We start from the raw sequence: 71,595 nt of genomic DNA, 5'->3' as shown, positions 1-71,595 counted from the left end.
CTGGAAGGAGCTATTAGGTCAAGACCCTCAGATACTGGAACGAAGGCTTCTGCCTGGGGTGGAAAGTTCTGTAAGCCCATGATTCATGATGCTAACAATTTCCGCTGATTCCTCTAAGTTTAAATCAATCTGACAACGTACATTCTCTGTTTCATGTGCTCCTTAGATCCAGTGTCTTCACAGGACCATGCTTCATGATGTAAGTTACAGACAACGCAAGGGTGTAGAGTATGATTAATGTGCCATGTGTCGGTGGAAGGATCAAAGGTGGTGTGTGTGCGTGTTCTAATATGGTAGGATGTCCTTTCAAGAGTTCAGGGCTCTGGGACTCCCTTCCCTACAGAGAAGAGGAGGAGAGAGACAACCCTACTGAAGGAAAGGAGGAACATTGACATGGCATGAAACATTTTCACAATCCAAAAAGATAAAGAATGTTGGAATGAAGAGAAGAAAAGAGCCAAGGACAAGTGTGAGCTGCCATGTGACTAGCACTGGCTACTCCCCTCTTTATCTGGAGAGAAGTAGAGATTTATGATGGCTCCCAGGTCTGTGCAGAACCCAACTCAGAGGTACCCTTCAGCATCCACGTACTTGGTATTACCCACGTGCAGACTCCAGGATAAGTCCATAAATGCGGGGGCCAGCTGTCCCACTCAATGCCAACTCCAATTGTGAGAGTTCTGCCGCTCTGGGCTCTGGATTCATTATGGCCGTGCTGAGCCAGCCCATGACTCAAGCCAGGAGAGTCCTGGCCACACAAACCAGCTGGAGAGTGGAGAACTGGAGAGTGGAGGGCAGGGGACCAAGTAGGATACTTCCCCAGGTTGCTTCCAAGAGCAGAATTATAGCCAGGGAGAGTATGGTCCAGTGCTCAAGGACCTGCACAGTCATTGTTCAGGGTGAGGGTGGGACCAAGCAAGAGGCTGGGCACCAGGAGAACACGGGAGAGGTCAGGGACAAGATCATGGTGCACCAAGAAACTTTGAGCATGCTGGGGAAACCCGATCCCTTAGGAGTAGGGTACCTATTTATTACCCAAAAATGATCCTTTTGAGTGTGAAGGGGAGTGCTGTGATATACACACTAGGATGTGATTCACACTACTTGTGAGGTACCAGCCCTGTGCTAGCACCGGGAGTGGAAGGGAGAAACAAGGACTGCACCGAGCCTCTTTGTAGGGACGTCCCTGTCTCCCCACCGCACTGACAGAGAGACATGGCTCTGTCCATGCGGGTTCTGAATAGCTTGAATGGCCTATGATACTAGGTTTTACCTGGGAAAGAATTTACACTTAGAAAATCCCAGGAATCCCACCTCTAAGAACTTACAAATTAGCTCCCCTAAGGCTAGCGACATTATTCCAACAAAGAGACGTACCAAATGCAAGCTGAGAATGATGATCTGGTGATGAGTGATGATGTGGTGATGGTGATGAGTGAATGAAAAGAGGACCCAGACACTTCTGCTGGCCACAGACGGCCACGGCCTGGTGAGGCAGCCATGCCATGTATCTCCACATGCCTGGAACAGTGGCCAGCTAGGGGACAGCAGTGGTGAGCCACCAGAAGGAAAGGCCTCCAGGATTCAGTGGGGCGGTGGGGAGCTCTGTTTCAGCAGGGGTTGAAGAAAGTTAAGAGAACATGGCCTCCGCTCTAGCCACAAGAAGAAGCCAGATGGTCTAGGAGATCATAATTAGTCTTCAGTTCCTGGAGAGCTGAGGTCACAAGGCCACAGGGAAACCTAAATTCCAATGTGCGACAGGTGGCTTCATGTTGGCTAGAGCATTGAAGGACATAGTTACCACATAGGCAGGCTGAAGGAAAGCACTGAAATCCCAGGATTTCTTAAATGACAAGTAAGGGTGTACTGGGTTGAAGGGTGGCTTCCCGAATCCTACATCCATGTCCTGATCCCTGGAATCTGCTACCCTACTTGGAAAAGGCGACTTTGCAGATGTAATAGCTTAAGCTCTTGAGATGGAGATTGTCCTGGATTGCTCAAGCGAGTCCTGAACCCAGTGACAAGTTTCCTTATGAGGCATACAGAGTGGAAAGACACCAAAGAACAGGGGACTCGGGGCTAGGGGCAGAGACTGGAGCTGAGCTGGGCACAAACCAGGGAGGCCAGCAACTGCTAGAAGCTGGAAGAGGAGCCGCATTGAAATCTTCCCTGGGGCAACTATAGGGAGTTCAGCCCTGACACCTCTCCATCTCTGACTTCTGTCCTCTAGGACTTTGAGAGAATAAATTTCTGGTGTTTCAAACGATGAAGTATGTGGTAATTTGTTAGGGGGGAATTGTTAACTAGTACAACGGGCTTAGAATCCCTGGTACATCAAGGCACCAGGGAAGTCTGCGCTCACCCATCAGCTTTTTTCTATGGTTTTTAGCATGAATTTTCAAGAAAGATCAGGCGAAGGAAGGAGACCTGACAGTGTTCTCAGTGATGCACAGGTACAGATCTTCTGCCTGCCTCAAGGACCCTTCTCTGCCGTGGGAAAAAAGCCAAGCCAAGGCAGGGTCAGCCCCCAGCACCCAGGAAAAGATGCCCTGCTTCAGGGGAGAGGAAGAAGCAAAGCGATCTTCCTCATGGAAGCAAAGTGGACACTTCTTTTTTTTTTAATTTTTAAATTTTTTTTATTAACATATAATGTATTATTAGCCCCAGGGGTACAGGTCTGTGAATCGCCAGGTTTATACTTCATAGCACTCACCATAGCACATACCCTCCCCAATGTCCATAACCCCACCACTCTCTCCCTACCCCCCTCCCCCCGGCAACTCTCTGTTTGTTTTGTGAGATTAAGAGTCTCTTATGGTTTGTCTCCCTCCCAATCCCATCTTGTTTCATTTATTCTTTTCCTACCCCCCAAACCCCCCTCATTGCCTCTCAACTTCCTCATATCAGGGAGATCATATGATAATTGTCTTTCTCTGATTGACTTATTTCACTAAGCATAATACCCTCTAGTTCCATCCACATTGTTGTAAATGGCAAGATTTCATTTCTTTTGATGGCTGCATAGTATTCAAAATGGACACTTCTTAAGACCAATAAAAGCTGAGTTACTTAATTCCCTGTCTACTTGTGCTCCAAAAAATTATTAAAGGATGTTCTCCAGGCAGAAGAAGTGTGAGATCAATGGTCCCAGGCATATAGTTGGATCCACACAAATGGATGAGGGATCTCAGAATTGGCCAAAATGAGTGACCATAACATTCTGTTTTAATCTTTTTCAAAGATAATCCACCGTCTGAAACAAAACAAGGAATGATATATGGTAGAATTTGTAACACATGTAGAACCAAAATGCAGGACAACAAAAGTACCAACAGTAAGGGGGCAAAATGGAGGAATGCTATTGTTGATGGTAGGCAAGAGAGACTGCGGCAAAGTAAAGAAGTGTATTGTAAACCCGAGGACGCATGTGCAAGGGGGAGGGAGGGGCAGGAATAAGCTGACCGTAAGGTAAAGCTGAATACACAAAAACATTTCATCACTCCCAAAGCAGGCAAGAATATAGGAACAAAGGACCAAAGCACAGATGGAACAGATAGAAAATAAACAAGATCTAGATTTAAATTCAACCATATAAGTGATTACATGGAATGTAAACTCTCCATCTAAACATCAGAGACTAATCTTGGAAAGAAAGCAAGATCCACCTACATTAAAAAAAAAGTGATATATATGTATATATACACACACACACACACACACACACGTGTGTGTGTGTGTATACATATATGTGTGTGTGTGTGCATGTGTGTGTATATTCTACAAGGAAAGGGATAGAAAAAGATACAGCATGGAAACACTAACCAGAAACACTAACCAGAAGAAAGACCAAACAACAGAACAAGATCCATCACAAGGAGAAAGTAGAGTGAGTTCCCTTCCAAACTGGTCCATCAGTAAGTTCATCAAAAAGACATGGCAAATCTAAGGGCCCCCCCTGACCGAGCTTCAAAATGCATACAACAAAAAGCCAAGAGACCTAAAATGAGAAAAGGACAAATCCACAATGATGGTTGGGGATCTCAACTCCTCTCTCAGTAACTGATTGAAAAAAATACACCAAAATTCAGTAAGGCTGTAGAAGATTTGAAAATCACTATCAACCAACGAGACCTAATTGGGCCTTTTTTAGAACGCTTCAGCCAACATTATTTTGACGTGCACACGGGACATTTGCTGAGATAGAACCTATTCTGAACCGTGAAACAAAGCACAAGATTAAAAGCATTTGAATAGTACAAAGTACATTTTCTAACCACAATGTAGTTAACCCCGAAATCAACAGCAGAGCAATACTTGAAAAGTCCCCAATATGTGGCTATTAAGCAGCACGCGATCCTTAAGTCAAAGAAGAAACACGAGATAAATAAGAAAAATAATTTGAATTAAAAAATGAAAATACAGCACATCGAAATTTGTGGGATGCAAGTAAAGAAAGGCTCAGTCAGCAATTTATATCATTAACTGTGTATATTGGTAAAGAGGAAAGAAATCCACTGCCTACCTTTCCATCTTCCTGAACTGTGAGAAGGAGAAGGAGCCGATTACATCCCGAGCAGGCAGAAGGAAGAAAATAAAGATGACACCAGCGGTACACAAGATAGAAACAGAAAAACAATAGTGAAAATCAATAAAAGCAATAAACTGATAACCATTTATCCAAACCAAATAGGAAAAAAGAAAGAAAGCAAAGTATGAATTTAAGAAATAAAGTAGATTAGATGTGAATGACAGGGATGATAAAAGAAGGTTATTAACAACTGCGCAACCATAAAGTGTGTAACTCAGACGAAAGGGAAAAATTCCTTTAAAGACACAAGTTGCCAAAGTTCTCCCAAGAAGAACTAGGCAACCTAAATAAGTCTACATTGATTACAGAAATTGAACTTATCGTCAGTTGAATTCTTTGGATTCTACAAAGAAAAGCACAGGCCCAGGTGACTTCATGGACACATATTACAAACATTTAAGGAAGGAGACACCAATTTACACAATCTCTTCCAGAAGACACTCCCCAACCCTTCCGATGTGGCCAGTGTTGCTAAGCACCCAAACCACAGAAAGGTATTAATGAAGGAAAAAATGAACAGACCAATAAAGCATATTAGTTACAAAAATTCTTAACAAAATACTAGCAACTTACATCCAGGTATATACAGAAAGGACAATACATCATATGTAAGGACAGTTTACCCCAGGGATGCCGGCGGGTCCAGCATTTAAAGATCAATTAACAGAAAATAGATAAGTAATAATAGAAATCAGTTAATGTAATTTGCCGTACCAGAAGAGTAAAGAGAGAAAACAGGACCATCAACTCAAACAGGGAAAGAACATCTGGCAAAATTCAATACTTATGCCTCGTAGACACTCTTAGAAAGCTAAAAACAGAAGAGAGCTTCCTCAACCCTGTAAGGATCTTCTATGAAACACCTCCACCTAACGTCATACTCCACGGCAAAAAGCTGAATGCTTTCCCCCTGCAGTTGGTGAAAAGGGAAGTTTTCCACCCACTGTTTTTTCAGCATTGTGCTGAAGGTCCTACTAGGGCAATAAGCATGGAAAAGTGACAAAAGGCACATAGATAAGAAAGAGTGAGAACTGTATTTACAGACAACATGGCTGTCCAGGTAGGAAATCCCAAAGAATTTACACATGAAAGCTCTGAGAACAATCACTGAGTTTAACATGGCCATAAGATGGAATGGCAGTGTACCAAAATTAATTCCACATCTATATACTATCAATGAACAATGGAGAAATAAGAAAACTTAAAAGTTCTAAATAGTATGGTACGATAGTACCGAATCAAAACACAGAACAAAAATAAGTGCATGGGTATAAATCTACCAACACATGGGTGGGATCCATATGGTGAAAAGTACAAAACACTGATGAAAAAAATAAAATAAGACTTAAATAATGGCAGATACACCAAGTTCAGGTATTCAAAGATTACATATTGTTAATATCTCCCTAAACTGAGCTGTAGATTCAACGTAATCCCACTCAAAATAGCGGTGGGCATTTTGGAGGGTAGGAATTCAGATTCTACAGTTTATGTGTAAATGCAAAGGACCTGAAATAACCAGGACAATTCTGAAATTGAGAACAGCGTTGGAGGACTCCCACTGTCTTACCCCAAGGCTTACTGTAAAATGACAGAAACCAAAACAGTGTGTTATTAATGTAAAGAAAGACATATATATTCATGGAACAGAATAGAGAGTCTAGAAATAGTCTCACACATATACACTCAATTGATTTTTGACAACTTCGCAAAGAAACCTCAACAGGGAAAGAATAGTTTTTTTAGTAGTTGGTGCTAGAACAACTAGACATCAATATGCAATAGAAATAAATAAATTTACCTCATGATGTGCATAAAAAGTAACTAGACATGAATCACAGCCCAGAATACCAGAATAATGCTAATAATAATAATTCTAGGAGAATATACAGAAGACCTTTTTGACACTGTGTCAGGCAAAGATTTCTCAGCTGTGATACAAAAAGTACAAACCATAAAAAGGGTAATAAATTTGACTTTATCAAAATTGAAAGCTTCGGTTCTTTGAAAGACTGCTACAAAAATGAAATGGCTGTCTGAAAGTTGGGAGATAAAATATTTGCAAAATAAAATTAAATAAAGGACAAATATCCAGAATTGGTGGCAAAAAAATCCTTATGATTTAATAATGAGACAAATGACCCCATGGAAAATGAGCAAAATATTGGAAAGGATGTGATCCAAGGAGACATACAGATGGCAAACAAGTACGTTAGAAGACATTCCTCAAGTCTGGGAATGCTTAAAATGCTGAAGGCTAGGGAGGAGCTCAGAGAACTATGGAGATTTAAAGCCAAGGGACAAGGAGCCAGTGTGAGGGCACCCCAGTGACCAGGGAGGGAACAATGGAAGAAATCCCAGAAGCAACGGTAGTATTAGATTATAACCCACGGTGTCAAATAAATATCCTTGAGTCAGTACGAATATATACAAACAGTTGAATACATAAATGGGGGAGAAGGAGCTGCTCTTCCTCACAGTGGAATTCTAATTAATAAACGTACAGGACATAAAGGAAAGAGAACATCACTATTCCGCAAACCATATGCTAATAATTGTTGCAGGCAAGAATCATGAAAGGATGCTCGTTACTGAATGAAAACATGGATGAGAAATGGGATTGTGCCTTGTCTCCAAGCATCTCCCCACAAGACAGTTACCCATTTGCAAGGAGTAGATTCCTTACAGAGGAAAAGTGACTCGACCGTGTAGAGATGGGGTGGGTGCCACTGGACCGAGGAATCACAGATCAGTGCCATCCATCACTTCTGCGGTATTCTGGCCCCAAATGCACAAACTCAGTCTATTTCTAAAGAAACATCAGAAGGACTCAAATTGAGGGCCGTTCTTTAAAATAACTGACCAGAACTTGTCAAAAGTCTTGAAGTCAGGAAAGAGGAACTGTCACAGATTGGAGAAAATCAAGACAATTTGATAGCCAAATGCCATGTGGTAGATAGCAGGACAAGATCCTGAACGGGAAGAAGAAAATTAGCGGGGAAACTTGATTGGTCTCTAGATTGGTGAGGTCCTAGTTTGTATTAAGGCTCATTTCCTGCTCCCCACAATCACACTATGGTTCTGTAAGGTTAGAGGAAACTTGGATGGAAGGCGTAGGGGACTCTGAACTATTGCAGTTTTACATGAATCCACAATTACTTCAAATTTGGTATGGAAAATGACAGCTGGTAAGAAAAAAAAATGCCAATTTCACCAGTCATCATGGAAAGGTAAATTAAATCTACAGTGAGATAGTATGAGAATGTCTCACATTAATGAGACTGACCACAGCCAGCCCTGGCTGGTGAAGCTGCGGTGGAGGGATGGGCTTTGTTTTTCACGTTCTTATTGCAGTGAAACATGAGCAGGTAATTAATATCTGCATCTGAGCAAGTGTTTCCAGAGGGGATTAGCATGTAAATTGGTGGAGTCAGACATAAGATGGCATTTCCCCCTGTGGGTGGGCCTCCTCTGCTCTGCTGAGCACCTGAACAGAACAGAAAGGTGGAGGAAGGAGGAGTTCACACCTGGTTGCCTCCTGTCTTCACACTCAGACTGAAACCACACCACCAGCTTTCCTGGGGGCCCCACGTGCAGAGGGCAGCCTTCTTCGCCGCCTTAGCCAACGTCTCCTAATAAAGACCTTCATTGTGGGTCAGTGTTCTGTCGCTCTGGAGATCCCTGACTGATGCTTACATGCAACATACACTGTGCCCTTACAGGATTCCTGCATTCCCCGTGTTGCAAGCCATTTCTGCCACCCAGTCCCAGAATATTTTTATCACCCCAGTGGAAACCCTATGCCCATGAAACAGTCATTTCCTCTTCCTCCCTGTTCTAAAGTTTCCTGGGATTCCTTTAATCGGTAGGACACACAGACAGAAATGACTGTCATGAAGGAAGAAGTTTTCACATTCACAAGCGCTAGAAACAGGAGGCAGGGCATTTCCACTGCAGGGTGGGGGGAGCCCCAGGCTCAGCTAGGAGGGGAATCTGTGGGCAAGAGACTTTATAGTGGTTTTTGCAGGAAAGGCAAGGCAAGGCAAGGCAGGGTCAGCCTGTGGAGCGGGTTTCACCCTTCAGCACACTCTGGTTTATCGAGGTGGTTCCCTGCTGATCAGCGGCAGAGAGCAGGGGAGTCTGATAAGAGGAGTTGGGTCGGGGAGAGCACTCAGGGTGTTTGGTTTGCTACAAAGGTGTACGCTCAGGTATGGTGTTTGCTATCTTTAGGAATTAGCTCACTCTGGGAGGGGCAATCCTCTGTTTCTCCAAGGTCCCAAGATGTCAAAGCATCATAAAGTTCAGAAAATAAAAAACATCATTAATATACCCACTCCTCCCAACCCTGAACAACCACTAATCTTCTTTCTGTCTCTATGGATTTGCCTCTTCTGGGCATTTCATATAAATGGAACCATGCAGTATGTAACCTTTTAGCATGATGTTTTCAAGGCCCATCCTTGTTGTAGTGTGGGTCACAGTTCCCTCTTTTCTATGAATGAATAATATCTCTTGCATGGTTATCCCACACTTCATTTGTCCCACTGTCCACCCATGGACATTCTTCCATATTTGGGCAATTGTGAACAATGCCACCATGAACATTTGTGTACAAGTTCTTGTCTGAACACCTGTTTTTGGTTCTTCTGGGGATAGGTTCAAAGGTAGAATTGCTGGGTCTTACAGTCATTCTACGTTTAACCTCTTGAGGAGCCACCAAACTGTCCTTCAGGGTACCTGTGTCGTCCTACATCCCCACCAGCAAAGCATGAGCGTTCCAGTGTCTCCACATCTTTGTCAACACTTATTATGTTCCATTTTCTGACTGTGGCCACTCACAGCTGAACTCCTATACATCGCTGGTGGGACCCGACAAACGATCCAGTCATTTTGGGTCATTTGGATCATTTGGCCATTTCTCCCAAAGTTAAGCATACATGTACACGGGACCCTGCAGTCTTGCTCCTAGACATTTACCCGAGATAGAAGAAAAGTGTCTCAACAGCAATCAGAAAGAGGCTTTGTTCAAAATTGCCAAAACCCGGGAATAGCCCGAATGTCCTTCAGCCGGTGGCTGGATAAAGAAATTGTGGGGTTCTCATGCAATGGGGGTACTCAGCGATAAAAAGGAACAAGTGTAGATACATGGAACAGTGTGGATGAATCCTAAGACCATTAGTCTAAGTGTAAAAAGCCAGATGCCAAAGGCTATGATATGTCCTGTATAATTTTGTTTTTATGACTTTCTGCAAAAAGCAACACAGAAACGTAAATTAGATCAGTGGTTGTTAGCGGGTGGGTAGGGGGATGCAAATGACTGCAAAGGAACTTTGCAGGAACTTTCTAGAGTGAGAGAAATGTTCTTGATTGCGAAGGTAGTTCCACATTTGCCCAAAGGTATCCAATTTTAGACTTTATTAAAATGGGTACATTTTATTGTAGGTATGTTATGCCTTGAAGAAAAAACACGGTTGATTCAGTGAGACCCAATTCTCTATCCCATCCTTGAAACAGATCCACTTTCCTGCTTCAGTTTATGGAATATCCTGGCTGGCCGAGGGTCTCTCTGTCTCAGGACATTCAGTAAGGGAGTTAGAGGAAGTCCTGATCATATGGGAAGGCGGGTGTGGGTTTTTGTTTGTGTTTTACTACAGGTTCCCACCTCCTCACGTTCTCTGGCTCCTTCCCCTCCTCCCCCTTCCTCCTCCTTGAGCTGACCATTTTCCTGAAATTAAAACAAATCTAGTTCTTTGAAGACCCCCCACTTCTTCTTGCATTGTTACTGATGAAATACAGAATATTACTTGTGGGGTTTTCCTTGAAGAAAATACAGTCGTCCAGATTCCTTATCCAAATAATTATAAACATGGAAAATCCGTGCAATCATTTTACTTCTCTTTAAATGGCAATTAAATGGCAATCCTCCACACACCCCAAGTATGAGTGATTATGGCATAAATTGCTCAGTCATGAGCTATCAGGGCAAGGTAGAGGACCAACAGCGGTCATAGCTGGAAAGACAGAACACATTTTACATATGAAATAGTCCTGCCTGGCTCAGGCACATCAAAGAGACACTTTCATCCTTTAATACTGGTGTTCATTAATTCTCCCTCAAGGGGAAAAAAAAGAATCGGTCAAACAAATAAAATAAAGCTAGCAAGTTTCACTTTATTTTCAGACTTTGGACAATATCTTCAAGGAGGTTAGGCCCGAGAGCGTTTTTGAAGAGGTCAGAGGAAAAGTCATCAGGGCCGGAGAGGAAAGACAGGAGTATAGGGAGAGGCCGAGAGTAGGCACGCCTCACGCCCCTGACGTGCTTCTAGTGCCTTCCATGTTTCTCCATGAGGAAGAAACTGTGCTCTTCCTGGCTTGTTATTTGCCTTTGTTGGTAGAAGATAAAGAAATAAAGGAGGAAAATAGAGTCAAGCGAAATAAATAAAAGCCTTTTAAAAAATGTGTAGCCTAAGAGAAATTATGTCTCACTTCAAATCCCCATGTAAACACACACACACACACACGGGCACCTGGGTGGCTCAGTTGTTAAGCATCTGCCTTAGGCTCAGGTCATGATCCTGGTGTCCTGGGATTGTCCTGGGATCAAGCCTCGCTTCAGGCTCTCTGCTCGGCGGGGAGCCTGCTTCCTCCTCTCTCTGCCTGCCTCTCTGCCTACTTGTCTGTCAAATAAATAAATAAAATCTTTAAACACACACACACAAAATCATTTTCTTCTTTAAACAAGGACAAAGTTGCTCTCTCCCCTGATCACTTGGGAGAGCTCTGCACCCCGGCTCCCCACTGCTCTGGTGACCGCCACAAAAGAGAAACTCGCCACACACCCAGAGGTGGTTCCCCCATAGGACTGCTTCGATGTGTTTTGATATTTAAGATATCATCTGAGCTTTAACGCAAAAATTTGATTCCAGGTTTATTCCATCAAATATTGAAGGTCAAACCTATGTGTTTATTTAGGTAAGCGTTCAGGAACCTAAGTCAAAATTTCAGCTAAGGGGTTGAAAGTCTTCTGAAGAACATTTTAAAACATTTATATAGTCTTAATTTAAGATCTGCTAGAGCTCAAAAGTGTCATGTGGCAGACAGACCATAATTTCTAATTATAAAGTATTGGGAACGATAAATTCACATGACCTTTGCAAGAAAGTTTATGACCAGGTCACAATGGGGCAGGGATTTTATGAGAGGTTGGGGCCTGTGTGGTCACCAAAGGCTCCCCTGCACATTACTTAGACAGATTAAAGAGAATCGCACTCCCCATGCCTTGGCAGCATCCCCCACCCTTTCTAAAACGCCACTGAATGTCAAAGTGTGACATGAAGCTTAAGTTCCCAGACAGGGATTTTAGTTGCAGAAAAGAGAAGCTAGACATTGTTACATTAAGGAAACCTTAGGGGTCATTCATCCAACACATTTTTTTCACAAGAGGGGAAAGTGAGTCCCACGGAGGGAAAGGGGTGTCATCCCCTAATCATTGACAGAACACAGAATCCTAACTCATCACCATCCTTCCCTGTTTCTGTCCTTCTGCACAGCCTGGTTGGGGTTGGCTTATAACTTTTTTTCCTTACATGATAAAGCAGTATTTAAATGGCATGAGTTCCCATTCTCAGCTCATCTATCTCAAAATGGAAACATAATTATATACGGCAAGAGGAGAAATGGGTGTATGTAACCTCCCTCGTTAATTCCAAGCCTAACTTTGGGAGATTCACTGTCACACTGAGAAAAATAAAATCCCGCACTTTTCCCTCTTAAATCCCCCCGTCCTGTCTCCACCTCATCTCAGTACTGACGTTCCTTGGTTCCCTGGTTCCCTAATTCCATAGTTCTCTAGTTCTGTGACTCCCTGGTTCTGTGGTTCTTTCATTCTCCCTAGTTCCCCAATTCCCTAGTTCTGTGATTTCCTAGTTCCATGGTTCCCTGGTTCTGTGGTTCCTTAGTACCCTGGTCTCACATTTCTGTGGCTCCTTGGTTCTATGTTTCCATGATTCTTTAGTTCCCCAATTCCTTGGTTCCTTAGTTCCCTGGTTCCCTAGTTCTGTGGTTCCTTGTTTCCCTAGTTCCCTACTTCTCTGGTTTCTTGGTTCTGTTGTTCCTTTGTTCCTTGATTCCCTGGTTCTGTGGCTGCTTAGTTATGTGGTTCCCTGGTTCTGTGGTTCCTTGTTTCCCTAGTTCCCTAGTTCTCTGATTTCTTGGTTCTGTGGTTCCTTTGTTCTTTGGTTCCCTGGTTCTGTGGTTGCTTAGTTCTGTGTTTCCCTGGTTCTGTGGTTCCTTGGTTCTCCCTAGTTCCCTAGTTCTCTGATTTCCTAGTTCCATGGTTCCCTGGTTCTAAGGCTCCTTGGTTCCAAGGCTCTGTGGCTCCTTGGTTCACTAGTTCCCTAGTTCTGTGGTTCCCTAGTTCCATGCTTCTGTGGTTCTATGTTTCCTTGGTTCCTCAGTTCCTTGGTAGGTTTTTGCAACAGGCTCCTAGTTGGCTGTCCTTTTCAAACTGCTCTCAAAGTCAAAGTCAGTCATCACCTCTTTCCTTAGAACTCTCCTTTGGTTCCCATTGCCTCCTTGAGGACTTCTGAACTCAGTAACTTGTCCTTTAAGACCCTTAAGAGTCTGGCCTCAACCTTCCTCTGTGGTACCTCCACACACCACAGTGGACACTCCTTGTTCGTCTGGCATATCTTCCAGTGGGAACTCCCCCACCTCCAGGGCCCCAGCTTGCCCTTCCGGTCCCACCCATCGTGAGAGCAACCATATAGCCCAGCTGGTTGAATAGGGCTCTCGGGCCCCAGGACACATAGGAAAGTCTAGCCAGTCAGGGTCCTATGCCTGATGTCTCTGCTGGAGCTGGAGGAGAGGACTCCATTTAATCAGCATTGCTGTCCCTGGTGGATACCACCCTGCAGTGCCTGTCACCTTCAGGCACAAAGGGCATCCTTGTACGGAGACAGTAAGCTTCACACATAGAGGGAAGCAGAGCTGAAGGATGGAGAAGGAGAAAAGAGACACAGCAACATTGAAACTCTTGGATCCAACTAAGCCTGAAGCCAGCCCAAGCCTGAGCTTCCTAAATAGTGAACAAACATATTCCCTTTTTTTTTTTTTTTGTCAAGCAGGTTTGGGTGTATTTTTGTCACCTGCAGCTCAGAGAGCGCTGGCCACTGAGCCCCGGAGCTCCCAGCCACAGGGATGTCCCCGCTGCAGGGACACCATTGCATGTCACCCTTGTGGATCTTGACACATTTTCCTCTCTTTGCCTGAATGCTCTTCTCTCTCTGATGGTAAATTTACTCCTCTTTGCCAATGTCTTTCCCAGCACCTCACACCCACCAGCCTCTGTCCCCAGGCTTCTCCACAGTCTGGCTCATACTCTTCCATATCCCTCGAGTGGCCTCACTATGGAGTATCTGTTTATGTATCTCCTACTCTACTCCACTTCCTAGCCCTGTATTAGACACACAGTGATAATTAATTAAAAAGCTCTGTATTACTAATCTCCCATCTTCAGTTAAGTTCTCCCCACAGTGCACAATGTGCGCCCTTACTAGGGTAGACCCAAGATTGTGCGGTCAGGAGAGACATCCACCAAGAGCCCCGTTCCCTTTCCCGCCATCAGTCAACAGCATCTGCTGCTCTCCATTTGAAAATGGGAAGTTTGACGAGCAGAGGCTGGAGGTGGGGGGGTGGGAGAGGAGAGGAGAGGGCAGAAGATGTGAGCAACAAATTTGAAGATTAAAAACTAACAGGGTGGGGCAGCGAGAACTTAAACTATTTGTGCGAACTTCTATTTAAATGATATTAAACAATGGAAATGAGGTTTCCATTTGGGAAATCAGGACTTGCATATATGTGTTGAATTTCTTGCAGGGGCCTTGGGGGGCAGGGGGTGAAAGCACGCCTTCCTGACTCATGAATTGAAGTTAAGCTCAATTAAATCCAGCCACTGCTAGAGCAGCGTCGGATGATAACCTTGCGATCCAGGCAGTTGTGAGGTTCCTGGTGGAGGAGGACAGGGAGACACGCTTGCGGGGACCCAGCACCCCTGAGCGCACGAGTGCCTGTCAGTGAACTAAAAGTGGGAGAAAGGAGCTAGCTTTCACAGTGGGGCTTCCTAGGTCACTAGGTGGGGTTTCACTTCTGGTCCTAGCCCTCTGTGGGCCACTGGGTGTCCTACCCTGAGGGATCAGCAGGGAACAGTTACCCACCAGAGCTGCAGACATGGAGGGGGGCACAGGGCATCCCGGCCACCGAGTCCCCCTGGAGCCCCGCAAGGTACGCAGGAAGAGGGCTGAGCTGCCTCCCGCTCTCTGTACTTGCATTCAGCTTCTAAACAATGATCTCCAGCAATTTCCAACTGAAAATGATGGCTGGCATATATGCGTTTATTTCTGCTCTCTCTTAAATCCACTGAAACTGGGCTAAAAGAACGGGAAAGGCAAAAACCCAGATCTCAGAGGAAACAGGAGAGCAGTTCACAGTGGCATACTTGGGCAGGTGGAAGGAGGCTGGAGGTGTGGCGTCCGACTCAGTGGACAGTGAAGGACCGGAGGCGGGAGCACAGGTCGGGGACATGGCCATGACAGCAAGCTGGCTGAGTCCCATGCAGAAGTACCCCACCTCTCAGCCAATGTCAAGAGCAGATGTATGCCTGGATCCCCTCCTCCATTGCTAAGAGGACTGGTGCAACCCTGGAGGGAGCTGGGTGTTCCCTTGGAGAATGTGAGCCAGAGAAGTTTCAGATGGGGGTACCAGGCAGTGAAGAGAGGAGAGGAAATGGGAGAGCCTGTACTGAAAACAGGGCATGTGTGGAAATCCATTTTCTGAATGGCAAGAGCTCCTTTCAGGCCTCTTCCCTCCCTGGGTTCCAGCACTCTGGAACCCAGGCTGATGTTCCAGAGCAGGAGGTCAAAAATTCCTCTCTGGAGATAGGGCCAGTCACAAAGAAAACACTGGCAAACAGCGGGGGTCCCCCCAAATATGACCAGGGCCCCAGCTAATCATCCTAAAGTAAGTCTACAAGCGACAACAGGTCCCCTCACTAGCGTACACACACACATGCACACACATACACACAACTACACAGATCTTACCTGCGTGCACATCCACACACACACACACACACACACACACACACATCTCTGCACACACAGAGCTGCCAATCAACTCTTTAATGTCAAACTCTTGAATCTGGGCTTGGCCATGTGATTTGAATTAGCTCAGGGGAGATCAGCAAATTCCCTCCAGGCAAAGGCTTGAGAGCACTGTGGTCAGAGTCCTGAGTCCACAGCGAGAAAGAGCCTGCTGGATGGAGAAGTCACATGGAGGAGGGCTGAGGCGTGCTGAGAGCCTCCCTACCAGATCTGTTACTGAGACCATCTCAGGCTAGAGCTGCAAGGGAACTGTTGGCATGAGAGGAATGCCAGGCAGGAGTGACAGAAACCCACCCAGCCCAACACCACACAATCTGTCAGCCTGCTTGATTGGGAGAAGATGAAACGGGAGGTGTTTTACATTGCTAAGACTCTGAGCTGTTAGGGGAAAACAGAAATGAGACCGATGTGCAGCCTTCGAGAAGGTCAACCTTGTGGCTGTCCCAGGGCAGTTTCAGGTAGGCTCCTGCATGAGTCCCTGCACCGTGGGGGGAGGGACTACCAGCAGCCCAAGTGATGCGGGGATGGTGGGGAGAGTGAGCCCAAGCCCCAGGACAGGGGGTCAGATCAGTGACAGGGCATTCTGATTGCCAGCCTGGACAGCCTTCCAGAACATGGTAAAGACAGGCTTTTACAAAAAATGAAAGGAGCCCTTTGGGGGTTCTGAGAACAGGAGAGCCAGACCTGATAGCACTCGCATGGCACCATTTAACTTGTCCGAGTACTATGTGCTGGATTTCCTGGGACTGGCTGCCAAGCCCAGCGGCCAGTGATGTGGTCGGAATCCCTCATGTTAGTTAGCATGGATGATGTCTGCAGAATGGTGACGTAATCCCACCAGTCCACCCTCGTTTACTATCTGGAGTCCATCTGCGGAGCAGGACATTTCCTCAACTCTTCTGTTACTTTGAAGTATAATTTGGTAAGAAAGACTGGTTCTGTGCTTGACTCTTTCCCTTTACTTACCAATTTTCAGAATCAAGACTCAATTTCCCATCAGCAGCCTAAGACGACCAGGAAGTTTTTATTCAATTAACATTAGAAACTCACGGATTTTTATCATCTGATGTGTTCCTATCCATTGTAGTTTTGTTCTGGTTGATGCTTACCTGGCACCCTCTCTGGCCCATGGAGGCATCTTTTAGAACATTCTAGAGTCTCGCTATGACTCACCAGGCTGCCGGCTGTTTCCTTGCTTTCTGACCCAGGAAGACGCTCCAGGCTTCTCGTGTACATGTTTTCCCCAGACCTGAAGCCGGCCATTCCTTCCAGGAGAGAACACAATCCGAACCCTGGTGGTTCTCCTTGCCACTGCATCCATCAACATTTCTAGATCTTTCCAGGGGCCAGGGCCAGGAAATAACACTGCTTAAGAGAAAACACATCACGAGTTTAGACTGATATTTCCAACAAATTTAGAATGACCCTGTCTTGCCTAATTTCTTTTCTTTCATATTTGTATCTCTTTTCTTTGGGGCTGGAAATCTTGATTCTTGAAGACAGAGACATAATAACTGACTGGCCTTAGCTCACAGTTTCAGAATGACAACAGCAACATTGTTACTAGAAACATGAATGTTGAGAACTGTCTAAATTTTTTTTTTTTTTCAGTTCCCTTTGCCTTCCCAGTATGCAGAGTCCAATTACAGTGTTTACGGCTCTCTCCAGTGATTCCTGTGTGCTGGGCAGGCCACTGAAATGATACAAAATTAGGCACATTGTCCCATTCTGCTTTTGACTTTTAGGGTTTTTTTTAAATTTAATTTTTAAATAGCTACAGAAAATATTTGTATGATTCCAAAGTCAAATCTATAAAACAAAGTTTATGCAGAAGAGCCTGGCTTGTGTCCCAGACCCCTACACTCTGTTCTCTCTCTCCCACCATATTTACACCACGGTTGTTCTTCCCACTGTTGTTTTAACTGAAATTTGGTATATATTCCAAGTTAAAAAGCATCGTAATATGAGTTTGTTGCAAGAACAACTTTGATGTGACCTTAAAGACATCGAAGTGTGTCAAAGGCCAGCGCTCATCCACATTGCAAGGGAATGGCATTAGTGATGTCAAGAAGAGGCACACCCGGGGGAGAGCCCTAGTGTGCACCTTCTGGACCCCAGTCCAGAGGTGGGGTCTTAGGCAGGGTTCCTTTGTAGAGAACAGCCTACACTGGTCACTGCACTCAGGAAGCAACTTATTAGACGACAGGATGAAATTGCCTAGAGCTGAGTAAACAGGCTCCAGGCAGAGCTCACTTCAGAACGTACGGCAGCCCTCGAGCTCCTGCCTTGCTCGCTGCACCAGGAACACAGCAGTTCCAGAAGCATCCTGGAGTGGAGAAGCTGCTGCCGTGCCTGCTCCCAAAACTGGTGCTCCTGCCCTAACTCTATAGACATCCAGGGACCACGCACTGTGCTGCCCAGCCAAACCAAACACATCCCCCAGCCCCGGACTAGAGGACCGGGCAGAGTGGATGGCTCCCTTTCCCTACACAGCCCCTGAGAGCGGTCTTACAGACCAGGGCTGCCACAGTCCGAGAAAGGTCATCCTGGCTTTACAGTTCCAGAAGGAACAGAAGAAAGATGGGAAGGAGTGTGGGCACCCACCCACCCATGCACAGAGAGGAACTATTTTGCAAATATTAGGTGTGCAATGGTAGAACCATTACCATGAAGGCTTGTCATATGCCCTCCTGAGCAATTTTTCAGGGGGAAAATTTTAAGGGCATTTTTTAAAGGAGACTCTTGCATGTAAGAGATGTGCAGCTCGAACATTGGATTCCAAAGCCGTTTGTCCATATGCCTTTACCCTGCCTGTGTTAGTGCTGTAATTTAGGCAAATGATGGGTTTTTAAACCTGACTTTCAGAAAGTGTTCTGCTGTCCATCATCAGTAGGAGAGACGGAGCTGGGGTGGGTGGGGTGGGGGGGGGGGAGTGCCGCAGGCCCTCAGGCAGGAGGGGCACCTCCCCTCCAGCTTCCAGGAGGGAGTCGCTCCCTGACTTTGCTCATTTAAGCTGGGCCAAAACAGGGTCCGGGTCTTCGGACTCCCCACGCTAAAGGACACACGGAGTTGGTAAAAGAGCAGCAAGTCGCTGCTGTCCTGCGGTGAGCCAGACGCGGCGTCTGGGCCCAGTCTGGAAGGGAGCAGGCCCTTCCGACGCAGGAAGCCCAGGAAAGGCTGCGACCCAGGCCGGCAGGACGGCAGGGAAGCAGGCTTCCCTCGCGTTCTCCATTCTTCCTTACATTTATTTTCGAAGTTTGGAGAAGCTGTAGGGAGCGGGATAAACCCCGAGCCTTCTCAGAGCAGGGGAAGGGGCGGTTGGGCGGGGTGGGGCTGGACGCGGTGACTCGGCAGGACTCTTTAGTCACAGGATCCTGAAGCCCGCGGGTGGGTTAGAAACTGCAAACAGAGTTGTTACGTGGCCACCTCCGTGTGAGGGCCTGTTCTTCCCAGACCTCTGCTCTGCTCGCTGCTGGGGCAATGTCCGCCTTGAGCAGCCGTGGCCGCTCACCACCGCCCGCGGGGTTCCTAACGCGGTGGTCGCGGCCCGCCTGGCGGCCGAGGAGCAGCGGAGGCCGAGCGCTCCGCGGGCCCCGAGTTCAACTTCAATAAAAGGACCCACCCGCCCTTGATCACGCGGCTTGCCTGACAGCCGGGCTCAGGCCCCGGCCTAATTGAGCCCGGGTCACCTGGGAATAGGTTCAAAGGCATCAAAGCCGTAAACCACCTCCAGGCCCCGAGCCAGAGCGGCCTGGCGAACAAAGAGCCCCCCCGAACCACTTCAAACGCGCCCGCGCTCGGCGTCCAGATGGCGCGGAGCCGGGGTCCGCGGTGTCGCCCGCCGAGGCCAGGCCCCGGCTCCCGCCGCCCCGCGCCCTCCTGCCTGCAGGCGCCCAGCGCAGGGGAGGCTGTGCAGCTCCCCAGACTGCCCTCCGGGCCACTGGTGACTGGCGAAGCAGAGGAGGAGCGCAGAGGCTGGGGCCCTGCACCGGCGGCCTAGCGGTCGCCCCCGCCCCGTACCCGGCATCCCAGGCAGGGCCAAGCAGGTGGGCGCAGTGGGCACCGGCGCTCCCGCAGAGGCTCGCTGTGGCGTTCAAGTTTGAAAGCACTTAGAAGCAAGGTCTGCAAAGGGCGTCGGTGCCGGGATCCCCAGAAAGCTGGGGTGAGAAAGGCCACCCAACAAGAAGCCTGGGCAGAAGCGGTGCATGGCACTGATCCTTGCGCCACGTGCGTGGGCAAAGGCGTCTCGGAGGGCACTCAAGTGTCCGCACGCCTGTGGTCCGGGTGCCGGGACCCCCTGCCCGCGCGCGTCGTCCACCCCAGACTGAGTGTGCGGGCCGCGGCGCGGACTCGCGGCGCTCCCGGTGGGCAGCCAAGGAGAGCAGAGGCCGGAGCACCCCTGGGGCTCCCCGCCTCGTCCTCACCTCCTGGGAGCGCATCTAGGGTAGGACTCGGCTCCCGTGCCCCTCGCGTCCCTCGCGCCCCGGGAGATCCCGCAGCCTGGCGGGGCCCGACCTCCACGTTAAGGAGCAGACAAAGCAGGTCGGTAATGCCCAGGGCGCCGGGCGGCGGGAGAGCGGTCGGATGCCGGCTGGGGCTCCGGCGGCGCTCTAGGGCCGGGCCTCCGGGGTGCCCGCCGCGGCCGGGGCCGAAAGGGGAGGCAAAACTGAAAGTGCCGCGCCGGGGGGCGGGGGCGGCGGGCGAAGGCCCCAAAACTCGTCCAGCCCCCGGCTGCCGCGGCCAATCAGCGCGCCGCCCTCGCTCCTGACAACTATTTAGCAACCCAGCCCGGCTAGAGTTTCCAAAAAAGTTAGAATAACTTCCTCTCCCGGAGACCTCGGTTTTGCACAAGCCGGCCTTGAAATCAGAGCCTCTCGAGCAACTCGGAGAGGGTGTGCTTGGCGACCGCGGGATTGGGCAGCGGCGCGCGCTCGGCGCCCGGCGCCCCCAGCCCCAAGCGCGCCGGGCGGGCGCCATGGAGGAGGGCTCCAGCTCGCCCGTGTCCCCCGTGGACAGCCTGGGCACCAGCGAGGAGGAGCTCGAGAGGCAGCCCAAGCGCTTTGGCCGGAAGCGGCGCTACAGCAAGAAGTCGAGCGAAGATGGCAGCCCGACCCCAGGCAAGCGCGGCAAGAAGGGCAGCCCGAGCGCGCAGTCCTTCGAGGAGCTGCAGAGCCAGCGCATCCTGGCCAACGTGCGTGAGCGCCAGCGCACCCAGTCGCTCAACGAGGCCTTCGCCGCGCTGCGCAAGATCATCCCCACGCTGCCCTCGGACAAGCTCAGCAAGATCCAGACTCTCAAGCTGGCCGCCAGGTACATAGACTTCCTCTACCAAGTCCTGCAGAGCGACGAGATGGACAATAAGATGACCAGCTGCAGCTACGTGGCCCACGAGCGCCTCAGCTACGCCTTCTCCGTGTGGCGCATGGAGGGCGCGTGGTCCATGTCCGCCTCCCACTAGCGCCGCGCCACCCACGTCCGGACCCGCGCGCCAGGGTAGGTGCTGCGCGCGCGACCGGCGCCCTCCGCAGCGGGGGGCGGGCGGCCCGGCCCGCGCATCCCTCCTCGTGGAGGCCCTGCGGCCGGGGCGGCGTGGTTGGGGTGCGTTTTTCCTCGCAGCAACAGAAGGGGGTCGGTTGGGAAGCTCCCGTGTCCCAGGGGCACCCTTGGGGCCTTTTACAAGCTTCCCTGCTGGGTGTCAGTCCGGGACCTGGGGGGTGGTGGGGGGGCGCACCGGTGACAGCGGTACTTGCTACCCTTGCTGCTGCTGCTGCCGCTGGCGCCTGCGGGTGAGTGTCGGGAGAGTGGGCATCGGAAGAGCGGCTGGCAGCCCGCACGGGCACAGAGGTGGAAAGCCACTGCCCTCAGCGCCCTCCGGAGTCGAGGCCGCCCGCGAGGCTGCCCGCGAGGCTGCCCGAGCCGGGTTGTGCCCTGCTGCGGCTTTGCCCTCTTCCCGGGAAGCGCGTTCATGGTGCGAATACTCAGTTTTCGCGGACGGCTCCAGCAGGGCCTCCGGGGCCCGCGCTTCGAGAGCCGAGCGGTCCGCGCCCTAGCGGGCCCGGTGGGCACAAGGGAGCGGGCCGGAGGCCAGGTTTGCCTTGGGGAGAGCGGGAGGACACGGCCCTGCGTTGGTGGCTCTGGGGCCACTGCAGTGGGAGAGCCTTGGTACGCCCTGCGCTGGGAGCGCGGGAGACAGGGCCCGGGCTGAGCCGCGGAGACCAGAGCGCCTAGGCCGGGAGCGCACCCCGGGTTCGGAAACCCTCTGCCCGCAGGCAGGTGGGCGGATCTCTGAGCCGCGAGCCTCTGGTTCCAGCCTTGAACCTGGAGGGTCTGGGAGTGGGGGCTTGTCCGCGCCGCGTCCCGACGCGCGGCCCCCGCAGGAGAGCGCGAGGGGTCCAGGCTGGGAAACAGGTTTGCGGGACCGGGAGGCAGCGCGGGCCAGGCCCTGCACGGGAGAAGGCGAAGGGGACACAGCTGCTGAGAGCATTTGGAAACTCTGGTTTGCTCTGGAAGAGCGCTCAGGGCGCCCTGCACCAGCTCCCTTTGACCAGACACCTTGGAACTCCGTTTAGAGGAAATCTAATTCCCGAGGCGCCTTCCCTTCCAGAAGGCCGGTGGGCATCTTCCTTCGGAGGGCTCTCTAGGGCAATGGGAAGGTGCAAGGTATGTTGCGAGGGGAGGGGGTGGTCAAGATCCTTACTACTTAGTAAGCTTTAGTTTCCTGCTCATCTTGCAATGTTTTTATAAGTCTCTACTTCACACAGAAGGAATTTAGATTAATCCAGAGCGTGCCCCCACCCGTTCTCCCAAACATATCTTTCTTTTTTTTAAATATAGTTCTCTAATATCTGCAAATGTTTTTGCTGTGGTCACAAAAGGCTGATCTGGCACAGGTGAATTTTCTTTGTTAAGCTTTTATTTCTGTGCCTCTGCAATTTCTTTTGATGAAATTGCCCCCCCCTTAAGATAATGATCGTTTTTTTAAGAAAGATTTTTTAGCAGAAATAACTTTTGGGAATCTTCTCCTATCTTTGTCAAAAACAGATGGAAAGTATCGCAATCACGTATTTCTCTAAGAAAGAAAGTTTGGATTGGCTGAGTAGTAAAATGCTACAGGGGGATAATACATTAATTCTGGGTTTTGCTGCCTAAATTATGAGCTTCCATTAGTTAATTCCATTTACCCTTTATACCATGGATAGTTTACAGCACATCTGAAGGAAGGATAAACAAATGAGGGATGTCATCTTTGTAAAACATACATGTGTAGCTTTGTTTAAGGAAAATGTCAACAGAATTATCGTTAAGACTTCCCTCCAGAAAATTACTGAAAAAAATACCAGGAGATATGACCTTAATGCAAAATTTAGTAGGATCATTTAAAATTCATTTTAAAATCATTGCATTCCTCAAACTTAGAGAATCAGACCTAGATCACAAATGAAGATTATATAAAAATAAAAAGTGACACTTTATTTATTGTAAGTGTTGAGAGTTTTTTGGGAAAAATCCTTAAAACATAACACAGCACATTCAGCTGGAGAAAAAAAATGGTCTATATGGTTGCCTATTTATTTTTATTTTTTATATATTTGAATATAACTGATTAATTCCAGGAAGCCAGTTTCTTTAGGTAGAAAGATACCCACTCTCTGCAAGACGAGGAGAGAAATGGGGACATATTTGATAATGCCAATAATTCTGGACACACCTTGGTTTTACTTGTTTTTACTTTGCACATTGGGCAAACTTTGTTGTTGTTGGTTTTTTTTTTTTTGCTTGTTTTTTTTTTTATCACATTACTGTTTGTGAATATAAGTACAATCATGATTGGTTTGATTTCCTGAAAATGTTGCTAAATAACATTTGTTATTTGTAATATTTTTGAGAAGTGTTAGTTATATGTACCAGCAAAGAATTTCTAGAACTTTCAGTAAGTTGTGTGTCATTTTAATGTTCTCAGTATATGAGATGTTTTCACATATATGAAAAAAGCTGTGTCCAGATGAATAGCAATAACCACAAAGAACCTGAATTGTCCCTTGGTACAAAGAGGATCGCAGGAAATGGTGTTCGGCTGGTGGTAGTATTTATCCTCACTTTCTTCCTTAGTCCCGTATTTAAGCATAAAAATATACAATAGATCAGGCATCATTGGACAGTCAGCTAGGTTCATCTCATTGGGAGAATCTCAAAAGAAGTTTTTAGTATTGTCGCTAAATGCTGAAGCTTTAGTAATAGGGTCAGGGGCATCTGGCTTGGAGGAAGGTGATGATTATCAGACATTTTTCCTATTTTCCACTTTGTCGTTAAAGAAAACATCTTCCCTGACTTCTGCCATAGACAGAGATTTTCAGTAGGTTACTGTACTCAACAAACGACTTTTTTTTTTCCCCTGAGAATTTTTAGTTTGGAACTTCGGAGAACAGAGCATGACCCTTTCACCTCCTAAAAAGTGTGTAAGCCTGTTTCTCCCTCCTGAACATTGATTTCTTGGAGGTGTTTGTTAACTGCTCCATTTGGAATGCTAGCGGGTCTCCAGAGCAAATGAATTCCCTGTGGGGAATGTACAGGCAGAATCCCCAGGACAGGTTTTGATGGATCTGAAGACGTGGAGTGAAAGCCTGAGCTACCTCGAACACGAGTATTGTTTTGTTATAAAATACCCGTCAATAAGATCCAATAGAGGGAGCTGACCTCTGTGATGTGGGTATATTGTTCTTTAAGTGTCTGTGTTATTCTTTCAACCTTGAAAGAAGAAGTCTTGCTACAGCGTCTGGCCAGCATGGGGGCTGGAGGGATGGGACTTTGAGAGTGGCTGTTTGAGGTCATTTGAAATATAGTACTTGATTGAGGTTTTCTGGAAAAAAAAAATGGTACTATTTTCAGACAAATCTTGAGCCTGAAAGAATTGAGTTTCCATCATCCTTGTTTCAATCTATCCTGGACGGACGGCACAGACGCCAGATTCCTCTTGCCTGGCAAAAAAGACCACAAAGTAAACTCTTTCGGAGCAGAGCACTATAACTCATAACATCAGTTTAAATCTGGGCTTAAAAAAAAAACAAATATTTTAATAAGCCAATTTTAAAGGCTGAACTTTTATGACAGTTTTTAAGCTTAGTATTTATATTAATCTATTCTCACTGGTGTCTTTAAAAACTCTGTGAATGTGTGCTGGAATGTCTGTTTATGTTTGTGTCTTTTCCTGGGAAAGGATAAATGTGCTGCAAGAAACAGACCAAATACAAAGTCTCCACCAGCAAAGAGTTCCTGAGCGAGGCAATAAAACTCAAAGAAAAGGTGAATAAGTTATGGAGGCCAAGAAGCAGCCATAAAGGAGAAGGAGACTAAGAGATATGGACAAGATAGAATACTAAGATCAGAAGCTGTTTAAAAAGATACTCCTCATGGTCACCTGAGTCTACAAGTGTGTAACATTGTATAGAACGAAACACACACACACACACACACACACACACACACACGCCCTTAAAAGTGGTGAAATCTGAATAAGGTCTGGAGATTGTATCAGTGTTAATTTCCCAGCTGTGACCTTGCTCTATAGTTTTGCAAGATGTTGCCATTGAGGGAAACTGAGTAAAGAGTGTAAGAGACTCCCTGTGCATTATTTCTTACAACTTCATATGGATCTACAGTTATCTCAATATAAAAAGGAAAGATACGCCACAAGAATTTAAATATTTTTCTCTATTCGAACAAACAAATTATATAAGGAATGATGATGCCTCATCTCGGAGTAATAAACGAGTGTGGTTTGAGCCCAGATCTATTTTTTTTTCCTGATGTCATTTGCATTTTGCACTTCTTTCCAAAATATGAGGAATCTCAAAGTGTTTCCTCTGTGCAATTAAAGGTGGCTCCTTCTTATCCTTAGACAGAGTAAAATTCCAGAAATCTGAAAGGAGAAATACCAATTAATACATTTTCCCCCTATACTAAGAAACAAAATATTTTTCAAAGAAATTTTAGGGAATATTTACCTGAAACTGACCCAACATTTGCTTTTGAGATACAAAGCCTACACTGACGTGCATGAAACACACACAATTCTGAAACCCATGGTTTATAAAAATTATTCACCAAGAGAGGTAGAGATTAACGTTTTAGTATTAAGAGACATACAGGCAGGGAGAGGGGAGAGAAAGAGAGAGATCAAACCCTAAGCTTAGTCATGGTTATTTGAAAGTAATATTTGTTTGTCCTAGGAACATATTTTGTGTTTGGTTCAGTAGTAACTCTTTGAATGCAATTTAGTTATATTAAATGTGCCTTAATTTAATGTTTGTCTTGGAATGGGATACGGTGACATTAATGATGTGATTTTCATGCTGATGTCAACCAGGTCACAATGGGATTTGTCTTCAGTGATTACTAGTGGTGGTCGTGCTCAAGGAGTCTTGAGTCAGGAACTGGAAAAGCCAGCGTGTAACTTCATTCCAACATGAGAGAAATTTTTAGTGGTTAATTGAAAATAGAGTCATTTTGAAGCCAAACAGTGTTTCACATGCTTCGAATGTCTGTATTGTTTTTCCTCCAGCTCAGTTGTTCAGAATAACATGAGTCTGGGATTTGTGCAGAAAATCAGGGGTTGAAAGCGCTCAGTGCATGGGGTTTCGTGGAATCTGTTGCTTAGTACCCGTGTTTCCCATCCCTACACACTTTCCTCTGTGACCTGACCAGGGGAAAATTGAGATGACCCAGCTTCTCATGACACCTTCTGTAGAACTGTAACTTCCATTTCTCAAATCCTCAGATCCATACCTTTAAAATGGGCACACACACCTCCCTTTCTGTAGATCAGAATTTCCCCATCAGTTAAATGAAAGGGATAACCCAGAGAGCTTTCACTTACCAAATTTAGCTCTTCTGGAAAATACCTTTTTCTTTTTAGCTCACTTCCAGCCTTTAAAAAAAAAAAAAAAAGTCACCTGCATCTTTTAGGGGTGAATTGCAAACTTAGTTATGCTGTCTGGCATTGGATTCTTATTTCCCACTGTTTCCATTTTGACAGAGAGCCCACACTTGGTTTTCTGAATGTGCAGATCTGGTGCATGACTGACAGGCAAGATTTGGGCAGAAACCTGGATTTTAATTAACCCTTTGATGGTGACCAGACATCCAGTTCCAACCCCAGAGCTGAGGTCTGTGCTGTGGTCACAGCAAAAGCCCCAGGACCTCAGCCAGGGCCGCTCAGCACAGGACAACCTGGGGCAGGTTTTTAGCTTTTTTGCTTCGAGAGGCGAGGAATAGGAATCTTTCTCTGACTTCCCCTTGGAGGAAAAAAAGGTTCACGCTTCTGTTGTTAATGCTGCTTTTCGGCCGCTATACAAATAAAATGCCACACAGACTTTTCTGTTAAATTCTCTGAGTGTGTCCCTCTTCTTAAGAGATTCAGGGGATTTTTTTGCCTGCTTCAGGGGCAAGTGGGGCTCTGGAAGGGACGGCTTGTAAAATAAACAAACTCCCTAAAAGAAAACACAGGCCAATAGTTTATAGTCTCTGACTCTATCTACTGCTGCGGTGGATTTCTTTGTGGGTTTGACTTCGGTTTAACATTCTGGAAGTCAAAATGCAAGCAGCCAGCGCCTTCCTTCAATCAAGAGCTCTAGAAATAAAGATTGAGTTGCTGTTTCCTTTCCTTAATCTCAGTTCTTAAAGTAGATCTGGCTAGCAGGGAGCTCTGAGGGATCAGAAGTCAAAAGCCATTCGCCTTGTGTGATTGTTTGGACCTGGGGGTGCCTGTGAGCTGGAGGGGTCTGCTTCCGTGGAGGGTTTGAAGGCGAGCTAGCCTTTGGGTTTAGCAAGATCTCCACCGACTTCCAGAAAGCCGTGTGAACTTAAAACCCCACTCTTCATGAAACCGCCTTGATAAATACTAGTGAGGGGCTTCTCGTTTCTTCGGGAAATGCCTGGATTATTGCAAATTGGAAAGGAAAGTGGGGCAGGGGGAGGCATGATTTTCTTTCTCCAATTGAGACCTGTCTCTTCCAGGAGATTAAGTTGCACGGATGAAAAACGTCTTCACTGAAGACTGATTTTTCCAAATTTAAATCATTCCAAATCGTTTACAACATATATTGGTTCCTGACTAATCAAAATGGATTTTCCTCTGTTTTGCCATGGCTGTGTGCATGGGTGGGGCCTGAGAAAGAAAGATCTGATCCTTTTTTTTTTTTTTTTTTTTTTTTTTGCTGCCTGGTGAGCATTGTTCCTGCAGCCCTGCCCTCTGCCACCTCCCACCCCCCGCACCCGGTGTTCCCTCCTGTATTCTGTAGCTGAAAGCTCACCTGTATGTTCCCACTATTAGCCAAGGCCCTTGTAGGTTTTCATATTATACTAAGCAAAAAGCCCACCATCAGGCTCTGGCAATAGTACAGTTGCACCCGGGGAATACACGCCTGTCTCGGGGTGCTCGGAGTTGAGGGGTTCTGGGTGTTTCGGAAGTGCCTGGACCCCCTGGCCCCCACTTCAGTGCTGGGTGACCCCCTCTCCTTAGCTGCCCATCATTACTGCTTTCTAAGAAAGTTGTTGCATTGAGACTAGAGCAGAAGTGTCCCCAACGGATACCTCTACCCCAGGAAAGCTGGTGTGTCCTGTTTTCGTTGATGTCTCTTGGGTGACATGAGCGGCTCCAGCCACCCAGAACAGTGTGGGTGGGGGACCGTGTGGTGACACCCTGGGCGCGCCAGTGTTCCGTGGCATGTTTGCAGGCTGAGGCAGGTCTGAGGGGTGACCAGGAGCCCACACCATGAAACCTCTTAAGGGCAGGGTGAACTTGAGGCTATTTTTCTGGGTGGTAAAGTGTGGCCACTTGCCCAGCCCTCTTTCAGACGGCTTTTGAGGCTAGGGGTTATCTCTGAATTAAACGACATGCATCAGGTGAGGGCTGGGATCTATTTATGGGCTCATCTCAAATATGGTTACTACGCTCTCTTCGTTTTTGTTTTATGATGTTTCAGAAACGAGCAGTTTCCTCTAATTTCATTGTTGAGCAGTTTCACCTCCTCGTGTGTCTCTGAAGACTCCCTAAACATTAATCCGGCAGCTTAAAATGTATACTGTGGAAGAGGAGTGACAGTCACTCTTTCAGGAGTGACAGAGTAAGAGAAAATGAGGATGTGGGCAGGAAGCATGCTGTGTGGGGACTCTTGCAAGGAAAGGGGCAACCGAGGGGTTGGGGCCCCCTTAATAAGAAGATGGAAGGATCCACGCTTGTTACCTTCCTCTGCCACCTGCTGCAGATGGATCCCTTCTTCCCTCAGGGTCCCTCAGAAATGGAAAAGAAAATGCTTTATCAGAAGCATGCTGCCTGCCTTCCCAGAGAAAGGACCCTTCATAAGAACCCACAAGGCCCCGCCTCAATTCTTCTGCCTTAATGCCCCAGGCGGGAGGCCACCGGAGCCAAAACAGAGTCCCTGCGAGGCGGTCAGGGGTGGACACCTGCTCCACGGTGGGGCGGGGACCCCAGGATCAGCCTGGGTTGGGTCTGCTGTCCTGGGTGGCTGGGTGCCCCTGTGGGACTGGGAGGGACTCTCTCATGACAGAGGAGGGAAGAGAGAGGGAAGACGGAACAGACCAGTTGTGAAGGGTGTGTGTTGGCCTCAGGCTTCCTGGGCGTCCAGGCGCTGCAGGCGGGTGCAGCCTGCAGGTCGTGCTGATGACCGTCCCAGCATGAGCCCAGTGGGGCTCAGCCTTTGCCGGGGCTGATGCAAGCAAGTGGTCACTCAGCCTTTGTTTCCTCCTCCTGGGTTTCATGCAGTAGCCTTTCCCTACGGCCAAATCCGATATGAAAAGCCCCTGCTCCTCCAAAGACGCCTCCAGAGGAAAATTTCAGCCTCCCACCTCCCAGGTTTCCCAGGCTCACGGAACTCACCCGGCTTTGCTGCGAGAGGACAAACGACTGCATTGTCCCTCTCACAGACCATCGCTCTGCTGCAGGTGCAGAATCGGGCTGTGTGGTAACACGTTACTTTCCCCAATGACAAACCCCACCCTCCTGGCGCCTCCCTCGGCCATGTGTCCACACGTGGATCCTCCGGACTGATGTCTCGGGCAGGCAGCTTGTAGTGAATGATTTTGGAGAGATACAGCAAGTACCATTTTATATCAGTTACATAATTTCACCTTTTCTGGGCAGCACGAGGGGCAGGGAGGGTGTGCAGAGCGGGACAGGCATGCATTTCCGGCTCCCGGTGAACACCCCTGTTTGCACGCAAGGAACAGTAATCCTTGCCATCCGAGGGCTTTTTGATACCTGGGCCGATTTGTAACCATTGTGACTCTCCACAGTGGGTTTTGTAATTTATCGAAGTCACTGTTTCTGGAATAAATTGCATGGCGTTCTTTTCCCTTAGTAAACTGGTATTTTTCTATTTGGGGGAAATTTTAATTAGACCAAAACCAAAGGCTGTTGTCTTTGTAGGAACAGGATAGGCTGCCAAGCGACTCTGTCGGGCCAACTCATTGTCTTGTGTCCAGACGGGTCAACAGGACTTTCCTTAGGTTGAACTTGGCAGGGGAGAGCACTCCTGCTCTCAGCCCACAGTCGTGTGTGGCTTGGGCAAGTTGTAGCCTATCTGGGACTCAGTTTCCCTCTATATAAAGGGACAGAGGGGGTTCTAATACCCTGCATCTGTCCGTCTTCTAGGAATCAGTGCGACCCAGCCTCCTCGCTAACTGTACACCCTCAAAGAATTGAAAGCAGGGTCTCCATGAAAATGTGTGTTCGTGTGTTTGGGGCAGCACTCCTCACAACACCCCACAAGGTGAAAACGATCTGAATGTGTGCCCCTGAGGAAAGGCGGAAAACATGGGTGAGCCCTACAGGGGACGGCCGTTCAGCCGGAAGAAGGAGCTAAGGACGACTCCTGACACGATGGGGAGGGACCTTGCAAACGTCATACTAAGTCAAAGGAGCCAGACACGAGAGCAAATACTGTGTGAGTCCATCTGCATGAAAAATCCAGAATAGGCAAAGGTGGATTCGTGGCTGCCAGAGCGTGGAGGAGGGGGATTGGGACAGGATTGCCTAATGGGTGTGGGATTTCTGTCTCTAGACTAGATAGTGAGGGTGTTTGGACAATGGTGGGAACGCTGTGCACTTCCACTGGATTTAATGCTTCAGAATGGTCGAAACGATACATTTCGTAGGATGTGTATTTTACAACCCCCAAAAGATCCTCTGACTCAGGCCGTGGGTGTTGCTGGTGACCAGCAGGATGTGGGGGTGCCATGCCTTCAGTCCCCCCCACTTTCCAGAGGCACGGTCCCATTTCCCCACATGACTGTGTTTATCAGCTGGTTCTCCGCCTCAAGTTGTCTCTGCCTGAAGACACTTCTCTTTCTCTTTCGAAATCTATTTCCTAATATGCCCCCCCACCAGAGAACCGCAGACAACTCTGATAACACGCTGCTTTTGTCCCCCCACCTTCTGATTTGGGCGGCGGGTCAATTATCCTTCCGGAAGCCCCTCCGCGGGGACTGCGTTCTCCTGTTCTTGGGGGTGGGACGGGGTGGCCCCAGGTTCTGTGTGGTTTGCAGTCGGCCCAGCAGACAAGGGCAGGGGGCATGTCCCCATCTGTTGCGAGGGTGGCCTGTGAGCATTGTAACCCACCCAGCCATGGGGTCCTCAAACCCAGGGCCTGTCAGAGGACCAGAGCATTTTAGGCTCAGAGAGACACCCAAGCTGATGATGCTGCTGATTCCTGAAAAGTGGGGCTTCTGGCTCGGAGCTGCTTTTCGAAGAGAATCCCTCTTTTTCTGTAAATACCACTTTCCCCAGGGCTGGGAATGGAGCAAAGTGCACTGTGAGAGCCATCCCCAGAGACAAGACAAAGGCTGGACTCTGGCACGAGCTCATTCAGGGCCAATTGGGCGGGTTTTCTCTCCTGTGCTTTTCTTCCTCTCCTTTCTCTCCTGATCTGTTAACCCTTGGTGGGCCTCCTGAGCCCCCTGTGCCCTGGGGACCCACGCAGGAGGGGGAGGGGCAGAAGAGAGGCTCTCCCGGGGCTTCCCCAGTGGGGGTCCCGATCTGTTTCTCTTTTAAACACTATCACCTCCCTGGTGTTACACAATCAGCGTATTGAGACACTCACAGAAACCCCGGAGATCGTGCTGGGCTCACGGATTGTTCATGTCTCGGAAGGGCTCAGGATTGGGAGGGGATTCCAAAGAATCTTAGCCAGGACCGTCAGGTTGCCCAAGGCCAAGGGTGCTGCTGTCCCTCAGTTCCTGGTCCTCTGCCCCTCAAAAGGGAAAACCAGCAGGGAGGGAGACAGAGATTGCCCAAACACTGAGAAAGGAATCCAGGGAGAGCGAGAGAGAGAGCAGGATGGGATCTGGGTGTCCACACCCCTAGTTGTGCACCTGGCCTCACAGGAGCTTGGGTCACCTCTCAAGCAGGGCACATCTTGCCTTGGGGACCCCATCAGTCGACACCATGTGGGTTCCTGGCGGCTGAGTGGACACGCTTTGTTCTATCAGTGTGGTTCTCACATTTACAAGAGGGCACACTCGCTGTGCCCGGGCACACTTGGATCTTCTCTCTCTCTCTCTCTCCCTCTGAGGACCTGAAGAGGGCCATGGGCATGCCCACCTGTGGGCTGGAAGCCATGGGAACCTGCAGCCAGCAAGGAAGTCAAGAGGGTACAAAGGGTGATCTCTGTCCCTTGACTGTGCAGGTGGTTTTCAGAAATACCGTTGGGTGACATGAAGAAAGTTTGGCACCCTGGGTGTGCAATACAGAGGATGTCCCCTCCCGCCCACTCCCCTGCCCCCGTGCTTACTGTCCCCAGAGCAAGCCAGGCCTTGATCTCACAATGCCCACCCACTCAGCTTCTCTCTAAGCTCATCTGCTGGTAACACTAATAGAAAATCAGGCTTCCTGGTGGGTCCAAGGGTATGTGTTCATATTGCTTCATCAACGCCCTGTGGTTCTGTGTGATGTGTGGCTCAGCCATAGATGGCACACAGCGGGGACACCCAAGTCACTGTCCCACACCACAGAACCCATCGGTCAGCATTGAGGGAACTTAAGTGACATTAACTAATTGGGACCCCTCCCATCCTCTGCTTCCTAAAACGGATCTTTCCTAGTAGAGCAATCATAAGTTATGAAGGAAAAAAAAATAACTCTGATTAAATTAAAATATGAAACTCACATGTACCAAAAATCTGTGATAACCAAAATCTTTAAATGAGCCAGGAAGGAAGTATTTACAGTGTACTATACAGTTAATCACTCTTCCTACTAGACAAAAAGCCCTTAAAAGTCCAAAGGAAAACAAATAACCACCCAGTAGAAAGTGAGGGTGAAAATATGAATTTACAGGAGAAGAACTTTGGTTGTCCAATGAACAGAGGAAAAGTGTTCTACTTCAACAATAACCCAAGACATTAAAAATAAGCAGGAGGATAATATTTTTTTTCTATTAATTTGGAAAAAAAGATAATGATAACCCTCAGTATTGAGGAAACCGTGAGGAACTGGGCCACGTTGTCTCTGACAGGAGAAGATCAATTATAAATCGTTTGTGAAGAGATTTTGAAGATAGATAAGGAAAGGTTTTAAAAATGGGAAATCCCATTTGAGCAAGCAAGTGAGCTTTTAGTCACTGTCCGGAGTGAATAATGGTGGGGTTACCTAGCAACAGGGAGATTCCTATCAGCTTTGCTAATTTTAGCGAGAGGCTTCCAATGTCTCGGGAGGTTGGTTGAGAGTGAGCTGTGGCTTGTGCATATGCTGGAACACTATACAGTCAGCAGATTCCGTGTTGCAAACACACATCTGATAACTGAGGGAAATGGCCCCACAACGGCACAGATCACAAGACCTGGGGCTGAAAATTCCAAGCGTGTACGCTGGCATTGGTGCATCAGTCCCAGGAGCGAACACCCTGAGATCAACATGTGAGTCAAAAATCTGCCTTTCCTTCTTTGTATTCGTATTGTTTTCCTTTATTTTCCAAGTGTTTTGCAAATGCCAGTGTCTTAACTTCGGCAGTTGGGAGAAAACTGCGCTTCATAAAGATAGAGAAACCCTGACCATTATTTTAATGCCGTGCCTCAGTTTAATTTTATCTGTTTTTCCAGAATGTTATCAACACGGCCCACTCTGGGTCCCTGGCAGGTGGCAGCTTGGGGCAGCAGGGCTGTGTACCGCCTTCCTGCAATGCCAGCAATTAGCCATTAGCAATTAGCTCGTCCTTATCCCCGAGAGGGCTCCCACCCTCTGTGTCCTTTCAGCATCTTTGCTTGTCTTTAGTTTGTGAACTCTTCTCTGTGTATGTGGGGATAAGTGTTCTTAATCAGAAAGTACTCCAGATTGGTGCAAGGAAGTAGAGAAAATCTCAGTAACTAATCTCCTAACCCAAACTGAGAGGAGGAGGAGGAGAAGGAGGCAGGGACCCCTCCTCACCTTCTGGAGGCGTTGGAATTCACTGATGATTGGAATGAGAAAACAAAATCACTCATGCTAGCTCCGGGCCTTGTGTGATGACCAGCCCGCGAGTGCTCAGGCCTGGAGAGGAATATGGGCGTGCCAGGGGATTCTCCCCCATCCCTGCAGGCCAGCTTCCCCAGAGCCCCAGACCCCAGTGCTTTCCAGCCTTCTCTGAAGCCTGCATCCCACCTTCCTGGGGGCCCAGAGTAGCTCCCATCCCCAGGCAGAGCCCCAGGCTCCCAGTCTCACATTTCCTTTCAAATTCTCAGCCCTAATCTAATTTGCACCAGGCCTGCCTTCTTTCACCCCTGGGCTGCATTTGATGCATACTTCTGGCAAATTCTGGGACCACACTTGCCAGATGACCAAATCCTCTTCAGAAAGATGACTGAAATACTTGTAAGTTTCCATCGCGGCCGGGCGGAGTGGCCCAGGGTTTCGGGAGGGAGAGCCTGGGGCACGCGTGCTCCAGGTCGTGCCTGGTCTGTGTTGTGGCCGTCCACACCGCGAAGCCCGCTGGGCTTTAATCCTGAGTCTGAAACCACAGATACCTTTTGCTGTCAAGACATTAAGAAACCAAGAGGCTAACGGCCGGGTGAGTCCCCGCCACGGGCCTCCCGCGTGAATCAGAGCCTGACTGGAGCAGAGTGGGTGACTCACAGGGATGGCTTTTTGTCTTCTGGCTGTGCAAATAAACAGCAGGAAGGCCTGAATGGGAGGCCAGGAGTGCAGGGCAGAAGGTGGCTCCCAGCTCCCACAGGCCGGCCTGGGCAGATGGGGGCGTGGGCTCAGGCACTGGGGACCAAGACTGGGGAGAGACAGCAGAGAAGCTGGTGCCTACGGTGCACAGTGGGGGCCTGGAGGGGACACGGGGAGGTGAGGGCCAGCCTTGGATGTTCTGCAGAGATGCTGGGCCAGGGTCCACCCTGCCCTGGGACCCACATCGCCCTCCGCCCCCCTCAGAAATGTCTGTTGGGGACACGCCTGCGAGCGGTTGTCCTTCTCTGAGCTCCTGTGCATTAAGGAAGGCGGTCCTTGGGGTGTCCCCTCCTTTGGGACCCTCTGAGAGGTCACGAGTGTAAGGCATAGGCTGGGGCCTGGCCTCGGGATCCATGGCAGGGGCGGCTGGGGGCTGTGGAGGGCCCTCGGGGTGCAGCTGGGGTGACACCAGGATTCAGCAGGGCCTCGGGGGTCTCCCCGACCCAGACCTGGCCATGGAGCAGTGTGAGGAGTCTCCTCTTCTCCTGCTCCAAACTGGGCGAGATGGGGGGAGACCTCACTTGAAGGCAAAGACGCTGAGGGCTGACCGACAGGGCTCTGGCGAGTCTTGTTCACAACGGACCACAGCACGTGGCCGGTCCAGTCATTTCAATGCTGGAGATAGTCCAGTGAGTTTGGTACTCTTATTCCCATTCCCCAGATGGGAAAACTGAGGGGACTCAGTGGCTCAGCAGAGGGCATCCAGCCAGCAGTGGGCAGAGCCAGCAATTGAACCGAGGCAGTCTGCGCCTTCAGCCAACGGTCTAGAAAGTGAGATTTCCCTTCTGCCTCAAATACAGTCCAGCTTCTGTTCCTGGAATGTGCTGTTCCATGGGATGTCTCTGGTTCTGACAAGATAGTGGCCTCGAATGCCACAGGGCAGTCCTTGGAGAGAGAGGGGGAGGCCTGGGCCTGGATCCCAGCTGAGCACATGTGGCATTTCCTACGCCCTTGGCCCTTGCTTATGGACGGCCACCCAGTACACCGCCAGGCAAAGGCTGCCCTTGCTTCCCCCGCAGCCCCGCACACCTGTGCGTTTGGTATCAGGATTCAGCGAGGCAGGCTGAGCACCATTCCGCCTGGACACAGGGGCCCCTGGGTCCAGAAATGGGCAGATTGCGCCTCTCCCCTCCTGGGCATCTCTTGGCTCTTAATGCCCACAGAGTAAGCCTTTGAATTTACAGGGCCCAGGGAATAAGGTGAACCTCAGGTTGTGCAGCGTTTAGAGTTTGCTGGTTTGGAGCTTATTTTCCTACTGTGATAGGAGAAACGCATTCCCTCCAACTCAGAGAAACCTCACTACCTTTATAAACGTGTGGTGGAAATAAATAAGCATGGCTAGTGCTCTTGGTCAGCAGGGAACCCTCCCCACTGTCTGTACAACGCGGATGTGGGATCCCGTGATTTCCAATAATGGGACATTTCCCATCCCTCTGTGCAGCATCCATCAGGGGACATGTGGGCCCTTCTCCCTGTCCCTCTGTAGTATCTTCCCTCCTGGTCATTCTTTTAAAAATTTTAGTTTATGTGGAACGCCTCGGTGGCCTAGTTGGTTAAGCATCTGCCTTTGGCTCAGGTCCTGACCAAGCCCTGCATCAGGTTCCCTGCTCAGTGGGGAGTCTGCTTCTCCCTCTCCAGCTCTCCCGTGCTTGTGTTCCCTTTCTCGCTATTTTTCTCTGTCATAAATAAATAAAAATCTTTAAAAAAATTTTTTTAGTTTATTTAATTTATTGTATTTTTTTATTATGACGATTTTTTCAGAGGAGTGTAATCTTGGTCACAGCAAAATTGAGGAAAAGTAGGGTGATTTCCTGTGTTCCCCCCCACCTCTGCACATGCACAGCCTCCCTTGTTGTCAGCGTCCCCCCACCAGAGGGTGCATCTGTTACAGCCGATGAACCTACCCAGACACAGCCTCATCACCCCAAATCCAGAGGTACACACTCTGTGGGTTTGGACAAATGTACAAGGTCACGTATTCTTTACTGTGGTGTCATACGGAGTATGAGAATCCTCCAGGCCCTACCTGTTCATCCCCTTCTCTCGACCCCCCAACCCCACCGACCCCTGGCGACCACCGATGTTCTTACTGTCTCTGTAGTTTTGCCTTTTCCAGCAGGTCCTACAGTCGGAATCATACAGTATGTAGGTTTTTCAGATTGGCTTCTAATAATATGCATTTAAAGTTCCTCCCTGGCTTTCTGGGCTCAGTAGCTCATTTTTTTCTGGGGCTGAGGGACATGGCCACGCCTGCAAACCGCAGTCTGTCCATCCATCTACCGGGGGACATCTGGGTTGCTTCCAGGTGCTGGCAATTACGCATAAAGCTGCTGTCAGCATCTGTGTGCAGGTTTCGAGTGGCTCTCAGTTTTCAGCTCCTTTGGGTAAATAGCCAAGCATGCAGGGGCTGGCATGTACTGCGAAGAGCGGGCTTAGTTTTGTAAGACATGTCCCGCTGACTTTCAGGGGAGGCCGCCCCGTATGTGTCCCCACCGGGTCCTGTGGCCCCTGCCTCCCCTCCCCCCGCGGTGGGTGTTGTCAGCGTCCAGGGTTTGGCTCGTCTGGTAGCTACGGTGTGGTGTCTCACTGCTCTTCAGGCCATTCTGCACATGGTCGGCCAGGGAACTTTACAGGTCACCAGTCTGGTCTAATGAGGTCAACGTTGATGGACTCGTGGGCACCACCCACCCCACTGTGCTACTGTCCCAGGGGGGCTGTGGGCCCTGCTCACTCTGGTGCTTGAGCTGCCCCTCCAGGTGGGCTCTGAGTGGCCCTCCGTCTGCCCGAAGACCTGCACCTCCACTCCTCCCGCCACCACCCCAGCCCAGCAGCCCCTCCTCGGGTGCCTGCAGTGCATCACATGACCCCGGGGCCCGGGACGCCCCCAGCAGGGGCAGCAGTGGTCCCGTTGCGGTGACTGACCCCAGGCCCTCTGTCCACCTGTCAGAAGGGAGTGGCTGCGGTGCCACGTCCTGGTCATCTTGGCCGTGAGTATTCCTGGTTGGGTCCACGGCCACGCACCAGGCCAGTGCAGAGCATGTGTTCACATGATGCAAAAAGGCTGGGTGGTGGGGGTGATACGAAACCACATTTTCCCCGTGACAGGGGAGAGTATTTGTGATGGATAATTCCCCGGCTGCCTTCGGAGGAGAACACGCCTGGCAACGTGGGGGTCTGAGTTTGCCACTGAGAATGACCAGCCTTGTCGTGTAAGGGTCTTTTCCATCCTGTGAACCAATGGCTATTTGCAGGATGGGGCTCTGATACTGGACGGGCCACATCCCCTAAACTGCTGTTGCAGAAGGGGGTGGAGAGAGAGAGAGAGAGAGAACTGCCACAGCCCATTCTAGTGGCGGAAATACCGGGAGAGGTGGTGTCTATGGAGCTGGGGTGGGGGACTGTGACTTGGGGAGGGAAATACCATACCAACGTTCTCTCCTCTGCCCTCAGAACACACACACACACACACACACACACACACACACACACACACTCTTCCCGTGCCCATTCTCACCAGGCTCTATGCAGTGGCTTTGGGGCTGGCGGGACGGTACGAACCCAGCCTAGCTCCTGGGGTGCATGGGCCCAGGTAGGAGAGTCATGGCCGGGTGCCTGTCAGTACAACAGAAGAGAGCACTGTCCCCTGGTCTGCCGGCTGTGGGTGCCTCCCGTGTCACAGATGCCGTGCCTGAAGACCAGACGCAGAGATGAGATGCCATCATCATCAAATGAAGCTAATGGGTGGGCTGGGAGGCCGGTGGGGGCGAGGGCTCTAGGGGCACCCCCAAGGCTGGGTGATGGAGGAAGGAGGACGAGCAGGGAAGCAGAAGGTGGGGGCATGCATAGCTGGGAGGTAGTGTGGTAGGGGAAGGATGCTGGAGGGAGGCTGTCTCATCAACAGGGGCCAGCCGTGAATGGTGGGGGTGGGTGGGTTGAATGGAGGGAAGAAGCTATGGGAGCTCCAAGGAGCACTGTGATCCGGGGAAGGCAGAGGCTGAGTCCCTCCCACCTGAACTCCAGCCACTGGGGCTCTAACCCCTGGGTGCACCAGCCCGTGGGTTCCAGAGGACTGGCAGGCCCTTGGACGTCCCCTGGGACAACTGTTTTAGATGAAGCTCTGTGGGGCCCCGGGGCCTTCTCTGGGTGGGAGCTGAAGCTGGTGGGCCCCAAGACTTGAACTGACCATCTGCCCAGATCTGCACTCTCATTCTGGTGCCTGTGGCGCTTCTGGTGATTCTGCAGCTGCACAAGACCCACGTAACACATGGCTGTGCGCTTTGCCTCAGAGGAGGGGTGAGGAGGCTGTCAAAGGTAAGCAGCACGGGGGGGCATGGCCGGCCCAGCCCCCAGCCCCCACTGTGTCACTCTGCCACATTGTTATGTCACTCAGGGGGACCGCATGAGAGAAAGTCTGTTTTGGGGGTGGGCCGCCGAGTAGCCTTGGCTGTGACCATCAAATCACCACGGTCTAAGCTGGCGACTCTCTGGGACCAGGGCTCCCACACTGTCCAGTGTGGCCCACTCACATGGATGCAGTGACTGAGCTCAGTGTGGCCATCATCACCGTGTGGATGGGACGTGTCCTAAAGGCTCAGCGAGAATTGAGGAAGCCCTGCTTGTTAGGCTTTGTGCCTATCCCCAGGATGGTCCAGCGACTGGGGTGGGGGTCATTCACTGCATTTTCTAGACCTGGGTGTGGGTCTCAGAGGGGTCATGAGCCATCAGGCCCCGTTCACATGCTGGCTGATGGCCAGGGTTGGGATTGAATTTATGCCCTCCAACCCCATGATGGTGCCTTTTTCCGTCTTCAGGATTCTATAGTCTTGAAGAGAGAATGGTTCCCTGTCCTGTACTCTCAGGGGGGTCTGATGTCTGCAGGTTTCAGGTCTGGAAATGTGGAGGATAAGGAAGGAACAAATGTGGGGGTCATGGCTAGATGTTTGCACAGGGGTCCTGCCGGCTGGGAGCAGCAGCTGCAGGGACTGATATCAGTGACCAGGGGGAATGCTGAGTGACAAGGCGGTGATGGACGAGTTGTCAGATCACGTCAGAGGGGAGAGCGGGGTGCACGCATCTGAACGTTCCACCCGTTTCCTGCAAAGGGCATGGCCAGGGAGCATTCCATGGAATGAGATCATTGCGTACAAAGCTCAAGCGCACTTGAAAGCGAGCGACGTGGGTTTGTTTGCCGGGGAATCACGTCAAGGGGAGTGAGAAGCACTTTTCAAGAAATGATTTCACAAGAAGGCCTGGCACAGGCTATGGCTGTGGCTTGTTTACCATCATGGGGATGGGACTTCATCCTTTTGGAAAGAACAATCTGGGCTTCTCGGGAAAATCTTCAGAGGGCAGGTAACAGAAGCAAAAGTAGATAAATGGGACTCTATCCAACTTACCGAACAGGGTGAATAAGGCCGTGTACGGAGTGGGAGAACGCATTTGCCCGTCCTGCGTCTGAGGAGGCGTTAATAACCAGAACACGTGAAGAATGTCTGCAGCTTAACAATAGCAGCAAAACCCAGACGGTCGGATTTTTAAAAAGGGCAAAGTGCGGCGTAGACATTTCTGCAAAGATGATAACGAATCGTGAACAAGATCATGAAGAGACGCTCTGCATTACTCCTCATAGGAGAAACGCACATAAAACTACAGTGAGCCCTCACCTCACGCCCATCGGGGCAGCCAGGGCCGCAGAAGGGAAAGGTGAAGGGCGGGCGAGAACGCGGAGAAAAGGACCCCTCGCACCCCGTCGCTGGGGGCGTGAGATGGTACAGGTGTCATGGAAGCAAGTTCTTTCTGCAAGAAGTTAAATGTGCACTTACCTTAGGACCCAACGATCCTCCTTCTGGGTATGTCCTCAGGAGAACTGAGAGCAGGATCCTTCTGGAAAGATCTGCACACCTGTGTTCATAGCTGTATCATTTACATTTTTTTTAAAGGTAGGAAGATACATTGGATACATTTGATTTTCAGTCCAGGTACCTTAAATACTTCATCTCCTTTGAGTTTGACAACTTTCAGATCTAAGTCTTTGTTCTTTTTTCTTGCAATATCCTCGACATAGAACATTGTATCGGTTTTAGGCAGACAACACAGATTTGATATTTGAGTTTGTTGTGAAACGGTAGCCACAGTGGATCTAGCTAACGTCAGTCACTGCAATAGTTACAAAGCCTTTTTCTTCTTGTGATGAAAATTTTTACAATCTTCTCTCTTCGTAACCGTCAAATTTGCCGTGGTATTAGCTGTAGGCGCCATGCTGTGTGCAGTCCCCCCCGGGACCCATGTGTCTTGTCGTGAGACGTTTGTACCTTTGGACTGACTTCACCCCATCCGCATCCTCACTAATGGCAGGATGTCATTCTTTTTAGGGCCAAATAGTATTCCACTGTGTATATGCACTGCGTTTCTTTCTTCATTTATTGCTGAGCACCTAGGTTGCTTCTGTTTCCTAGTGATCGCAAAGAAAGCCCCACACATGTGCTTTTTGTTACAATTAAAACAAAACTTTGAGGAGGTGTTGCTTCCATAGTAACTGGAAGAGGAACAACTCTTGGGCAGGGCAGGTCTGCTCTGGCCCTACTCCCTGAACCAGCTGGCCAACTTGGTTGGGGGGAGTTTGACCGGTCAGAGAGTGGTCTCGGAAGATCAGCCCTGGGTATGTCAGGGCTTCCAGCATCTCCCAAGTGGAAGGGATACTCTCAAATTTCAAAGAGAAGGTTGCATCCAAACTCTTACAGAAATCAGGGCCCCCGCGTGCCTTTTTGTTTGTCTGTATTTTGACTTAGTAACGTTTTGGCCAGTCCAGGGAGGGAAGAGTGATGGTCTCTCTTTTCTAAGAGTTGGATTCCATGTCTGTTAATTTGATTAGAGATGTGTCCTCAAGGTCATGCAAACAAAGCTTCCAGATGCCCTAGGAAATGTGAATTAAGAAATAGCACCTGCCTGGGGGAGAGGCGGACCTCACCAGGGATGCAGCCACATCAGCCCCGGAAGATGCCCATTGAGCCTTCCCCCTTTTGCAGGTGGAAAATCTGAAAGTCATGGACACACCGCCAGAAGCATATACTCAGCAGAGTGGTTTACAATAGCTGGTATGATGGGATGGATTTATTCTTTCTGAGCATTTTCTGTATGTAGTACACGCATTTATTGAGCACTGACTGTTTGCAGTCTTCCTGCTTGGTGCCGGAGACATGAAGGTGAGGTTGATTTGGTTTGTCCTATGGAGGAATTGCCATCCAGCCAGGGACACAGGTAGGTAAGCAACTAGTTATGATCCCACCTGTCAGTGTTGGTTATTGGTGGTTTGAGAATAAGGAAGGGATTGATTTGTCCCCTGGACACCATGGGGAAGGCTGGAACACGGCATGGCACTCTGGTGGATTTGCTCAGTCATTCAACAAGTATTTGTTCTGGGACTGGGTGAGGGGAAGGGTGGGCCCAGGGCCACGGAGCTCATCCTGGCAGGGAGTGGACATCAGACACAGGTGCTATAAAGGAACGTTAAGAGGAGAGCATGGATGGGAGTGGTGGGGGACTGGGGTTGTGGCTGCCACTTACAGCTTCTCTCGAGCAGAACCGAAAGCAGTGAGGGTCCTGCCCTGTGAGGGTGTGCACGGGATTGGGGTGGGCAGGGCGTCTGGAGGGAGTAGGGGAGACAGGACCTCTAAAGACAGCTGGACGTCCATACATGCACATTCCTGAACACAACTCAGGGTCCTGATAAAACACCCTGCCAGGGGAGGACGGAAGCAAAACTTGACCAAACGTCACATTGTCTGGAAAGACTTGATAAGTGAGCCTGTAAGGAATGTTCTGGAACATCTCAGCTCCAAAAACAAAATAATAAAATGTGTTTGTTCAGGTCTTGCTCAAGAGAAGCTGGAAGCCTGTGATTCATCTCTCCCTCTACTGTCCCTGTCCCCTAGCCTGTCCTCAGAATGGGACACTGGTGTGCATTGACTTAAAACAGTGTTGGTGTCTCGCTCTACACTGACTGACCCATATTTCCTCAAGAAAAAAGAAAATTCACTTGTAGTTCTACCTCTTTCTGAGACAATCTCCGTGTCTTGGAGACCTTAGCAAACTCTCTGAGAGACACTGGGCATGACACAGGCAGAGCCCGGGCTCAAGGATGCTGATGGATGAGGGGGGCCATCATCCCAAGTGATGAGGTCCCTGGGAATCTCAGACCAATGTTGGCAGCTCGGGATTGGTGGACATCGTCTGTCACGGGGAACAACTGCTTCGAGAACACAACCGCCCAGAGGCTTAGTGAGTGACTAAGTCTGGAAAATGGAAACCAAATTTGCTTCAGTACCTTGACTTGCCTGCTGGGTTTATCTTAATCACACACTCAGGCTTCAAATGTTCAATGTCGCTATTTAATACCTTTCTCTCGCAAAAGAATGGGAAAGTGTAAGGATTTGGGGCAGATGAGACACTGCAAAGCCCCAGGGCTGCTCTGAGAAGTCACTTAGGTTTGAGGATAATTCGTGTTCTGCATGGACAGCAGCCCACGGACTCGCTCCCTGTCGGGCTCTGTTCTGTGCCCACCTGGCCCCGCCCACCTCCAGCTGCCAGCAGGTCATTCTCTAAAGACATAGATCTTGGCCCTTTCCTCCTCTTCTGGAGCAGAGGCTTCTCTCCCCAAAGATGGAGGTGAGCACTCTGGGGGTGCTGGCTGTGATTCAGGTAGGAGAGATGCCTGCCCGAGGCTCCCCCTGGCTCCCGAGCCCCCCCGGCCCAAGTAGGGTTACACGAGGGGGGTTCTGGGTTCTGGTCTCTCTCTCTCTCTCTCTCTACCACACTGGAGCCCCTCCCCCACCATGGGCACCTGCAGTCCACTGGGCTGTCAGTGGCTTGGTGTAGAATGCATGAAGGAAAAAAAATAAATCAAGTCAATCAAGCGAGAAGCTGGTTGGAGGATTTGAAAGAACCGCTCAGCATATGCAGCCTGGACGGATTTTCCTTCCCCTCCTGCCAGAAGATGCAGGAAACAAGGCAGAGACTATGGACTACACTTGCTGGCTTTCCCACCTCTCGAAGGCTTTGACCTAAGTGAGCAAACCCTGGCCGGGGAGAGGGGACATCTGGAGGCCGTTTGTCTCAGGCCACAGCGGACAGATTGTAGAGGGGGACATGGCGGATGCTTGGCCGTTCAAAGAGCCCTCATGACAGTTGAGAGGGAAGGCCCGGCTACAGGTCCCTGCCAAGGATGAGAAGGCCACTTTAGTGCGACCCACGGGGACAGCCTCCTTGCCATTCTTCCAGAAGCTTCTCCCGTGGAGGGAACTGAATTTAGTCAAAAGATGAAAGAAGAGCTGACGAAGCGTATGGGACAGCAGCTAAGCATCATAACAAAGGGTTCCTCCCTGAGGCTTTATTTTTCATGGGGCTGGGGTTTGTTGCGCGTGAGGAAACCATAGAGTTCGCGTCACCTTGCAACACGGTTTGGCTTCCACTGAGCTGGACATTTAGGACTAGATGGGGGCCAAAAAAATGCTGTGAGCCTCAGCTCCCCGACTGGGGTCGCGGGAATGCTATCAGTCAGGGCAGACAGATTCCCATGATGTCGGCCTAGCTGCTGGGGGTCATGGGTCTCGTGCATTTCTCCCCTGTCCCCAGTCACCCAAACCATAAATAAACAGATGGGAAGGCTACCTCACAGATCCTTGGCAAAGACCTCTGGAATAGTGACGCTCAGGCCCAAGAGAAAGTTTACTTCAGAAGATCCTGATGCAATCGAGAAAAAATAAATAAAAGACAAAAAACTGTTTCTCGTGGGACTCCCCGATCTGGCAGGGCTGAAGGGTGGGGGCCCCTGAGACCTGCAGGAGAGGGCTCAAGTCCTCACCAGCTGACTGGCTGGGGGCCTGGGGTCCTGACCGGCCCTGCCCTTGCCCTGTGGGTGAATGTGTGAGGGTGATCGGGGCCTCCAGGGACAGGCAGCAGCCGCCGGGCCCTCCAGAGGGAACGAGAGAGAGGGCCCTCAGTGGCTCATCACTTTCCTTTACTCCTAAGAACTTTGACATCGGGGGGCCTGGGTGGCTCAGTGGGTTGAGGCCTCTGCCTTCGGCTCAGGTCGTGGTTCCCGGGTCCTGGGATCGAGCCCCGCGTCGGACTCTCTGCTCAGCGGGAAGCCTGCTTCCTCCTCTCTCTCTGCCTGCCTCTCTGCCTACTTGTGATCTCTCTCTGTCAAATAAATAAATAAAATCTTTAAAAAAAAAAATAAAAGAATTTCGACACCGGGAAGAGCAAAGCCTAGGGAGAGAAGACTGTCGAATGTTCTATGAACAACCTCTCTAAGTGGTGTCAGCCCAAAATGTGCTCTGTCTGGATGACTCCCTTCTTCTGTTGAGGATCATTCAGCCTGTAATGGGGGTCCCCTGGTGTGTCAGTTCCGCCTGGGGACTGGGAAAGCCACCCTTTGGGGACAGTCCCCAATGCACAGAAACAAGCTCAGAAGAGGAACGCCTCTCGGGACATTTGTCATACAGCGACACCCAAACCCATCCAACATAAAAAACAAAAAGGAAAAAAAATAAGGAGGCAGACCCATCTCATTAGGAACTTAGATGAAATTCTAGGTAAAGTGTAAGAATAATGAATTCTGTAATATTTCTTTTTTTTATTATGTCCAGTTAGCCTCTGTATAGTACATCATTGGTTTCAGATGTACTGTTCAATGATTCATTAGTTGCATATAACACCCAGTGCCCATCACTTCACGTGCCCTCCTTAGTACTTTCTCAAGCTCAACACCCCAAAAAGCAAACAATCCAATCAAGAAATGGGCAGAAGACATGAACAGACACTTCTCCAAAGAAGACATCCAAACGGCCAATGGACACGTGAAAAAAAAGTTTAACATCACTGGCCATCAGGGAAATACAAATCAAAACCACAATGAGATACCACCTTACACCAGTTAAAATTCCATAACGTTTCAAAAGAATAAGGCCTGTGACATGGAGGTTTGACAGATGGATGGAGCAATTTAAGGTACTTTCCCAGGGGTTTGACGTACTCTGGCAGCATGAGTCCACAGAGAAATTATTCCTAATCTTTACCTCAGTTATGCAATTTGACATATCCACTGTCGAAAGGAGAGACAGTCATCTCAATAAATACTAAAGTTGCCTTTGATGAGATTTCAGTGTATTTCTGATAGCAAACTCCTTTTTCATATTTTAAATGTTCAGAAGCTATCATAGAAAGAATCTTCCTTCCCTTCATGGAGTATCGATCCCAAAACTGATGTGACATTGGAGTCATTAGTATGAAAGTCAAGAGTGTTCTCACCAACATACTGGGCCCTAACATTGCCTTGAACTTTTTAAATGGTTCTGTAGGATAGGAAAAAGAAATAGAGATAAGGTCTACTGGAAAGCAGAACAATAAAGAATACTGTCTTCCAGGAACCTAGCGCCTCATCCCGTTCCCCCTCCCCCAGAAAAATCCATTCAAAACCAATACAACAACAAGACGGTTTAGAATGGAGGCCAGTTACTACTACGCGAAGATACTTTTTAAAAACACCTTCATACACGCTAGCAATAAGCCATTAGCTCAGGTGATGAAACCCTAAGATGTCATAAAACAAACAAACAATATATAATACCTCCTAAATACCATGATAAAGGGGGAGGACCTTAAGAAGAACAATTTCTTAGCTGGGGAATCCAGCAGAGTATTTATGTGAACAAGGAGCTCTGTCTCCTGTGAGGCTGTTTGGAAGTACTTATTATTGTGACCATGACATTTATTCTCCCAGTTAATTCAAATATTTAATATAATTTTTAATTCAACAAAATTCTTCTTGGGTACAAGTGGAAGATGGAGGCAGCCGCCGTGTCCAAGAATGTCTGACAAAGGACTGTGGGGAGGAAGGACTATGACTGGCAGGCGTGGGGTCTCAGGGCCCTGGTGTTGTGGGGGAGCACTGGAAAGGGTGCAGGTGGAGAAGTGGAAGGAAACCGGATGAAATCGAGCCATGGAGAGCTCTGGAAGGACCTGGACATCTGTCAGGTCCGAGTAAAGGGGATAGTTCCCATAAGTGGGGCACTCTCCCGAGGCTGATTCCCAAAAGGCCAGGATCAGGCAGGTTTACATAAGAACAGCCCTAGAGGTTGTAAAGATGCCCAGCGCTTGGGGTGTCCTCCTGCCCGACGGCACCCTGTCTCCACGAGCCAGCACGTAGGTGGTTAATGCCGGTGCTTCCTGCCCTACGGCCTGGCCTCTTGCCTCTCTCTGTCAGCGTCCACGTGGACACCTGTCCATGGGGGGATGGTCTTCTGTAGTCTTCTAATCTGGAGTTACATGACAACCAAAGACCACAAACCCCGCAGCAGCTTTAAGAGGGACGGGGGAGTCCCTGCCCAGGCACAGTGGCCTCGAGGCTGTTTCCAGTCACAGGGATGTGCCAAGAGTGGTTGCGGGGGGGGGGGGTGCAGGCCATCCGTCCAGCTTGCTCTCGGTCACGGCCATGACCACATGGCTGAGCTGGCTGGAGAGTTTTCTGGGTGAGCTTGCCACCCCGACTTTAATGTGGAGTCTGTTCCTCCAGGAGGTAACACGGACTGAAGACGTTTTCTTTCTGACTGCGCAGGCTGAGTCTTCCCCGGGCCCACGAGCTGTCTGTGGCCGGCGAATGTCGTGGGAGAAGGGACATGGGCCGGCCGCGGGCGGTGGTGGGGGCTGTGCTTCCAGGTGGGGAGTCGATGAGCTCCCATTCCAGCTGACCACCTCTAAGAGCCGGCTTTCTTTTTAATGTTTCATTAAATGTTGGTGTTGGAGGCCGCGGTAAGAATTCGTCTATTAAACATACCAACCGAAGGCATGTAATTGTAGAGAAAGGCGGACGCCCAGGTCATGAAAAGCGAGACCATAATTTCAAAAGCATTCTGAGTGTATCATATTAAGTTGCACCGTGTGCTTGGTGCAGAGAAGGACTCCAGCAGGCCCCAGAACGGCAGGAAGGGCTGCTGTCACCAGGGCGGGTGGACGCGCACAGTCTTTTCCAGCCCTGTCCCTGCTGAGCCTGGGCGTCCCTCATGGTGGGGGTCTGTCCTTGTCTTACCTGGATGCACACATGTAGGGGAAACGTGGGGTTGGTGGCCTCCCAAGGAGATCAGTAATCCGGGATCTGTTGGAGCAAGTGAGGGCGGAGGGCCAAGTGTCCCAAGGGGATGCCCTGTCAGTAAGGTGACCATCCCTGTCCCTCTTCCTGGTGACCATCCCTGCCCCTCTTCCTGGGACTGTCCTGGTTTATCTTTGTTTCTGAGTCTGAGTCTAACAGTGCCTCTTTCGTTCCCGTGGCCCACTTCAGCTGGTGCATTGTATTCTGTGCAGGGCATACGCATGCACACTCTCCAGGGCTGTTCTGCCAAGCTCTGCGGCTACACAGGGGTAGGTGTGTGGGAGAACGGCTCACGGGTTTTTCCTCTGCCCTGCTACCCCTTCCCCACTCCGCATGCCTAGCTAGGGAGGTGCGTGCTGAGAATCCCTCCCCCATGATTCTGATGCCCTGCCCCCACTTGCTAAACCAGGGGCCTGGGGGCAGGCTGGGGATCATCATCATTATTATTTTTAAAGGAGCATGGGCACCACTGTCCAGACAGATGACCGATGTGGCCTGTGCCTCCTTCGGCGAGCTCTGGCTGAGCACACTCACGGCATCTGACAGGGTCGAAGAGAGCAGGGACAGGGTCCCCTGCATGTCTGTGCTCCTCACGGCCCACCCATGCCCTCCGCCTGCAGGGAGGACTCCTCCCCGGGGTTGGGTTCACATGTGTGGGCACGGCCCCCAGACCCGCCAGCTCACCATCCTGGCTCAGCTCCATTCAGCAGCCCGGTCTTGAGCATCGCCAGAATCAGTGTTCTGTACCTTTGAACCTGTGTCCAGAGATGTTTTCGGGGGTGGGGGGGGACTGCACACTCAGGAAGGCCTGCCCGCCTCCCACCTTTTGCCTGGCTTTCCAACTGTGGGAGCTACCGGCCACGCAGCAGCTCTTTCTATCCTTCTGTGCGTCTCTGCATCTTTCCTGTGCATATGCACACATTCACATGCACACAGAGACGACATGCACACTCATGCATGCACACACACGCCACACACACACAACACACTTGCACGCCCAGCGCATGCACACTCGTGCACTCACACACCACATACAGCCCATGCACACACACCACATACACACTCACACACACGCACACACACCACACACATGCACATGCACATACTCACATGTGCACACACACCATATACACCCCACATGTGTGCACAGCACATTCACACTCATGCACACACACTACACAATACTCAGATGCGTACACATCACATACACTCATGAACACACCATATACACGCAAACATGCGTGTGCACACACTCACACACATACCATATACACACTTGTGCATGCGCACACACATGGCCACGCCCATAGGTCAAGAATGCATGGGTATTCAGGCTTTCAGGCCAGGCCCCTCTAGCTCTGAGTCTTCTGTCCTGGGAGACTCCTTCCCCACTCCCAGCAGGAGTCTAGGCTCCCAGGTGTGAGGCCCTTTGGGAGCCAGGCCGCGGGTTCAAGTTCCCCTGCACACCCTGTCTCCCTGCTGCACCAGCTCTGACCTTGGGCCGCCTTAAAGAAGACAGGGCCTGGGAAATGCATCATTGCTTTTCTCCTCTCGGTGCTGCTGCCCTGACTGAAAGGCAGAAGCCGGGCGTCCTTGGCCGTGCCCGTGGGCCCTGCCTGGCTGAACAGACCGCTCTCTCGAAGCATGTGTAAATTTAATTTGGGTTCGCGTTGACTCATGTTACTCTAATTCCAGAGCCTCTTTGCCTCTGCTCAGGTCGGTCTTCTGAGGCGCAGCCACCAACGTGCAGCCCGCCTCCTCCCCGGCCTGGCCGTGCCCCCAGGAGTTAACGATCTGTAGAAACACTTGGCTGCAGGAGCAGAGCTCCTCGCTGGGCCGAGTTGTGAGCTGCTCATGGGTGCGCGTTGCCCCTGGGGAGGGGGCTCCCCGGGAGTGGAACTGCCGTGATCGCCTGCTCCTGAGCGTTTGCTGAGCACAGAGATTGTTTTTACAAAAAGGAAGGGTACTATCTGAGCACTGCAGAGACCTGGGCAGTCCCGGCCGCTCAGAGCGGCTGAGAGATAGGCAGCCTCAGGCCGGGACGGGCAGGCCTTGGGGGACACCCGGGCTCCAGGGAGGGTCTGGGCCCCACGGCTTTGCAGACACCTGCCATCTCGCCCTGGTGTGCTACTGGCCTGTGCTGTGGGCAGCTTGTCCGCTGTGGCCCAGGGGATGGAACCAGAAAAGGCTTGAGGCAGGTCTGCCGGACAGCGCTGTCCCGAGTGCAAATGTTGCCCCAGCCTGAGACCTTGAGCCTGAGAGCGTTCAGACAGGCCTGGACAGCAGCTTGTGGTCTGTGTGGCCCTAGAGGGACTTGGGGCCTCTACTTTCTGCCTGTGGCACTTCAGTGACCCTAGAGGAGTGCCGTGGCATCCCCTGGGCCATTGTGAGGATGGGCAGAGGAGGTCTCCTGCCCACAGGGACCATTCTGGTGGCCCTCCTGTCCTTGCTGTCCCGAGAGCACAAGTGGGAGCCAGAGTAGCCCCGTGCAAGAGTAGATGGTGTTTGGCCACATTACTTGTCGCAAACATTTTCTGCTGATTTGAAATCCACTCATGCTCGCTTCTGCAGCTGCTGTTCCTGAGGAACCAGGCACTTGACATTAAACAGGACAAATAAGGAGGGAAAAACAGTGGAGGGGGAGGGGCGGGAGACACCAGAGAAGGGACGGAGGTGGGCTGACCCAGACTGCACGGTCTTTTAGTTCCAGTGGGAGGGAAGGATTGGGATTTTGAAGACAGAGCAGGGGAAACATTTGGTGTGGGAGTGCAGGAGTTTTCTAGAAGCCTGGCCTGGGAAGAACCCCGGGAGCATGGAGGGGGTTGAATAAGGCGGACCCCAGCTCCAGGGGCATTCAGAAGGGATGGCAGATGACGTGTTGGCTCTGCCTTGTGGAGTGGGAGGTGGCCCTCGGGAACGAGAAGGTGAAAGGGGCCGTGTTTTCACTGCTTCCCAGGTGTACGGCGCTCGGAACTGTGGCTTTGTCTCCTTGAGTGTCTGCAACACGTCAATAACGATGGCCGAGGAGCGGCAGTCTGTGAAGCCCCGGGGGCAGGGGCGCTTGGTCTGGTTTCAGTTCGTCCTTCCCCCAGCATCCCGCCTGTGTGTCCCTTCTTACCTTCAGAAATCCTTCTGCTAACACCAACCCCTCCCTGAGAAGGTACTGGGAGGACCCTCCTCGCCGCACATCTGGGAAAACGTGGCATCGCACGCCTTCGCCCAGTTCCTCTGAACCACGTTTGTGAGATGCCGGCTGTGCCCCAGACAGAACGTGGGAGCCCGCACCCCAGTCTCCTTGAGATTCTAAAAAACCATGAAACCCCCAGAGACCATGGAGACCCCTGAGCCAGGTCCCCCCACTGCTACCTGGGAGAAGGGAGGTCTAGCTTGGAGACAAGAGGTGACCAAGTTTTCTCTGACAGCAGGTGGCAGGGGAGACAGGAGGGCTTAGCCTGGCCTGATGCAAGCTTCTTTGGAAAGCAGCCTCATGCCCCACGGCAGGTTCTGCTACTGGAGTTCTGAAGCCCCTCTTGGTGTGGGGTGACCCCCATTGTCTGCCAGCCACACCGCAAGGGTCCAGGTGCCGGTCCTGGAAGAGCTTCCCAGGCCAAGCGCTGATTAGTTAACAGGCCACAGGGGTGTGGTGACCCTGCAGGTGCCCCCAGACAGGACAGGGTGAGATGAGAATGCCCTTTCCCCCTCCTGGGTGTAGAGACGTGAGACTTGGGTGAGGCTGGTCCAAGGTCACCTTTGTCACAGATGAAGGCTAAGATGAAGATGAAGGGTCCCAGGGTCAGGCAGACTCGCCCTCAGTGCCCAGTGGAGCCGGACCAAGGTGGACTTCCCCTCGGGGTTGGGCGGGTGGGCGGCCTGCTCAAGGGGTGGACGGGAAACGCCTGCTCTTCGCCGCCAACTCCGGCTCCTGGAGGAAGGTTCCAGAGCCCGAGCTCAACACACTGTTTTTATTCCCAAATCAGTGATTGACCATTCCAACTCCCCAGGGGTGATGAGGAGGCAGAGGGAGGCCAAGGGTTTCCTCAACTGAGCTTGCTCTCCGTGGAGGAGAACGTGGCAGGGAAGGATGCCCAGGAAGCTCAGAGCAGGAGGGGGTCGGCCCAGCTCACTGGCGGCTCCTCCGTCCTCAGGTCCCTCCCTAACAGCGCAGATGCAAGGAGCCAGGACACTGGGCCTGCCTCCTTCGTGTCGGGGTCCCCTGCTGCCTGGGCTCAGGGCAGCCTGCCCCATGGTCGGGCCGTCAGAGGGCATGCCGCAGGGGCTCCAGGGTCCCCTGCTCACCCCGATCTTCTCCTGCCCGGTGCCCACACGGTGCCCCACTGAGGCCCTGGTTCCGCCAGTGGTGTTTAGTCCGTGCCAAGCAGTGCAAAATGAAAAGCTGACCTCTCAGGGGTTTGTTACACACATTTGACCACAGGAAGAGTAGTAGTCCATTTGGGATGGCCCCTCCCGGCTGTCTGGTGTTCTTCCCACCTGCCTCTCCCGCCCGGTGGCCCAGCAGAACGTGCTGGGGTCTCGGATCCATCACCCCTGGGGTCCTGAGGGCTGGTGTCAGCAGAGCAGGTGGGACTCCGTGTGAGGATTGGAGCGATGGTGAGAATTTCCCCTCGAGAGCTTCGGGAATCCCACAAACCGCGTCGTAACTGCTCTGCATCACCCTGGGGGGAACGAGAGGGATATTGGAATATGTTAGGATCATTTTCGAAAGGCAGCCAAGGTGGTTTTTACATTCTTCAAGTATGTTGGTAATCTTAGCTTACAATCATATTGCTAATGACTTTCCCACCAAGACATAAAACGTGTAGTGAACTTGATTCCGCAGACCAGCAGACTGGCGCCCAGGCTGAGCGCCTGCCAAGACCCTCTTCTGGGGACTGAATCCCCTGTGGCCAGAAACAATATGAAGCCCAGAACCCCTGTAACTATCCCAGATCACAGCTTTGCCCAGTGTTAATTATGTCTTTGACTCAACAATTAATACCTGAAACTCAAGCTAGACTCTATCGCAGGGAAAGTGGTTTCTGTCCACATCCTTTCACTAAAACATTCTCATTTATGCTTCTTGAGTCCATAAGATATGCAGGAGAATTCAGGTTTCTTCTCAGAGGGTGTCCTGGGGTTGCTGGTGTTGCAAAGACGGGCACAACATACGGGGAAATCCCTCGTCCAGCCCTGAGGTCACCTTGCTCACAATTTGGGAAAGCACAGTTCCGGGCCGTGTCCTGGGTCCGCAGGGATGCTGGATATGCACAGGCTCCTGGGCCGCCATCTTGGGATGTGGGGACTCTATGACAGCCCGTGAGCTGAACAGGGCAAGTGCGTCCAGAAGTAAGGTGGGGAGGCGTGTGACATTGGAGGGGTTGTGTATTTGGTCAATGGGGGCTCTGTTTTCTGCACGGATTCCCCGCAGCAAGAAAAGCTTCTCCACGAAGGAGGTTTCCGGTGACCTCCCGTTGCCAAACCTTCCTGTCAGGGTGGAAGTGAAGTTACTGGGAGAGAGCTGGGGAAAGGAGAGAGAAACGTTTTGTTCCAGGCATCCCTGGAAGATGGAACTTGGGAAAATGCATTAACAACATCCAAGAATATGCTTGAGCACAGCAACCGAGCACAGAGGCCAAGAGGACCCCCTGGAAATCCGGTCCACTCAGGCAGCTTGGAGCTTTCTTCTGCGGACAACACAGGAGCCTCCCCAGGAGCCTGGTTCCTTCAGACGGTGACACTGCAGCTCACTGCAGCGAGCCTCCTGGAGTCTCGGGTCCCTGTGGGACTTTCACACCAAGGACACTGTGTGCTGCAGTCCTGGGGACCAGGTGGCTCATCACTTGGAGGAGGTGGAGGAGACTGGAGGTACTTTCCAGTAACAACCCAACTTCCCTCAGCACGCCACATCTCCTCAATCAAACAAGGACGCCAGCTGGTGGCCAGGACCCCAATGCCATGAATTCAAGATAGAATAATGTCACCGTATTCATCTTAGTGTTTGCCTGTGTGTTGCTTTTAAGGACTATTTATCAAAGCTAAGTCCTTTCACTGGTCCCCTTCCCCGCCATCATTCCCTAGCCGTTATTTTGACTACCGGTGAATTTTCAAGGGTCTGATAGAGGTTAGTGAGATTAACTTATCAGTTTCTTGAGGGACTGTCTGCAAATTATTTTGTGTTTTTGATCAGCCTTTATGAAAAAACAAACAAAATCAACAACAACAACAACAAAAACCTTGCTTTGGCTCTTAAGGTGGACTGGGTGGGGGCCCCAAACGTTGACCGTCTCCCTTGTGCTCCTCAGGACCCTGAAACTGGGCAAGGCCATGTGACTAGTTGCAGTCAATGTGCTTGAGGAGCAAGGGACGCTAGCCTCTCCAGGCCGACTTGTGGAAGAATGGGTGCGTGACACCCCAGTCTCCCTCCTGCTGCCCCCAAGGGACCAGGAGACCATGGGTCCCAAACAATGCATCCATGAGATGGTGGCAACCCTGCCAGCCCGCATCCCTGGTGGCTGTGCGGAGAGGAGCCCTCATCATGCTGACCAAGCAGGAAGAACGGACAGGACGTAGAGGACAGGACTGTTGTGTTGCCCCAGTGAGATGCGGGGGCCTGTTGTCGCAGTCGATTCTCTCGTGCCCTGACGGAAACGCCCTGAGAGGAGAAGGAAGACAGTCTCCTAACACCCAGTCTCTCTCGTGTCACCCCGGAGCCATAGACAGGTGCCCTCGGCTTTGTAAAATAGATATTTGCTCAGAAAAATGGTCTGAAGTGAATCCTTTCAGATGCGTTCTTAGAGGAGCTCAGTTTCGAAAGGCACTTTTCACTAAAGCTTTTTTTATAAATCATAAAACTTTTCCAGGGTGTAACCATGGCTTCTTGTATTTGTTTACTAAATGTGGGTCTCTCTATACCGGCTTGCCTTAGAGGAACTCGCATTCGATGTGGAGAATGTGCAGTCATGCTGCGCTGTCCCCAGGCTTCGGTTGACTTCTTACCTTTGGCTCAAGGTGTGTTGGCTTCTTTTCAAGGCCCCGCCTCCACTCTGGGTTTTGTTGGCGGTTTCTTCTGCCTACTGACCTTCTTCCTTTGTATGTGCTTGCTGGGTAGTATTTTATCTTAAAGTGGATTCAACCTGAATTCTTTTTTTTTTTTAAGATTTTATTTGATTTTATTTATTTGACAGACAGAGATTACAAGTAGGCAGAGAGGCAGGCAGAGAGAGAGAGGAGGAAGCAGGCTCCCTGCCGAGCAGAGAGCCCGATGTGGGGCTCGTCCCAGGACCCTGGGATCATGACCCGAGCCGAAGGTAGAGGTCTTAACCCACTGAGCCACCCAGGTGCCCCCAACCCTAATTCTTGAAGGCGACACGGAACAACCACATCGCATCTCTTTATTGACAAGGTTGCTAATGGGCGTCTAGGAGGGAAGGCGGGTTTCTGGTGGTAGGATTGAAAGTAAAGACTATTTCTCCTTATAAACATGGGCGTTGACACGGCTCTCTTAATTCATGGGGCCTTTCCTGGCAAAAGAATCTGTATGGGATGTTAAGCTGGAGTCCAAGTGGTAATTAAATGCACTAAAAATGTGCAGATAGGGGAAGGGGGATTCTCACGGAAAGGGCCGTAGCCCTGGGTTTAGCTGAGAAATACCCAGGAAATATCTGGACGCTTTAGCTACTCAGCTCTGAGAGTAGTTGCTAGGTGTTGTTTTGTCTCTGGATCTTAGCTCTGCTCTCTTTCAAATAGAAGTAGTCACTTCTGGCTTTAAACTCAGGAATTTTGTTGCAATCAGTGGAAAAAAAAACCACATGGTTCTACAACCCACAGGCACACCTGTGACCCCCAGCCTGTCAGCCCACGCTGATGCTGCCCAAACGGAAGAAGCCAGGACTGTTCTTGACACACAAAGGATCAGAAATGTTCTTTTAGGAAGAAGGATTCCAGTGCCCCCCTCGGGTACATCCAAGCTGCCCCCTTCCCAGCAGGGGAGGTGCTGCAGCACATGCAAAGGGCAAAGAGGGTTCTGGAGCTCCTGGATTTGGCAGAGGGTTGTGGGGGCAAATGGAAGCCATGCCCACAGACCCAAGGGTCCTTCAAGGCCCTCACTGGACACTGGCTCCTGGGTGATGGACCAGTTAGAAGCAACAGGAGTGTTTAATCTCTACCCCCAAATGTGGCATCTGTAATGACCAGAGCTCACTTGGGACCCAGGTGACCCTTCTCAGAGAAGAGTGGGTGAAGGTGTGAGTATGTGTTTATTGGTGGTGTGCATGTATACATGGTGAATACGTTTGCAGCCCATACATGTACATGTGTGTGGTGTGTGATAGTACTGAGTATACCCACACACCTGTATATTGTACATATGCACCAGGTACAGAAGTCACTGCCAGCCCACTGTGCCCTGTCTGTCCCTGGGTTTCCCATGTCCAGACAGAGCTCCATGCCCACTCTGTATTCGAAGAAAATTCTATTTGTATTTAGACCATAAAATCAGGCCGCTTGATTTACTTCTCCCGCAGTACAGGGACACCTCAAATTCAGATAAAGTCAGTCCCTATGCCATGGAGCAAGATTTTGTCCCTCCACGCTGCCGGCCTCCTCTGTTGACAGCTCTGGACCTGAGCGCCTTCAGTGCAGATCTCTTAACGCTACGTGAACTCCTACTATGTGCCAGGTGGACATTCCCCCTCACAGACCCCGGCTGCCGATCTTCACAGGGTGTGAGAGCATCTGGCCTGGGCCACATCCGCTGTGGCAGGGCTTGCAAAAGTCGGGGGTCCCTCCTCATGATGTGCAGGGAATGCTTTACTCCCAAAGTCCCCTCAGGGAAGGGGTCGTTAAGAGCCAGCGATTTCACACAGCCCGTAGAGATGAGGGGACACGTTCCATATACTGTACAATCGAAGAGATGGTGTCTCACTTCGGTTTTTTCTTTCCCAGAAATGTGTGCTCATGCACATCATCTCGTTTTTTTTCTTATTCAGAAATATTTTGAAAACAGTAAGTTCCGCAGATTGGTGAGTATAATTTATAAATGCAGAGTTTCAATCCAGGAATCCTGCATTTTTTTAAGAAATTGAGCAATAAAGAGCATGTTCCTGTAGCTCGTGACTTGAGCCCGGGGGCGGAGAACCGTCTGGGACCAGGCAGTAGCACTCTTTAAATACTTGCATCGAAGGCAAAGCCAAGAAGGCTCTGGGGAGTATCTGTTCCCCCGGGTGTGCCCTCCCAGATTGGTCACCGCTGTCTGAGACGCCCCAGGACGTGTGACTCCTTTTCAGACACCACAACACTGCCCCACCCCCAAGCGAGGGGACAGCAGCTTACCTACGGGCTGATAGGGGTCTGCACCTGTACCTGCACTCGCAGATTCTCCGGGGTTCGTGCAAAGGGAGCTCTTGCACTAGCGGGTTGTGAAATTCGAGGTATAAGCCTCAGAAACAAAATGCTGGGAATCACACCTCTTTGTCTGAAAATCCTTTTGGGGAGAGAACATCTAACACACCTTCCAGAGGCAGGGCCGATGCCAAGTGCTCCGAGAACAGCGGAGTAACCTTGACTGTGTCCGGAGGGCTGGGGGATCCCGGGGTTGCCCTCCTGGGCCAACAATAGAGCCCCCCTTTTAGCACCACGGGCCGTGCTCCCTGGCATGGAGGTCCTGGCCGCTGGGGGACACAGCACTCCCCGGGGTCTCTTCCCAGACCTCACCCAGGGCTTTCAGTGTTCACATGGTGGCTGCAGCCTCTTTGCTGACCCAGCATGGCTCTGGGCCTTGACTTCCACCTGTGTATCTGCTTCCCCTGAGGCCCTCGGGCTCCCAGGTGCATGAGCTCCCAGGTGCGTGAGGTCAGCTGTGGGGGGAGCCAGAGGGTGAGCGGGTCCATCTGTCAGTCGTCTTTCCCCAGCAGATACAGAATAGGGACCACTTCACCCTGCAACAGGAGGGGAGGAGGTGAAAGGCTTGTGGATCCAAAGATAAGAAAAGGTGAAGTTCAGAGGTCAGGGGTCACTCTCTGCCAGCTGACGGCACCGTCGCTCTGGGAGCTGGGAGGTCAAGGGCATGCACATTTTCCAGGTGGAATGGCCTGTCTGATAAAACCCACTGTTCTCGGTCTTTGCTGCCTCTCTTGCCTTCTAGTTTGTCCCTAGAGAGACCCAAGTGTTCCCAGGGCCTCTGTGTGAATTAGCAACCACTGGCTGAGTGCTGGTAATGTGTTATCTGGTGTGCGGGTGACAGGTGACCCCGCAGGGAGGTTTGTTAGGGGACGTGTACCCATTCTTCTGGCTTCTGTCTGTTGACTGTTTATTCATTCTCCAGCTCTGGCTGGCTGCTAACCCATGCACATCTGGGCACTTCTGTTTCCTTTCGTTCCAGTGGCTTCCGAGCCACTGTCCTGCAGCAGCCGTGCATCCCTTCCCTCGAGGTCCCTGAACTCGGGCACCACATGCTGGCAGACCCGTCCCTTCTGTGGCCTCAGCACTGGCTGCCCACAGCCACGTGGCCCATGTGGCCCAGGGAGGCTCTCCCTGTCTGCTTCTGCAGACAAGCCGACTTTACCTGAACTCAAGGGCTTGCCCGTTCGTTTGTAAATGTGGTGCGTTTCCCAGTGGAGGTCAGTTTTATCCCCGTGGTGCTCAAGTTTGAGAACATGAAATAGACCAAAAGTCACTGAGTCCGGAGTTTGGGAAGCAAAAGGCCTTGTCCCTATTACTGAAGGGCTGGGCTGGCCAAAGCTACGTCCATGCTCCTGGGGTGTCTGCAGTGCCTGTGTGTCTGTGCTCCCCGCCAGGCCCCTGTCCCATGCTGTTGTTTTTTCCAGAGGAATCCCACCTCTCGAGTGTCTGCTGAAGCCAGGGTTCCCAGAGGTGGGAAGGACTGAGGACTGGAGCCTTGTAGGATTCTTCCCCCTCACGCCAGAAGGACTTTGCAATCTTCTGAATAAGTCTGATTGTATGCATCATCTTCTTAAAGTAGCATGTTCTCTCCGGGTTGTTCAAGAAAACAGATTTAGGTGTAGTTACTCTTGTAAAGAGTCGTCCATTTGGAAAATTGCCTCCTTTTCTGAGTGAAATTTGGGAACTAAATGCTGGTGGTGGGAGGTAGGGAGGGCTCATCGTCAGACCGATTCATTCCTGGAAACCGTTTTCTATCCCCGTTTATCCCTGCTCAAGGGAAATGGTCTCAGAAATGTTCTTTTGTGGTTAAAATTAGAGCTACCCTATGACCCAGCAATTGCACTATGAGGTATTTACCCAGGGGATACAAAAATGCAGATTCGAAGGGACACATGTCCCCCAGTGTTTATAGTAACCTTATCAACTAATAGCTACTAGGGAAGCCATCCAGATGCCCACAGGCTGATGGACGAATGAAGATGTGGTGTGTACACACACACACACACACACACACTCAGCCCTTAAAAAGGATGAAATCTTGTCATTTGCAACAACATGGATGGAACTAGAGGGTACAATGTTGAGCAAAATAGGTCAGTCAAAGAAAGACAGGTACCATACAGTTTCACTCACATGTAGAATTTAGGAAAGAAAACATAAACATAAGTGAAGGGGGAAAAGAAAAAAGGGAGAGAGGGAAACAAACCATGAGAGACTCTTAACGACAGAGAACAGACCGAGGGTTGCTGGAGGGACGCGGGTTGGGGATGGGCTGGGTGGGGAATGGGCCCCACCCATGGGAATGTACACGAGGAATCCCTGAATTGTGCTCCGGAAGCCAGGACAGCACTGTATGCGGGCTACTTAAAATTTAAATTAAAAAAAGAGAGAAAACCGCTCCTAAGGAGCCCTCCCTGCCGCCTGACCTGGCCTTCCCCTGGTAGCTTGGTGACCCCTGCCTGCCCCGTCAGGTCCTGCTTCCCCTGGCAGAGGGCGGGCTCCCTCCAGCAGGGGGCGCTGCCAGCCAGTGCCACATGTGGCCTCCTCAGGAACCACCTCCCCTCCCTCTGCTGCCCCAGGTGTCCGTATCTGGGTCTGTCGTGGACAGGAAGCACCGAGCTGGAGAACGAGCCCGGGTTTGGGTTCGAGTCCAGCCAATGCTAGTTAACTGCTGTCTCATGCCTTTGTCAGCCTGGCTCAGAAGCTGCGCGTGAAGTCCCCAGCCCCCTCCAGGGTTTGGAGCTATACATCCCGCTGGGTGAACCTGACCTCTGGGGTGTCCCGCAAACACCTGCAGCTCAGCTCCATCACCTTTGCTCCTGCTGTTTCCCCCCAAAGCAACTTTCTCCTCTTCCTTCTTCTGCTCCTGGGGTCCTGACCCCTCCTGGTACCCAAGCCAGACCACTGGTCACCATGCCCCGCCCAGGGCCTCACTGTTGGGGAGTCATGAGTCACCTTGCCCCGAAAGCCCCCTTTCCTCCCACTCCCACCTAAAATATGCCCTGAGACCCTTTCACTCCTCCCTCCCCCCAGGACGAAACGTCCTCAAAGTCCCAGCTCCAAGCCCCAATTCTGTGAAGAGCACCCCAGACCCCTCACCTGCCCAGAGGTTTAACTGTTGCCTTCTCTGAGCCTTTAGTATGTACCTTTTCATACCTTTTTTCTTTTTAAAGATTTTATTTATTTGACAGAAAGAGAAAACACAAGTAGGGGGAGAGGGAGAGGGAGCAGGGAATCCCAGGAGCCTGGAATCATGACCTGAGCTGAAGGCAGACGCTCAACCAACTGAGCACCCCAGGTGCCCCGTACCTTTACTTTAACGTATATTATATTTTGCTACAATCGTTTACATCTGTAATATATGTTTATATTGTAGAGCAACATAGTTGTAGACCTTGTGTACTTTCACGATACCTTTACTGGAACATGTATTACGTATTTGTTATAATAACTCACTTTGTTGTCTGTCCCCAAGGGAACTGGTGTAGGACAGGGACCAAGTGGTACCCATGATGTGCATCCGAGTGCCTGACGTCAGCAGACCTTCGCTTAATGTTCTCTTGGGGCACCGCGGCTGTTGTGGGGAGGGTAGTGTCCTCCAATCCTCATTTGTCAAGTGTGCAAAGACATTTACTCAGTCAGTGTTCCTGGGTCTGGACCCATGTGACAAGCGTAGGAACAAGGTCAGACACACAAGAAGGATTTCAGCTTCGGGCCTTGGGGTGTAACTGACCTATGTTCTGGGGGCAATTCTGCCCCTGCCTGGTTACTTGGCCTAAGTCCCCTCTAGCCCCAGGCCCCATCTCGTCATCTCTGACATGACGTCGCTGGATGGGTCACTCCCACCACAGGCACAGCCTGCGCCCCCAGCCTGAAATAGGGCCCCACGGGGTAAGTTTTTACACCGCCTTCCTTTGCTAGTGGGTTTCATTTGGAAGCTAAATTTAGTGACATCTAGAGAAATCATAATTCACTGGTCGAGGTAGTTCCTGGACCTGGAGGCCCTGAGTCCCAGAGGAGGCTGCATCTTCCTGTTACCTGGTTGTCCAGGACTGCTATCCCTCACGACCTCTAAGCTTGGGGAGACCCTTTGCAGCGTCCCGTGACTCGGGGAGGAGAGATGGGACGGCCTCCCTCAGAGGAAGGCTGGATAGGCTAACTACTGGGAATCACTGGCATGGACCCTGTGCCTTCCTGCCCCAGCTCCCTCGGGAACTGACAGAGCTGGCACGGACGGCCCTGGGGCCACATTGATCCGAGGCCCGGAGGCTGGGAAGCACCACGCAGAGAGGGGTTCTGGAAGCGGAGGCAAGCCTGCGTTCCTCCCAGGCTGCTGCCAGGACGGCGTCTCCTCGTCAGGAAGGCCATTCCAGACACGGTCCGGTCGAATCCCCAACGCCAAGCCCGAGGAGAGCGACAGAGACGGAGACGGATATGGAGAGAGACAGCTTTGCTTCTGAGCTGGTGTGAAACTCTTACTCCCCTGAAGGACCAGGGCCAACAGCCCTGCCTCCAGCCACCAGGGAGCCTTGGGAGACTAGTTCGGGCATCATAAATATGGTCGTTGGCAACAGAATTCGCTTTCTCATGCATGGCAGGCCAGCCGGGAATCAGACTCCTGAGTAGGTGCCCCACACAGTGGAGGCACGGGGCTTGCCTCGGAAGCAGAGAGGGACCCGGGGACACAAGAGCACACAGCCTGTGTTGGCCTCCAAGCAGCCTTCCTGGACATCTCACCGTCCCTGGGACGCACAGAAGCCACGGAGCCTGGGAACCCAGGAGGTCCCTCCAGGGCTATCCTGGGTGCAGGGTCTCGGTCTTCTCCCAGGCCCAGCAGCAGAAGCCCATCAGCCCACTGGTGTCCTGGGAGCCCTGTGGGGCCGGCAGGGGCATCCGCTCCACCCAACCATTCCTGGGAAAGCGGACTCTCCAGAGGCGAATAGGCCAGGCCCCAGCCAGCAGAGAAGCTCCTGGATCTTGACTCTGGCCTGCTTTGCAGAGTGCTGTGGCCCCTGAGAGCCCCATGGCAGTGGCCTCCATTTGACTCTGGGAGAGGGCCTGGCGGCCAGCAGAGAGCGAGCAGAGTGTCCTGCCTGTCAGAGCCGCTGCTTGGCACAGGGACAGTGCACAGACCACCCCGTATGGGGCAGGGACCCCAGGGGGCCTGAGGGGGGCGCAGGAGGATAGGGAGGCCAAGGGCACAGGCGGCCTGAAAAACCTTGTAAAAATCTTACAAGTCTGATGGATTCTTGATTTGTGTTTGCTTGGGTGAGAGTGGTTTGCCTTTATCCGTCCTCTCCTAGGGCCTCTGTCATCCTGTAGGAATGGTCACTATGTCCCCTGACACTGTGTAGAGACTCCAACTTCAGGTGGTAGAGTCTGACCTATGGGAGGACAGCTGGCCCCTCCTGCCCTCTGATTTGGAAGTGGATTCTTAGAATCCCTGGGATGGGGTGGGGTAGGGTGGGGGTGTGTTTCGTTTTTGGCCTTTGAGAACGCTCTGGGGAAGGTGCACAGAAGTTGGCAGGGAGGGGAGGGGGGATGAACCATAAGGATGTCCCCCCGGCCCCGCTGGGGACCCCCATGTATGGACCCCCCACCCCCCCAGCGGCCAGTAGGGGCGGCTGGATCTCTGCCTTTCTGATCGGCCAGGTGAGCCTGCCACCTGCTCCTGTAGGTTATTGGCCCCATGTGCTAGGGGTGATCTGTTGGCGGCCTGCCTAGAGCTGCCTGCAGGTCCCACCTGGAAGGAAGTTGTAGATTCTGTCCTCTGAGAGTAAAACCTCTTATTTCCACTGTCTCTGGAGGAGGCATTTGTCCTGGAGATAGCCCCAGGGGCAAAGCGGCTCTGGGAGAGCTCTAAAAAGCCCTCAGCAAGAGGGAAGGATCAACCCCCTCCGCTGGGCATGGTGACCTTCTCAGAACCTCCAGGGCCTGTCACTGGCACCCTGGCTGCCTTTCCCTTAGGGTGAGTAATTGTGGAAGTTGCCGGCTGGCTACACAGCTGTGTCCACTTTGTGTCCCACCTACCCCGGCCCATGTGTCTGGGCTGTCAGGCAGAAGGGCAGCTGGTGGGTGTGGTGGGGATGCCTGCAGTGTGGATGGCCCCCAACAGGGAGAATCAGGATGCTCCAGTCCTCTTCCAGCCTTGTCTCTAACCAGCTGTGTCTCTGGCAAGTCACGGCCAGTCTCAGGTGCAACCAACCTGGCTGACCAGGGACATGTGGGATGTGGACGGGGCTGGCTTAGCTGTTCTGGATCCTTTAGGGGCATCTTCTGAAGATCTGGGCATTTGGCAGAGTGTGGACATCGATTCCAGGGTTCAGGGCGAAGCCTGCTGCTGCATTTCTCCTGAGTTCCGGTGTGGGGCTGATGCTGCTGGCTGGACCAGAGACTGAGAAGGTTTGAATGGGAAGTAGCACAGTAGAGAGAGGGTTTCTAGAAGGAGCCCAGAGCTTCAATCCCATGCCAGCTTTGCGCTGGAGTCCACACGATCTCCTCGTTGTAGGCCTCTTTCCACAGAAGTTTATCGAGCACCTACTATGTGCCAGGGCTTGGTTTAAACCCTGGGGATCCATCTGGGGAAGAAATCCCAACCTGGCACGACAAGGATGTTGGGCCCTGAGCCTCTTGTGTGCTGTGGCTTGGATCTCTGTAAGCCCTGAGCTGGTGGTCTCAGGGTGCCCTCAGTGGGTGTTTTTACAGATGCCCAAGCCGAGGCCTGGAGACCTGAAGCCACCTTCCCAAGGTGGCAGTGACCACAGTGGCAGCACCAGGATTCAGCTTGAGGCCTGAGCTCTCAGTTCCTGACTTCCAGGAGCTTCCAGAATGCTTGAGTCCTAGCACTGCTGCCTCAGTATGTACTGAGCTATTGGTTCATGACCCCTTCTAGCACCAGAATTCCGAATGTTAACTGCTCGGCTTTCCTGGAGCAAAGCCTTCTGGGTGGCGTGGAAGGGGTTCTTCAAATCCGTGACTTGACTTGGTTTGCCGATGTCTTACTCAGCGTCTCTGCATTCAGGGTCCCGGGTGGCATGACCTGGCCTTTGGTTGTTCTGCCATTTGGGCAGGAGTCAGAGTTGTGTCTCGTTGGCATTTTATGGGGGAGACTGCATGGTGGGGGGCGGGGGGTACACGGACTATTTCCTTACCTGCCTCGCAATTTTGCTGTGAACCTAAAACTGCTCTAAAAAATAGTCTTCGGCAAAATAAACACATAAGAAAAATAAATAAAATAAAATGGGAAGTGTTTTCTCATCTGTAAACACTGGAACAGCTTAAGTAATACAGATAGGAATGACCAGGTTCTGGGAGATTCTGTGTAATGCTCTTGTAAAACAGTCTGGTTCCAGAGTCTTCGTAACCTGGTCGGCTCATCTTACCAATACTGAGACATTCAGATTTCCCCCTTTTCTTGAGTGAGTTTGGAAAAGGGTGCGAAATCGGGGGCGTGGTGATCACGGATACATGGGGTTGCCTGGCATGGGGTCCTGAGGCCTGTGGGGCAGGCGGGAGCTTGGGGTGCCTGGGGACCCGCAGGTTCCTTCGGCCTCCGAGGCTTTTCCTACCAGCGTTCTTATTGGCCTGTGTCTTGCCATGGGACGATTGTTCCATGACTGGTGGCCATACTTGCAGAGATAGGGGCCCTAAGTACTTTCCTTTGTGTGGAAGACATTTCCAGGTAGTGTTTCCCCAGAAGTGGCCCCCGGGGATGCATTTTCTGAAGCTGTATATGCCTAGCCTTGTCTCTCCTGCTCCCCCACACGGTCCGTGGACCCTTTTCCAGAGAAACCCCAGGCATCCTGGGATCGCCTCGGCGGGCACCAGCAGGAAGCTCTCTTGGTCTCGTTCTTTTCTGCCTCTTTTTATGTCTGGAAGCCAGTGGGAAGTTTTCTGAACTCTCAGAGTCTAGAACTTTCCTTGTGATGTGGCATGGCTGCCGGTGTTGTCCATCGCTCTTCCCAGAACTTTGTGTTCCTTTTAATCTGGGACCGACAGTCTCCCCTAAGCACAGGGACATTTCCCTCTGCATCTTGCCCGGGGCTGCGTCTCCTCCCTCCTTCCACATTCTTGGTCTTTTGCTCAGATGCTGGAGACCTCCGCGAGTCAGTCTCTGATTTACTGATCGTTTTTCATCAGTGTCCTTTTGCTATTTTGCTCCCATTTCTTGCAAAATATGCCGCTTCCATACTTTTCTGTGATTTCCAAGAGCGTGTTCCTTGTTTCCTGGCTGTGTTTCTCTTTGAAAACGGAGTATTCTCACTTTATCCACCCAGACTCCCCTGGCTTCTCTCCAAATGACGAATTCCACCGTTCTGAAAGTTTGATGCCTGTGCCCTGGGCCATTAGTGAGGTGCTCAGCTCGCTGATTTCCCCACCGTGGTCCTGATGTGAACCATTCCTTGTTTTCTACTCGTATTTATAGGCCTGTCAGATTGACACAGGTGGGTGGGATCTGTGCCTTGAGCCCACCCTGGGGTGGGGGGGGGGTGTCTTCAAACTGCCAGGAGGCTGTGTCTGGGCTCGGCCAGGGGACAGAGGGTCCCAGCTGAAGAACGGTGGTTGAAGAATGCTGGGGTGGGTGGGGATGCTGTCCCCTGTGCGTTGGGCAATACCCATGAGGGCAGGTGGTCAACTGCCAATGAACGTTCACCTCCAGATGGCATATTCCCCCGAGCCCAGTGCACCTGGGAGCCCAAGAGTTGGGGTGGGGGGGGAGTGTTTTCAGTGTAGTGACTGGAAGGAGAGAGAGACACAGGTGGCTACAGGAGAGGGCTGGCAGGGGGTAGTCCCTTTTGGTGACCTGAACAATGTCAGGGTCATGTGAAGGTAGAGTCCTCTACTTCCCTGCCTAAGGGGGCAGTGAGGGCCAGAGCAAGGCCCTTCGTGGCCATGCCCCTGGATTTGTGTGGGCAGGGCCTGGCTGCCTGAGCCTCATGTTCTGCCCCTCCAGCCTCTGATACAGTGACGGGTGACATCTTCAGCACGGGGTCTGTGTGTATGTGTCTGTGTGTGTGTGTGTGTGTGTGCTGTAGTGACCAGAGGTAACACATCTGTGCCCATTTCCCTCCTTATTCCCTACCCTGCTTTTTTTCAGCAGTCCAACAAAGTTCAAAGTGCTTTGTCCCTTTCCTTTCTGGCTGCAGAGTCTTAATGCCATTTCTGTTAAAAACGTTGTCCCTGTCTACTCTGTGTTCTAGTTGTTTCCAAACATGTTTCTTCTTCCCTCTTAGATTTCTCAGATTCTTTTCTGGGCTTTTTAAAATATTTCTGGCACACGATAGATGCTCCATACATGTTAGGAAGCTGGATGAAAGGACGGATAGATGGATGGACCGTGGATGGTGGATAGATGATGGAAGGGTGGGTGGGTGCGTGGATGCATAGATGGTGGTTGGATGGAAGGAAGGAGGGGTGGGTGAATGGACAAACCGAAGGATGGGTGGATAGAGGGTGGGTGGAATGATGGATTGATGGATGGATAGAAGGTAGGAGGGAAGGGTGGGTGGTGTGTGGATGGTAGGTGGGTGCGTGGATGGATGGTGGGTGCATGGGCAGATGGACAGAAGACCTTATAATAAATGCCCCCTTAATTGCCCTGCCTCCCTTTCTGAAGAATTCGTGTTGGTGTTTCACCTATTGGATTAGGTCCTGGAAATAAGAATCAGTGAAGACCCTTTACTGTGTACTGGTGCCCAAGGTCCTAGTGTGGGAGAGAGGAGCTAAGGTGCTCTCTCAGCGTAACCACTGCCCTGCCACTCTGCCCGCCACCCCCGTTCCCTGCAGGGCAGACAGAAGCAGAGCGTGAACACCAGACAGGGCATACACGTACGGTTTCAGGTGGCTGTTCTATGCGGGAGGCAGCCCTGGGCCCCAGATGTTTTGTGTTTGTTGCCGAGAAAGCTGCCCGTGTCAGCAGACATGGTTGGGGTCAGGGTGACATCAAGGGGCCCGGGCCCTCGGCTTCTCTGTCAAGAAGACTAATGAAGCTGCTCCCTGCGGGCACATGCAGCAAAGCCCGAAGCTCACCACTGCTGGGGGACGGCCGCTGTCATTTTTGGCCTTTCACGGGTGATCCTGTATTTCCCCTCGGAGGGTTGGCACAGCTCATATATCAAAAATGGTTGTAATTATTCCCTCTCTGAGGAAGGCTTCCATTCAGCTTTCTCGAGCTGTCCCCCTGATTAATTATCTAATTACAACCACATTCTCCAAGAGAGAGCAGCCTTTGACTTTCTGCCCGGGACCACTTAGAAAGGCAGATGGATTTGGAGTGTTCAGGGCTTGAAGGAAAAGTAGTGTGTATGCGTGTGTGTTTGTGTGTGTGAAAACACCCGAGTTTCGGGAACAGTGTGTCTTCTCAGACCTTCGTCTTGGCTCGGCAGGGGTTTCTGAAGTTCTCTGGGGGATCTGTCAGGAAAGAGCTGGGAGTATGGAGACAGGAGGAAGCTTCCTGCTGCCCAGTGCCCAGTAGGATCAGGGACACACACACACACACACACACACACACACACACACCCCGTGCTGAAGATGTCACCCGTCACTGTATCAGAGATCCTTCTGTGTTTTCATACCTTTCCACATCATTGTCCCAGGGCCTGGGGTTGGCTGTCCTTGACCTCTTGTCCTGGAGGGAAATTCCTCATGGTGACCCTTCTCCCAGCCTCCTCCTTGGTAAAGCCATTCCTGACTCCTCCCCACCCACAGGACCCTATCAGCCTCCCATCTCGGCATCAGTTTACCCCCCCACCCCTGCCCAGGGCAGTCCTCAAGGGCTCTCAGTGAATGGACTTGACTGCTTGGGTTATGAAATTTCTCTGGTTATTTCTGTGTTTGTTCTCCAGACGTAGAAGTGGGCACGCCGTGTGCATCAGGCAGTGGGCTAGGCGCTAAAGACCACGTGCGACCAAAGGGCTCACCAGTCAGTCTTAAGGAATCGCTAACGAAGCTCGGGGTTTTCCTGGGAAGGATGCTATCAGTTCAGGGCTGGTTGCAAACTGGCCACGGGTTCTGTAGGACTGGGGTCCCATAGGACTAGGTCATCAGCCACCCACTGCCCCCCAGAACAGCCAGTGACAGGTGGGAAATTGTCCTAGCCACGAGTTGCCACCTTGGAGCAAGGTGTGGGCCCACCTGTCCTGACCCTCAGTCCCTTCAGCACCCAGGTGCACGACCTTTCCAGCAGGTGTTGCAGTCCTTGACCACACACTCATGCCCAGCAATCTTACTCCTTCCCTCCACCAGAACTCATGACCTTGGGCTTACAACAGCCACAAGTCTCTAAAGTCTGGGCATCATACACCTGAGCTTCTTCCCAGCACATCTTCTCCAGCAAGCCCCGTGGCACACACGGTAGCTGGTGCGGTCTGGGGACCCCACCACTGGGTCTCTCTCTTTGTCACTCCAACCGGCCTTCCGTCTGAACCCCCACCCTGTTTCCAGGCTGCAGGGTCAACCGGATAGACAGACCCTCTTTACAGGAAGGCAGGAGGCTTCGTGGGGAGGATGGCCCTGGTCAATGCGTGGGCTCCCCACCTGGTAGCTCACTGGCCAGTCCCACGGGTGGGGCGGGAGGGGATGCCCCTGCGGCCCCTGGAGAGACTCAGCAAGACGCACTGTGCGGGTTTCACCGCACGCCGTAGGCAGGCACGGCCGCCCTCGCGCTCCTGCGACCCTTACACCCCTTTGTGGGGCCTTTGGATGTGGGACAGTTGTGTATCCTGATCACAAAGGCAGGTACTAGAATCGCTGTGTGATGAGATGCACACACACCCCACACATACACACCACAGCACAAACACATCACACCACACACACAACTGTGCAAACCACACACACTACACACAAACACACATCACACCACACACACACCACACACAGAACCACATACCACACACACATACACAGCACATGTACAACCACACACCATACACACATACACAGCACACGTACAACCACACACACCACACACACATACACACTACCCACACAATCACACACACATACACACCACACTACACACAAACACACAAGAACACACGTTACACCATACACACAACCACACATACCACACACACATACACAGCACACATACAACCACACACACAGCCATGCACACTACACACACAATCACACACATACACACACATCACACAACACACACCCATGCACACCACACACACACCACATACATGACCACATACACCATACACATATAACCATACACACACAGATACCACATACATATGCACAACACCACATACACCACACACAACCACACACACATACACACAAAAACACACAGCCACACACACAGTACAGTACGCACAAACACACAAAAACACATCACACCACACATATAACTACACACAACCATACACATACATATGCCACACACGATACACACACACATACCACATATATACAGCCACACACACATAACCATACAGACACCTGACTCATACACATAACCACACATACACACAACTATACTACACACACAACCACACCACACACATACACAACCACACATACTACACATACCACATACATACAAACAACACCACATACATGCATAACACAAAAAATACACACAGCCACACACAAACAACACACAAGCACTGCATATAACACCCACAACCCCATATACTACATCAAAAACAATGCACACCCAAACACACACCACACATACTGCCCACACATACACAACCACGCAGACACAAAGAACACACCTAACCATACACACACACACATAAAAATACACACCAGACAGATACACCACACAGACAACCACACATGCACACTACACACATATACAACCACACAGACAACTGCACACACACACACCACAACAGATAGCCACACACTCACCAAACACATATACATACCACACTCCACACACATACACAACCACACACGTAACTGCACACATACAACCACACATACCACACACACATACACACAACCACACAGGCACACCCCGCATGCGGTGGTGTCTCACCCACCCTCTTGTGTGTCTTCTAGGCTGTCCTGTGGGGCTGAGGCTCAAGTGGAACTGGGACGCCTCCACATCTGTCACTTCTGAAACCTGAACAACCTCAAGGAAGCCTCCCCATCTGCGGTCCAGCACAGCGTGTGGACGAGGGGACAGCAGCGGCACCGAGTGGGAGAGCCCAGACTGCACAGCTCCTGCCCCAGAGACGGTCCCCACAGAGGACGCGGCACTCACGGTCCTTCTTGCCGGTGACATTTCCTTGTCATCCTGGCCACTGTTCGGATATTTCTTCTCGGTTTTATTATTTTTTTTAAGGGGGGGGATTTATTCTTTCTGAAAATCTCTAGATTCAGGAACATATTTACAAGGATTGAAATTTTGGATTTGTATTTCCCTCTAAGTGCCTTTTTTAATGTATATTTTTTTAATAAAACAGAAATGCATTCCTGTACCTTCTGTTTAAACTGGACCAAGGCTCTCAGAAAAAGAACCTCGTGTTCCCTCGCCCCCCAAGCCCCTGCATGACTGACTGTTCCACGAAAGCCTGGAACCCCCCTCACTCCTCGCCTCTTCTCTTTCTCATGATTTGCTCAGCTAACCATTTTTAAAATATTTTCTGTTTCAGTGTATATGTTGCTTATTTGTTTTATTTATTGAGATATTTTTAACAAGCTCGGTGACTGCAACATGGCTGTGTACCCCGCTCCCCTCCCAGGAATAATAAAGATGTCGGTGCAGCGCGTCTCCCCTCTCCTCTTCTGTACCGCGCAGCACGGAATCAGCCGGTCAAAGTCGGAGCGGCTCGCGAAAGTAACAGTCGGTTCCCTTTAGAAGGGACAAGAAAGGATGCAAGGCAGTTTGTGTCCTAGGTCGTTGTTAGCCATTCTAGAAGCTACCAACCCTAACACGGTGCGAGGGCAACAGACCCAGGCTTGGGACAGCGGGTAAGGCTGGCCTCAGCCCCTCCGTGCGTCCGGCTTCTCAGCAGTTATGCCCCCCGAGGCCCCTGCTGTCAGAGCTGCTCTCCGGACTCCTTCCTGTTGTCAGGCTGTGTCCATCCCGTGTCCGTCCCTCTGTCCGAGGCCAACACTCCCC

General features: G+C 50.9%; 1 protein-coding gene across 1 annotated transcript; it reads left to right on the top strand.

The window, feature by feature from the left end:
* The first annotated feature begins 20,598 nt into the window (after positions 1–20,598).
* TWIST2 (twist family bHLH transcription factor 2) lies at positions 20,599–71,236 on the top strand. Its single transcript, XM_080799188.1, has 2 exons — positions 20,599–21,240; positions 70,530–71,236. Exon 1 carries the CDS (start codon positions 20,723–20,725, stop codon positions 21,203–21,205), a length of 483 nt encoding a protein of 160 aa, XP_080655314.1. The 5' UTR covers positions 20,599–20,722; the 3' UTR covers positions 21,206–21,240; positions 70,530–71,236.
* Positions 71,237–71,595: the final 359 nt, after the last annotated feature.

The sequence above is a fragment of the Martes martes genome (genome assembly GCF_963455335.1).
Source record: "Martes martes genome assembly, chromosome: 3".
NCBI classification, from domain to species: domain Eukaryota; kingdom Metazoa; phylum Chordata; class Mammalia; order Carnivora; family Mustelidae; genus Martes; species Martes martes.
This window is presented reverse-complemented; position numbering and strand designations above follow the sequence as displayed.

Excerpts from the sequence above, each read along its gene's own strand:
- TWIST2 (XM_080799188.1), top strand. The coding sequence starts at position 20,723 with ATGGAGGAGGGCTCCAGCTCGCCCGTGTCCCCCGTGGACAGCCTGGGC.